The sequence below is a fragment of the Aegilops tauschii genome, chromosome 4, assembly GCF_002575655.3.
Source record: "Aegilops tauschii subsp. strangulata cultivar AL8/78 chromosome 4, Aet v6.0, whole genome shotgun sequence".
Classification (NCBI taxonomy): domain Eukaryota; kingdom Viridiplantae; phylum Streptophyta; class Magnoliopsida; order Poales; family Poaceae; genus Aegilops; species Aegilops tauschii.
The window spans coordinates 161,751,953-161,824,041 of NC_053038.3; positions in this window are offsets into that span (position 1 = coordinate 161,751,953).

Here is a 72,089-nt window from a genome sequence, read left to right on the forward strand (position 1 = left end):
TGTAAGGCAACTACCCGCATGTTCCAAAGTTGTGATGATCTCTGATGAGAGATGGCCTAATCATGTGGTGACATAAAGGGCAGCAAGGTGGTACTATTGTAGCATGCCAGCCTTGCGTCATCCGACAAGTTCCGACGTTAACGTGGACGGAGTCACGTTATCGTTCTTTCCCCTTCCGTGCTACCACATGTTTCATTTGCCAGGATGCGGTTTAGTAAGTTGGTAACCTCTTTCCGTGTACACACCAAACAGAGGGGCCGGGATGATGGTACCTTGGCCCAAGATTAAAGCCAGTCATCCGGTCAGGGGGCATGGGTGTTTCCGGTTGGGACCGAGAGGGGGGCACCCCCTTAGAGCGCGCGTATAGAAATTTGATCCCATGCTATGCGAGGTTGTAGCCTCCCCGTCTCAAGGTGTTTCCTGAACGTTGCCGAGGGTGATCCCTGGCTTCGGAATGTTGAATGGGTGTGTACTGGTTAGACGTGTTTCTTCCAAAACACCGTAAACAGAACTAGTCCCCGTGACTACTGAAATCCGTTGGCTGTGGTTAAGTACAAACTCTGCAGAGTCAAATTCTTCCAAATCATCGTATCCATGATCAAGTAGTGAAATCAGTATATCCATATCTATCCGCGTGGAAAACTTGTCCCCCGGTGAACAAGCTCAAGTGGTAAACCCAGTTTAAATTATTATTACTGTGGTTGGACTAATCTTATATTTGTCTCGTACTTGTAATAATTTATAATCTCGAGCTACTGAACGTTTGAGCTACAATATAAGCCCTTTATGCGACGTCGCGCAGACGTCCGACTGTGGCATGATTTTGTTTTCTTACTTTAAATATAAGCCCTTTATGTGATGTCGCTCAGACGTCCGACTGTGGCATGTTTTTGTTTCTTACTTTAAATATAAGCCCTTTATGTGATGTCGCTCAGACGTCTGACTGTGGCACGCATTGCCTTTATTTTCCGTTATAAGCCCTTTATGTGGTGTCGCCCCAACGCCCAACTGTGGCATTATCATTCTCGCAGTTTCCTCTCGAGGAGTCATTCAGACCCTCGTTTGGCACCAGCATTATTATTCTTGCAGTTTCCTCTCGAGGAGTCATTCAGACCCTCGTTTGGCACCAGTACTACTATTCTTGCAGTTTCCTCTCGAGGAGTCATTCAGACCCTCGCTTGGTACCCAGTATTTATTATCTCTATGTCTGAACGCACTGGTTAATTTGTTCATACGCTTCATGTTTACATTTGTTATATCTTATGTCCGAACTGTCTTGCGAGTACTTTCATAGTACTCACCTGGCTTGTTGATTTGGCCAGATGTGGACGAAGGCGATCTCTTGGATGAAGAGTTTGATAGCGCGTCCGACGCCTAGAGGAGTCCCAGTCAGTCCTGCGCGATCCCGGACTTTGGTCACTTGTATTGTATACGCTTCCGCCACCCGCAATAAGTCTCCTCGAGCCTCACTCCGACGCTCGAAGAGCTGTAGTCTTCAGGAATCACATCACTCGCTTCGCGGTAATATTTCCACCACCGTTATTATCGTGAGTTAGTAGTTATGCCACCCTATCCGCCGTCTTGTTTTATCGGCGTGCATGTAATAAATTGTTGGGAAGTTTCCGCTCAACTTTGTATTATATTCAGTACTCCTGGTATTTTTCTTCTGTGACCATGATATTGTCTACCAGTGAGAAGGAATTCTTCCTTACTGGTCCGTAAAGGGATTGGTCTCTCAATAATTATATTATTGAAAAACCGGTCGTGACAGGATGCGGCAAGGACCATGATGGCGGAGTTTAATTCTCCATACAACTTTTGTGCCGAAGCCATCAACACCGCGTGCCATGCATCAAATCGGCTCTATCTCCGCAAAGGCTTGAACAAGACTCCATATGAGATACTCACCGGTAACAAGCCCAACCTCAAGTACTTTCGGGTGTTCGGGTGTAAGTGTTTCATTCTCAAGAAAGGTGTTCGTTTGTCTAAATTTGAGGCTAGAGCTTATGAGGGCATATTTGTTGGTTATGCTACAAACTCTCATGCTTACCGTGTCCTCAATAAGTCCACGGGACTTATTGAGGAGACGTGTAACGTGGAGTTTGATGATAATAATGGCTCCCAAGTGGAGCAAAGTGGCACTTGTGATGTAGGTGATGAAATTCCTCCTCAAGCCATAAGAAGAATGGGAGTTGGTTTTATCCTACCCATTGAGGAACCCCTTGTGGCCGAAGGAGAAGGACAATGCTCCACTCAAGTGGAGCCATCACCAACCCAAGGCCCACACGCTTCCGAAGAACAAAGTGAAGGCGCTCAACCTCATGAAAAAAGACCAAGGGAGAGATCAATCTCAAGATGGTGTTGAAACACCAAGTGATGCCCCAGGTCAAGTTCTCTCCTCCGAGCAAGTTCAAGATCAAGAGCATCCTCGAGATCAAGAACAAGCTCAAGATGATCAAGTGACCGCTCCTCGACTCACCCCCGAGGAGGAATTGGAGCGTCCTACCACCAAGATTTCATCCAAGCTCTCCAGCAAGGGTCATCTCATGAAGAATGTGCTTGGAAGCATTCAAAAGGGGGTAAGCACTTGTATACAATTGGCAAACTATTGTGAACATCACACCTTTGTCTCTTGTGTTGAACCGCAAAAGGTATATGAGGCGCTCAAAGATCTGGATTGGCTCAATGCCATGCATGAAGAACTCAACAACTTCGAGTACAATAAGGTGAGGAGATTGGTGCCAAGGCCAACGGGGAACCACAATGTCATTGGAACCAAGTGGATATTCAAGAACAAGCAAGATGCTCATGGGACCATCGTTCGCAACAGGGCAAGATTGGTAGCACAAGGCTAGTCCGAAGTCGAGGGTATCGACTACGGTGAAACCTTTGCTCCCGTTGCTCGCCTTGAATCCATTTGTTTGTTGATTGCTTATGCTTCCCATCATAACTTTAAGTTGCAACAAATGGATGTGAAGAGTGCTTTTCTTAATGGTCCTATTAATGATTTGGTATATGTCAAGCAACCACCCGGGTTCGAGGATCCCTACTTGCCCGATCATGTGTATCAACTCGATAAGGCCTATGGCCTTAAACAAGCCCCACGTGTGTGGTATGACCACCTTACCGAGTTGTTGCAAGATCGTGGATTTGAAGTTGGGCAAATCGACCCCACTCTTTTTACTAAGAAGGTCAAAGGGGAGTTGTTTGTGTGCCAACTATATGTTGATGATATTATCTTTGGTTCCCCTAACAAAGCTTTCAATGAGGAATTTGCCGCTCTCATGACCTCAAAGTTCAAGATGTCTTCGATGGGACAGTTGAAGTTCTTTCTCGGGTTTGAAGTCAAGCAAAGAAGAGAAGGAACCTTCATCAACCAAGCCAAATATACTCAAGACATGCTCAAGAGATTCAAGCTAAGTGATGTCAAGCCGGCCTCCACTCCAATGCCCGTCAAATGCCAACTTGGCATAGATCCCAATGGTAAAGCGGTGGATCAAAAGGTATATCGCTCCATGATTGGCTCCTTGCTTTACCTTTGTGCATCTAGACCGGATATCATGTTGAGTGTGGGAATTTGTGCACGGTTTCATGCCGCACCTAAGGAAATCCACTTTGTGGCGGTCAAGCGAATCTTTAGATATTTGGCTCATACCCCAAACTTTGTCTTATGGTATCCAGGAGGTGTGAACTTCAAGTTTGCAGGATATTCGGATTCCGATTGGGCGGGAGACAAAGTGGATAGGAAGTCCACTTCCGGAGGGTGCCAATTTCTTGGTTGCTCTTTGGTAAGTTGGTCTTCTAAGAAGCAGAGTTGTGTGTCTCTCTCGTCCACCGAACCGGAGTATGTGGCTGCCGGTAGTTGTTGTGCGCAACTTCTTTGGATGAGGCAAAATTTAAAGGATTACGATGTCATTTGTGAGAAAGTGCCTCTTTGGTGTGATAATGAAAGTGCAATCAAGATTTCTCTCAACCTGGTGCAACACTTCAAGACGAAGCATATTGATATTCGGTATCATTTCATCTGGGATCACATTAGGCGAGGGGAGTTCGAGCTCAACTAGGTCAACACTCATGATAACCTTGCAGATATTTTCACGAAGCCCTTGGATGAAGCAAGATTTCGCGAGTTAAGGCATGAGCTAAATATCATTGATTCAAGCAATGTTGCTTGAACCCTTGCACACCCCACCATACTCAACTTGTTATCTTGTTTAGGTGTAGGCGTGGACATAGGGGGAGTGTTGTTCTCTCAATGAACTCTCCCTCCCCCCATTATGCATAAATTAATCAACTCTTTCACATTAGCCATTGTTGATGGTACTTGTGCTTCAAAGACGAGTTTTGGTCATGGGCCCAAGGATAATTCTTTGCGGTGCCATACCAATTGACTCAAACATAGGTGGCTCCGGCCACCGCCCTCTCTTTGGAGAGGTTGTGTTGAGTGTTTTAGTCCTTTTTGTCTCTTGTCTTCCCTTCGTCGCGTCGAGCTTGTGTGTGTTGTCTCGTGTGTCAGCGTTTTGGTGTGTCCGTTCGCTTGAAGGTTGCTCTGCAAAGGCTTTTTGTTTTCTTTGTTCTTGAAACATGCATCCTCTTGAGCACACGGTACTACCGTGGCTTGCCACGGTACTACCGCGGGAGCAGCTCACGGTAATTCCACACCCAGCGTGGCAGTAATTTTTTACTGCCGCCTGGGGGAGTGGTACTACCGCCCATGGTGCGGTACTTCCGCCCAGGTGGTACTACCGCGATGACATGCGGTACTACCATGCTGTCGAGGGCGCGTGGCGGTTAAGAGCGGGCAGGGGGAGTTCGAACTCCCCCATACCCATTCATCTGTTTCTCCCCACGCCGTCTCTCTCTCTTTCTCACTCAAGAACGGCGCCGGAGACCCTCGCCGGATCTCCGTCTCCGGCCAGTCCCCTCGGATTCCGTCTGGTGGGATCGTTTCCCACCACTCCCTCTTGCCATGGAACAAAGTTTCTCCCCAAATCCCTCTCTCTTTGGTTCGTTATTTTGTTTCTAGGTTTTTGGGGAGATGCATGTTGTTCTTGAGATTTTAGGCCAAATCTTTGCAAGAGTAGGATGTAGGAGAGTAGTAATGCATAGAGATTGTACTTGATATGTTGTCCCGTGGTAGATTTGATCAAACGTAGTACCGCCTCATTGTCATGGTTGTTCTGAGATCCAGTTGGGGATTCGGATCTGACGCCGTGCGGTACTACCGCATCTCAGGTGCGGTACTACCGCTCGTACGGTACTACCGCTCCTCAGGAGCGGTACTACCGTGCGAGACGCGGCGCTAAGATTCTACTGCCGCTCCGAGACCCGATACTACCGTGCCACCGCGCGGTACTACCATGACTAGGAGCGGCACTAAAATTTTAGTACCGCGCAGACAAGCAGTACTACCATTGTTGTCAAATCTCCCTCATGGCAATTACCAAGTGTGCGCTCTACTTGTTTCACCTATTTTGATGTGGTCTTTGCATTGATCCTTCTCGCTTCTCATGCTTGTTTTTGTGTTTTGTGTCTTAGGTGGTGGCTCCGGTGCACCTGCTCGCCGTTCCAATCCCAGCCATGACACGGGTTCCAAGCGACTTCACAACCAAGATGAAGCTCCAGAGGGCTCGAATGCCGCCCAACGCAGGACCAAGACCACCGCCACCAAGCACAAGGAGCCCTCCATGGGCATGGATGAGATTGCACTGACTGAGTTTATCTCTCGAAGGAGGATCATCCCTTATGTGAATCCTCGTGCCAACTTCAGAGGGAATGATCTGTTCTGGACCAAGCAGCAGAATCTCATTTACTTGGATGTGATCAAGGGCAAGCAGAACACATCTGTGGATGTGCACTGGATTGATATGAATCACATGAGGGAGGATAAGCACCGTGCCTACTTTGGTGAGGCCTTGGATCTCGTGGAGCAGTTTGCATTGATGATGTGATCTCTTTCCACCTGGACTTTGATCCCGAGCTTGTGGCCTCGTTCTTTGCTTCGGTTCACTTTCATACTGATGAGGATGGAGGATGACCTGGATGACCAATGGACGTCAGTTGACTGCTACATGGAAGGATTTCATGGAGTTGCTCCACGTACCTGATGAGGGGCTCAACATGCCCGTTGGTGTTCGCCCTCATGCCAACTCCGAGTCAGCTAACAAGAACAAGCTCCAGCAGTATTATGTTGAGAAGCTCCTTCCAAGTGGCAAGAAGGCGTGGGTTCTGAACCCCTTCCTTGACATTATGCACCGAATCTTCCACAACTCTCTCTTCCCACGCATTGGGGACAAGGACAAGGTGCATGCCTATCTTGTGGACATGATGCTCATCTGTGAGGAGGCACGTCTCACTCAGACTCAACCATTGGACGTCTCCCACATCATGTGGTGCGAGCTTCAGTTTGCGGTGTTCAACCGTAAGGTTCCCATCTATGGACCTTACCTGTTTCTCTTGATCTCAAAGACGTGGGAGAAGCTCTTCCCTCAGGATGAGTTTTTGGCCCCTGACTGGATCCGTCATGACCCCATCAGACTCCGCATCAAGCCCCTGTGGGCTAACACTACTACTCGTGTCGAGGCCGCGGCTGCTAGGATGGATGTTGATGAGGAGGAGATTGAGGAGGAGGACGCAGATGACGACAGCTCTGCTGGGTATGCCCCTCCCTTCATTGAGCCCTCATGGGCTAAGAAGCTGACGGCCAAGATGAAGGCCTTGTTCTGCATGCAAGCCCATGGGCAAAATAGGGCTCATGTTACTTCCAACGAGAGTCGCCGCCGCGACAAGAAGATCTTCAAGATATTGGGTGAGGAGGTATCCAGTGGGTCTGAGAAGCACATCACTCCAGAGGCCGAATGGATGGTGAAGCAAGGATATCAGTGGACTGAGTCTGAGGAGGAGCCCATCCCCGCCGCCGAGTCTGACGAGGAGCGTGTGAGTGATTACTCCGCTTGAGCCACCACTTATGTTGTAGGTGTCCTCTCTGCCTTTTTGGCGTCTCGATGCCAAAGGGGGAGAGAGTGTAGGATTTGCGAGTCGTTTTATCGTGTTTGTTTCGTTTGCTTTTGTTCCGTTGAACCTCGTTTGCTTTGGTTTAGTTTGTGCTTGTGAGACTTATCTATCATATGGTGTAAGACATATGCACTCTATCGTACCTTATTGAGCTTATGCTATCTTGTGCTATTTATATTATGCTCATATTTACTATCTTGCTTAGTGCTAGCCTTGTTGTTACAAGATATGCCTTGTCTATAAAATATAGGGGGAGTGTTGATCCTAGTATGTGTGCCGTGCAGTCCAAAGCACTTATCTAGATAGCACACATCTAGGGGGAGCCCGTCGATATTTTATAGATGTGGGGTTTACCCATGTTCATTTTATCTCCTTTTGTGCAAATCCCGTATTGTCATCAATCCACCAAAAAGGGGGAGACTGTAAGGGCATATTTATCCCTTAGTTGTTTTGGTGATTGATGACAATGCTTTTGCGGACTAATCGTGTGCGTTGAGTATTTGGTGCCCCGCGAAGACTATTGAAGACGGTGTTTCTTTTTGTTTCTTTTCGGTGGATTTGAGTCGTAGGAAATCCGTACTATTAAGAGGGAGGTCCTCTTTAAGACATCTCATCACCTCCTTTCCTTTGGAACTTTGGAGCATCCTCCGTCTTCTCGTGTCTATGCAAAATGTCGAGATTGCGGAACTGGGGCATGTGGTAGTACTGCTCCTAGGGGCGGTAGTACCGCAGGCCTTTGCGGTAGTACCGGCCTCTGGCGCGGTAGTACCGCAAGAGCTCATGGTAGTACCGCTCCTTGGGAGCGGTAGTACGGTCGCAGTAGTAGGGGGGATGTGATTTTTTACATCCGCACCCTACGCGGTAGTACCGCGCCAGGTGCGCGGTAGTACCGTGCGTTCTGGCCTGGCTCAGCAGCTTGCGCGGCAGTAGGAGCAGTTCTAATTTTTTACGTCCGCACCCCGCGCGGTAGTACCGCTCCTGGCTTGCAGTACTACCGTGTCGGATTTTTGCATAGACTCCAACTCAGCGGAAGTTGCCTCGGATGTATATTTATATGTCTGTGCCTTCCCAAAATCTGGAACATCCCTGCCTTGCGGTAGTACCGCAAGGGGGAGCGGTAGTACCGCAACAACGGTTCTACCAGCCTTTGCTTCAGTGCATTTGGGCTGTCCTGGTTTGTGCTGCTCGGGCGGTAGTACCGGGGGGCCCTGCGGTAGTATCGCGTGCCCGTGTGGTAGTACCGCATCCCCGGCGCGGTAGTACCTGATACGTCTCCAACGTATCTATAATTTTTGATTGCTCCATGCTATATTATCTACTATTTTGGACAATATTGGGCTTTACTATTCACTTTTATATTATTTTTGGGACTAACCTATTAACCGGAGGCCCAGCCCAGAATTGCTGTTTTTTCCCTATTTCAGAGTTTCGCAGAAAAGAATATCAAACGGAGTCCAAACGGAATGAAACCTTCGGGAACGTGATTTTTGGAACAAACAAGATCCAGGAGACTTGGAACCTACGTAAGAGAAGCTTCCAGGAGGCCACGAGGTAGGGGGGCGCTCCCACCCCCTAGGGCGCGCCCTCCACCCTTGTGGGCCCCACGATGCTCCACCGACGTACTTCTTCCTCCTATATATACCTACGTACCCCCAAAAGATCATATACGGAGCCCAAAACCTAATTCCACCGCCGCAACCTTCTGTACCCACGAGATCCCATCTTGGGGCCTGTTCCGGAGCTCCGCTAGAGGGGGCATCCATCACGGAGGGCTTCTACATCAACACCATAGCCTCTCCGATGAAGTGTGAGTAGTTTACCTCAGACCTTCGGGTCCATAGTTAGTAGCTAGATGGCTTCTTCTCTCTTTTTGGATCTCAACACAATGTTCTCCCCCTCTCTCGTGGAGATCTATTCGATGTAATCTTCTTTTTGCGGTGTGTTTGTTGAGAGCGATGAATTGTGGGTTTATGATCAAGATTATCTATGAACAATATTTGAATCTTCTCTGAATTCTTTTATGTATGATTGGTTATCTTTGCAAGTCTCTTCGAATTATCAGTTTGGTTTGGCCTACTAGATTGATCATTCTTGCAATGGGAGAAGTGCTTAGCTTTGGGTTCAATCTTGCGTTGTCCTTTCCCAGTGATATTAGGGGTAGCAAGGCACGTATTGTATTGTTGCCATCGAGGATAACAAGATGGGGTTTTTATCATATTGCATGAATTTATCCCTCTACATCATGTCATCTTGCTTAAGGCGTTACTCTGTTTTCATGAACTTAATACTCTAGATGCATGCTGGATAGCGGTCGATGAGTGGAGTAATAGTAGTAGATGCAGGCAGGAGTCGGTCTACTTGTCTCAGACGTGATGCCTATATACATGATCATACCTAGATATTCTCATAACTATGCTCAATTCTTTCAATTGCTCAACAGTAATTCGTTCACCCACCGTAAAATACTTATGCTCTTGAGAGAAGCCACTAGTGAAACCTATGGCCCCCGGGTCTATCTTCATCATATTAATCTTCCATAACTTAGTTATTTCCTTTGCTTTTTACTTTGATTTTATTTTACTTTGCATCTTTATCACAAAAATACCAAAAATATTATCCTATCATATCTATCAGATCTCACTCTCGTAAGTGACCGTGCAGGGATTGACAACCCCTTATCGCGTTGGTTGCGAGGAGTTATTTATTTTGTGCAAGTATGAGGGACTCGCGCGTAGCCTCCTACTGGATTGATACCTTGGTTCTCAAAAACTGAGGGAAAAACCAACGCAGTGCTCAAGAGGTAGCAAGAAGATTTCTGGCGCCGTTGCCGGGGAGTCTACGCAAAAGTCAACATACCAAGTACCTATCACAATCCCTTATCTCACGCATTACACTATTTGCCATTTGCCTCTCGTTTTCCTTTCCCCCACTTCACCCTCGCCGTTTTATTCGCCCTCTCTTTTTGGTTCGCCTCTTTTTTGCTTGCTTTTTGTTTGCTCGTGTGTTGGATTGCTTGTCACGATGGCTCAAGATAATACCAAATTATGTGACTTTACCAATACCAACAATAATGATTTCCTTAGCACTCCGATTGCTCCTCTTACCAATGCTGAATCTTGTGAAATCAATGCTGCTTTGTTGAATCTTGTCATGAAAGATCAATTCGCCGGCCTTCCTAGTGTAGATGCCGCTACTCATCTAAATAGCTTCGTTGATTTGTGTGATATGCAAAAGAAGAAAGATGTTGATAATGATATTGTTAAATTGAAGCTATTTCCTTTTTCCCTTAGAGATCATGCTAAAGCTTGGTTTTCGTCTTTGCCTAAAAATAGTATTGATTCTTGGAACAAGTGCAAAGATGCTTTTATCTCTAAGTATTTTCCTCCCGCTAAGATCATCTCTCTTAGAAACGATATTATGAATTTTAAGCAACTTGATCATGAACATGTTGCACAAGCTTGGGAGAGGATAAAATTAATGATACGTAATTGCCCTACTCATGGTTTGAATTTGTGGATGATTATATAACATTTTTATGCCGGATTGAATTTTGCTTCTAGAAATATTTTAGATTCGGTCGCGGGAGGCACTTTTATGGAAATCACTTTAGGATAAGCTACTAAACTCCTAGATAATTTAATTATTCTAAATGGCACACTGAAAGATCTACTAATAAAAAGTGCATGCGATAGAAGAAATTAATGTTTTGAGTGGAAAGATGGATGAACTTATGAAATTATTTGCTAGTAAGAGTGTTTCTTCTGATCCTAATGATATGCCTTTGTCCACTTTGATTGAGAATAATAATGAATCTATGGATGTGAATTTTGTTGGTAGGAATAATTTTGGTACAACGCGTATAGAGGAAACTTTAATCCTAGGCCTTATCCTAGTAATTCCTCTAATAATTATGGTAATTCCTACAACAATTCTTATGGAAATTTTAATAATATGCCCTCTGATTTTGAGACTAGTCTTAAAGAGTTTATGGATTCGCAAAAGAATTTCAATGCTTTGCTTGAAGAGAAATTGCTTAAAGTTGATGAATTGGCTAGGAACGTTGATAGAATTTCTCTTGATGTTGATTCTTTAAAGCTTAGATCTATTCATCCTAAGCATGATATCAATGAGTCTCTCAAAGCCATGAGAATTTCCATTGACGAGTGCGAAGAAAGAACCGCTAGGATGCGTGCTAAGAAAGATTGCTTTATGAAAGCGTGTTCTTCAAATTTCTATGAAAATAAATATGAAGATCCAAAAGTTATTGATGTGTCCCCTATTAAATCTTTGTTTTGCAATATGAATCTTGATAATGATGGGACTGAATATGATCCACCTTTACCTAGAAGGCGTTGAAAAAATTCAGAGTTTTTAGATCTTGATGCTAAAATTTATAAGAGTGGGATTGAAGAAACTAAAACCCTAGATGCTAATAAACCCACTATTTTGGATTTCAAGGAATTTAATTATGAAAATTGCTCCTTGATTGATTGTATTTCCTTGTTGCAATCCGTGCTAAATTCTCCTCGTGCTTATAGTCAAAATAAAGCGTTTACTAAACATATCGTTGATGCCTTGATGCAATCTTATGAAGAAAAGCTTGAGTTGGAAGTTTCTATCCCTAGAAAACTTTATGATGAGTGGGAACCAACTACTAAAATTAAGATGAAGGATCATGAGTTCTATGCTTTATGTGATTTGGGTGCTAGTGTTTCCACTATTCCCAAAACTTTGTGTGATTTGCTAGATTTCCGTGATTTTGATGATTGTTCTCTAAACTTGCACCTTGCGGATTACACTATTAGAAACCTATGGGAAGAATTAATGATGTTCTTATTGTTGCAAATAGGAATTATGTGCCCGTAGATTTTATCGTTCTTGATATAGATTGCAATCCTTCATGTCCTATTATTCTTGGTAGACCTTTCCTTAGAACGATTGGTGCAATTATTGATATGAAGGAAGGGAATATTAGATTCCAATTTCCATTAAAGAAAGGCATGGAACACTTCCCTAGGAAGAAAATAAAATTTCCATATGAATCTATCATGAGAGCCACTTATGGATTGCCTACCAAAGATGGCAATACCTAGATCTATCCTTGCTTTTATGCCTAGCTAGGGGCGTTAAACGATAGCGCTTGTTGGGAGGCAACCCAATTTTATTTTTAGTTTTTTGCTTTTTTCTTCTGTTTAGGAATAAATATTTGATCTAGCCTCTGGTTATATGTGTTTTTATGTTTTAATTAGTGTTTGTGCCGAGTTAAACCTATAGGATCTTCTTGGATGATAGTTATTTGATCTTGCAGAAATTTCTAGAAACTTTCTGTTCACAAAAATAATTGTTAAAGATCACCAGAACGTGATAAAATAGTGATTCCAATGGCTGCTGATCAATAAACAAATTGCCTAGGTCGTCCTATTTTGGCTGATTTTTTTGGTGTTCCAGAAGTTTGCGTTAGTTACAAATTAGTACAGACTGTTCTGTTTTTGACAGATTCTGTTTTTCGTGTGTTGTTTGCTTATTTTGATGAATCTACGGCTAGTAAAATAGTTTATTAACCATAGAGAAGTTGGAATACAGTAGGTCTGACACCAATATAAATAAAGAATGAGTTCATTACAGTAACTTGAAGTGGTTTTTTGTTTTCTTTCGCTAACGGAGCTCACGAGATTTTCTGTTCAGTTTTGTGTTGTGAAGTTTTCAAGTTTTGGGTGAAAGATTTTGATGGATTATGGAACAAGGAGTGGCAAGAGCCTAAGCTTGGGTATGCCCATGGCACCCACAAGATAATCTAAGGACACCAAAAAGCCAAAGCTTGGGGATGCCCCGGAAGGCATCCCCTCTTTCGTCTACTTCCATCGGTAACTTTACTTGGAGCTATATTTTTATTCACCACATGATATGTGTTTTGCTTGGAGCGTCTTGTATGATTTGAGTCTTTGATTTTTAGTTCACCACAATCATCATTGCTGTACACACCTTTTGAGCGAGCCATACATGATTTGGAATTTGTTAGAATACTCTATGTGCTTCACTTATATCTTTTGAGTTATATAGTTTTTCTCTAGTACTTCACTTATATCTTTTAGAGCACGGTGGTGGATTTGTTTTATAGAAACTATTGATCTCTCATGCCTCACTTAGATTATTTTGAGAGTCTTAAATAGCATGGTAATTTGCTTAAATAATCCTAATATGTTAGGTATTCAAAATTAGTAAAAACTTTCTTCTGAGTGTGTTGAATACTAAGAGAAGTTTGATGCTTGATGATTGTTTTGAGATATGGAGGTAATAATATCAAAGTCGTGCTAGTTGAGTAGTTGTGAATTTGAGAAATGCTTGTGTTGAAGTTTGCAAGTCCCGTAGCATGCACGTATGGTAAACGTTATGTAACAAATTTGAAACATGAGGTGTTCTTTGATTGTCCTCCTTATGTGTGGCGGTCGGGGACGAGAGATGGTCTTTTCCTAGCAATCTATCCCCCTAGGAGCATGCGCGTAATGCTTGGTTTTTGATGACTTGTAGATTTCTGCAATAAGTATGTGAGATCTTTATGACTAATGTTGAGTCCATGGATTATACGCACTCTCACCCTTCCATCATTGCTAGCCTCTGCGGTACCGTGCATTGCCCTTTCTCACATTGAGAGTTGGTGCAAACTTCGCCGGTGCATCCAAACCCTGTGATATGATACGCTCTTTCACACATAAACCTCCTTATATCTTCCTCAAAACAGCCACCATACCTACCTATTATGGCATTTCCATAGCCATTCCGAGATATATTGCCATGCAACTTTCCACCATTCCGTTTACCATGACACATTCATCATTGTCATATTGCTTAGCATGATCATGTAGTTGACATAGTATTTGTGGCAAAGCCACCGTTCATAATTCTTTCATACATGTCACTCTTGGTTCATTGCATATCCCGGTACACCGTCGGAGGCATTCATATAGAGTCATACTTTGTTCTAGTATCGAGTTGTAATCATTGAGTTGTAAATAAATAGAAGTGTGATGATCATCATTTTCTAGAGCATTGTCCCAAGTGAGGAATAAAAAGAAAGAGAGAAAGTCCATAAAAAAGGCCCAAAAAAAAGGGAGAAAAAAAGAGAGAAAAAGAGAGAAGGGACAATGCTACTATCCTTTGCCACACTTGTGGTTCAAAATAGCACCATAATCTTCATGATAGAGAGTCTCTTGTTTTCTCACTTTCATATAGTAGTGGGAATTTTTCATTATAGAACTTGGCTTGTATATTCCTACAATGGGCCTCCTCAAGTGCCCTAGGTCTTCGTGAGCAAGCAAGTTGGATGCACACCCACTTAGTTTCTTTTGTTGAGCTTTCATACATTTATAGCTCTAGTGCATCCGTTGCATGGCAATCCCTACTCCTTGCATTAACATCAATCGATGGGCATCTCCATAGCTCATTGATTAGCCTCATTGATGTGAGACTTTCTCCTTTTTTGTCTTCTCCACATAACCCCCATCATCATATTCTATTCCACCCATAGTGCTATGTCCATGGCTCGCGCTCATATATTGCGTGAAAGTTTATAGGTTTGAGATTACTAAAGTATGAAACAATAGCTTGGCTTGTCATCGGGGTTGTGCATGATGAGGGCATTCTTGTGTGACGAAAATGGAGCGTGACTAAACTATATGATTTTGTAGGGATGAACTTTCTTTGGCCATGTTATTTTGAGAGGACATAATTGCTTAGTTAGTATGCTTGAAGTATTATTGTTTTTATGTCAATATAAACTTTTATCTTGAATCTTTCGGATCTGAATATTCATACCACAATTAAGAAGAATTACATTGAAATTATGCCTAGTAGCACTCCGCATCAAAAATTATCTTTTTATCATTTACCTACTCGAGGACGAGCAGGAATTAAGCTTGGGGATGCTGGATACGTCTCCAACGTATCTATAATTTTTTATTGCTCCATGCTATATTATCTACTGTTTTGGACAATATTGGGCTTTATTATTCACTTTTATATTATTTTTGGGACTAACCTATTAACCGGAGGCCCAACCCAGAATTGTTGTTTTTTGCCTATTTCAGTGTTTCGCAGAAAAAGAATATCAAACGGAGTCCAAACGGAATGAAACCTTCGGGAACGTGATTTTTGGAACAAACAAGATCCAGGAGACTTGGACCATACGTAAGAGAAGCTTCCAGGAGGCCACGAGGTAGGGGGGCGCGCCCACCCCCAGGGGGCGCCCTGCACCCTCGTGGGCCCCACGATGCTCCACCGACGTACTTCTTCCTCCTATATATACCTACGTACCCCCAAACGATCAGATACGGAGCCAAAAACCTAATTCCACCACCGCACCCTTCTGTACCCACGAGATCCCATCTTGGGGCCTGTTCCGGAGCTCCGCCGGAGGGGGCATCCATCACGGAGGGCTTCTACATCAACACCATAGCCTCTCCGATGAAGTGTGAGTAGTTTACCTCAGACCTACGGGTCCATAGTTAGTAGCTAGATGGCTTCTTCTCTCTTTTTGGATCTCAATACAATGTTCTCCCCCTGTCTCGTGGAGATCTATTCGATGTAATCTTCTTTTTGCGGTGTGTTTGTTGAGACCGATGAATTGTGGGTTTATGATCAAGATTATCTATGAACAATATTTGAATCTTCTCTGAATTCTTTTATGTATGATTGGTTACCAAGGGCATCAATAGTGGAATCACGACATCTCGCATTGTGTGAGGGAGTGTGGACCTAGTGGCTTCTTGGGGAGCATTGTGCCTCCACACCGCTCCAACGGAGACGTACTTCCCCTCAAAAGGAAGGAACTTCGGTAACACATCCTCGTCTTCACCGGCTCCACTCTTGGTTATCTCGTGCCTTTACTTGTGCAAGCTTATTTGTGTTATATCCCTTGCTTGCTTGTGTGCTTGTTGTTGTTGCATCATATAAGTTGCCCACCTAGTTGCATGTCTAGACAACCTACTTTGATGCAAAGTTTAAATTGGTAAAGAATAGCTAAAATTTGTTAGTTGCCTAAACCCTAAACCCTCTAGTCAACTATATCGATCCTTTCAGAAGATATATAAAAACACATAGAATGATTTATAAAGATTCATATAAGAATACAAAATGGATTCGAATTTAGTTGCCAGGGTAAAAGTGGATGCTTATTGTCCAAAAATTCGAAAGAAGTGGCAAAATATGCACTCCCACGTTGGTTGCCAGAAACCAGTGTTTTTGAGAAGGAAATTAGTGTCTACCTCTTACACGGACAATCCTTCGGCCTGATTTCCACTGGTCTCAATAGGGGTAGGTTTGTAACTCCAATTAGACATGACACGACCGCCTCTGAGCCCATTCAGACACGGTGGGCACCAAACATGGGCGGCATTTGATTCAAGCTCGTCCGAAAGACCTCTATCTCTCCCTCCATTTCGCCATTCATAGACGGTGGGCGTCAAAACAAACTCGACTCAGACGAAATTGATGTAGGAAAATATTTTCACACACAACCGCCCTACTTGTCAGCCCCGTTCATACACCGTAGGAGCAAAACATGGGCGCCAAAACACCCTCTCCTCACCTGAAATCGCTCTGGGTAAATATTGGGGACATGCGAGATTATGACCCTATCCCAATCGACGAGATGTCCAAATTTTAAACAGGGGCTAAGTTTGTAATTTTCCCATATTTGAGACAGGCACATCCCAAAAACATGGTTCCCCGTAGCCTCTCCCTCCATTTTCCCATTCATACACCGTCCGCGCTAGAACACCATCCCCACACCAGCCTCCTCCGTCCGCCACCCCATCCATCGCCGCCATCCTCTACCCCATCCATCGCTGCTGTCCTCCACCATGCCGGAGTGCCAACTAAGACCGCGTCGTCCACTGCTACAGATGGACGTTTCTCATCCACGATGATGGACCAGGAGCCTTGCATCTCGTCCTCTCGCTTCATCGGCACCATCGTCCTCCTTGCCGGGGCTGCTCCCACGACCTTCTCATCCACCACAACGGGACTTATCCCCCGATGCACCCATCTACCTTCGCAGATCTGCTTCAACACCACCGATAGACATCGCACCCCCGATGCCTACATGGCGCCGCAAGAGAGGTGGTACTTCATACCTGCTCAACTTTTTTATCTCATCGAGAAAATAGATCGTAACTTGGTTACTGTACTTTCTTTTTAGCTGTTAGAATTTAGTTCTTAGTTCGAAGCAAACAATTGTTGCTAAATAGCATTTCTCCGGTTTGCAGCTTCAAATCTGCCATGGCACAGTCATACACTACAAAAAAATACACTTCCGTGATGATACGTGTTTGTCATAGTAGGTCACGTTTTCTGTCATGCATGTACATCCATGACAAATTTATGACAGAATCAAGATAGTCATACCTGTGCTGTCGTAGAAGTGTTCCATGACATTACCAAAATTATCATCACAGAAGTGTCCACTTCCATGACGATAAATCGCGCATCACAGAAGTGCTTTCGTCAAGGGTAACCGACACGTGGCATCCACCGTAACGAAACGCCGTTAAGCTATCGGTTCTGGTTTTGGACCCGATAACCCATTAACAGACCTGACCAATGGGGATTTTCCACGTGTAAAATCATCATTGGCTTGAGGGAACACGTGTCGGCTCGCCGTTGGGACAGATGCCATCCACCCATTGGACCGAAAGCGCATATGATACGTCAACATGTGGCACGGCCCAACAGAGGCCCATTCCTGTGAAAAGGCCGGCCCGTTTGACTTGGTCAAAACGTGGCGGGCCAGCCCACGGCAAGCCTGTTAACGGCATGTTCGCATATAGCCCATTTACAGCCCGCTAACCCAGGGCCCGTTTACGACCTATCCGAATTAGGCCTAGTAGCGTCATCTGGGCTGTCCAATATAATTCCAGCCCGTTTTAACTTCTGGCCCATGTATGGCCCATGACGTCTTTCGGCCCATATGAGGCCCTTAGTAACCCTCTGCCCATTAAAGGCCATGGTAAAACTGGCCCATAATGAACAACGTATCACTTTATACCCATTAACGGCCCATTATACCATTGGGCCGTTTCCAGCCCATGTTATCTTTCGGCCTTCTCAGGGCCCATTTATTCTTGGGCTCATTTCCAGCATTCGTTTACTTTCGGCCCGTTACTGTCATTTTCTTCTTGTGGGCCAAATTCAGCCCGTGGTTACAGTCGGCCCGTTTGTGGCCCGTTAATACGTTGGGCCGTTCTCATAGCGTCATCAAATACGGCCGATTAATGACGGCCCGTTATGGTCGGCCCATGAACGGACGATTTCAACTCTAGCCCATTTACGGCCATAATGTGGTATATTATTGGCCCATGTTTGGCCACCCGATCACACGGCCCGTAGAAGGCCCATTGATGATACGGCCCGTAGAAGGCCCATTGTGTCTACGGCCCGTATAAGGCCCATTGTTTCTACACCCCGTAGAAGGCCCATTGTTTCTACGGCTCTTAGAAGGCCCATTGTTTCTACGGCCCATAGGAGGCCCATGTTAACTACAGTAAATATGTAGCCCATGCTTAATGTGGCCTAGTTTTAAAAAATAGGCTATTGCGGCCACTAGCAAACCGCGGAAAAAAGAACTACACTGAGTACAAGAAAACAAATAAACAAGAAAATAAGGAAATAAATATGTAAGCAACTTACGCTAGGCTATCACGGCTATTACACATATTACATCCACTGGGCATCAAAGTTCACCACCAGTGCAAATATAGGGAACAAAGCAGCATATAAACGACGCAGCAAAACAAGTCCAGAACTGAAACCACTTCAGAAGAGCTCAAGAAACAATATCCTGGGTACCCTTTATGCTGGCAAGATGCTTAGAAAGCTTATTAACTTTCTCTTGTTTGGCGCTTAAATCCTCCCGCACTTGCTGTTGCACCAGAAAGTATGCATCTGAATTCTGTAGGGACTTCCTCAGTCCTTCGGCTTCTTGTCGCATAACATCTGATCGATGTCTTTCAACTTGAAGTTGAGACTCAAGAAGCCGAACTGATTCAGGCAACGAGTTCGAAGAGCTGGTGCCAGCAGTAGTAGACAGTAACTCGAACACTACATCAAGACAGGACTTTGGGGTTGTCTCAGTGTCTTCAATATAGTTTTTATCAGCTTTCTTGGAGACCAATAGGGATGTCTCACTATCTTGAACCTTATCTGCATTACTTCCTATACTATTGCATAATTGTCGGATGTGGGGTTCCGGCAAACCCTTAAGGTTCGAACACTGGGGTGCGCGCGAAGTCTCTCCCTCCTACCGATCTACGCTCTAGCTCGCTAAGATCTCGCGGATGAACTCGACGAACTTGCAACACAGAAAGACACGGGGTTTATACTGGTTCGGGCCACCGTTGTGGTGTAATACCCTACTCCAGTGTGGTGGTGGTGGATTGCCTCTTGGGCTGATGATGAATAGTACAAGGGAAGAACAGCCTCCTGAGGTTGAGGTGTTCTTGTGCTTGTGTAGTTGAGGATGATCTGAACTAGTTCGGGATCAGTTGCCTCCTACTGTGGTGGCTAGTCCTATTTATAGAGGCCCTGGTCCTCTTCCCAAATATCGAGCGGGAAGGGAGCCAACAACGGCGGGCAAATTTGAAGGGGGACAACTAGTACGAGTTATCCTAACAAAAGCGGTCTTCGCCTGCGAAAAGCCCTGGGGTGACGCCGTCTTGGGCTCCACGATGACCTCCGCCTTGCCGTCCTCCTGGTCTTGGTCTTGTTGCACCAATATGGCAACCTTTGCCTGATGCCTCGGTACTCTTCGCCTGCGCTGGCCTCCTTAGCACCAAAGAGGAAATAAGGACGCTGCGCGCACAGGCGCCCGCCTGGCACAGTTCGTCATGGCTCACGTCACGAGGCCCTCATGACGTTTGCCTTGCCTTGATATCTCCGCTCCTCGTGAGCCTGCCGGGCTAGGCCACTCCAGAGGAGGTCTTGCGTCATCCGCCTCGCGAGGCTTGGACCCTCGCGAGGGTCTTGGGTGCCTTGTTGACGAAGATGGGCCATACGGCCTGCTGCTTGGCCACGCTGTGGGCCGCAGGCAGCCAAGTCTGGGGACCCCCCGTTCCCAGAACGCCGACAGTAGCCCCCGGGCCAAAGGTGCGCTCAGGCTTGGCTTCGCGGCGAAGCCAAGGGTCAAGTTCGGAGAACCGCGGGCCCCAAAAGCTTGCGGCCTCAGTCGACGTGGGCCTCTCCGCTTCCCCACGCTGCCTTTGAATCTGCCTGGCTATGCGGCCCCTGCGGCCTACATAGTTATTCCTCCTCCTCCTGTGCCTCGCTTCCCCAATTCCCCTGCTTCCTTGTGGCTCTGCTTCTCTTCTCCAATCTGACTTGCGCTCCGCCTGATCCCGAAACAAGCTGAGAAGGGGAAGAGTCCTCTATCTCTTCCAGCTGCGCCTCCCTCCTTTGCGCCGGCGCTCGGCCGGTCTCGGGTGCTCGACGACGAGGCCATGGACAAGGTGCGCCCGATGCTTGCTTCCAGCTTCAATGAGTGGGGGGAGACGGTGGCTTGGCCCGCGTCTCGCACTCGCATGGCTCAGACGGCCACCGAGGTCCCAATCTTCATAGATGCCCTCTGGGCTGGCCTGATTCCTCCCTTCTCCACCTTCTTCAATGCTGTGCTTGAGCATTATCAGATCCACATGCTGCATCTCAACCCTAAGTCTGTGACTCTTCTTGCTGTCTTCGCCTTCGTGTGGGAAGCCATGGTGGGCATCGCTCCTTCGGTGGCTCTCCTCCATGACTTCTTCTCATTGCATCTGGCTGACCCTCAGCAATGCTCGGGGTGCGTGAGCTTCAGCCCGTGGCTGCGATGGCGAACGAGGGGGTCGATTTCGAGCTTCCTCCATCCACGAGCGAATTCCGGATTCGATGGGTGTTCGTTGATGCCGGTGTGCTCAGTCCTCTGCTTCAGGCTCCGTCGGGGCCCGCTGTTCCTAACTCCGGCTGGAGCCATCAGCGGCTCGCGAGCCCCGGCCTTGCCCACGTCTGGCTCAGGTTGAGGTTGCTGAAGGATCGCGGCGTAACTACACCGATGGTGGTGAAGGAATTCGTCAAACGTCGGGTCGCTCCGCTTCAGCGCCATTCTCACCCAATGTGGACCTTGCTCAGCAGCCAGGACCACATGAGGTTTCAGGAGTCCAGGCTCCTCTTCGGGACACGGCGAACAGTGCTCAAGGTCGTGACGGCTGTCTTTCTACCGGCCGAACTGCCCGGGAAGAACTGCCTGCTGTACCGTTGCAAGAATAAGGATGAATTTGTAAAGGACATGCCTCTCTTCGATGAATGGGGGCCATGGCCGATCGGCCTGGACGGGCCTCGTGAGAACCCCGTCGTCGTGGTTCCCTTCCTTGCCCCTGATGCTGAGCTCGCCCCAAGTGATGATGCATGTGGGCGAGCTCAGGCGGAGGCCGGCGGCTCGAGTGCTGAGGAGCACGTGCCGAGTGGTGATCCTGGGGCATCGTCCTCAGGAGCCTGCCACTCCCCTCCTGAGGCGTCGATTGCTGAGGAGACGCTGCATGCGACTTCCGAGGCCACGGCTCTAGGAGCCTTGGGAGGTCGTGGTGAAACGGTGCCCGGCTGTTCGCCGCAACCGGGCGCCCCTGAAGATATTCTTCCAAGCTCTTCTTCGGCCCCGCTGCGCACCGGCCGTCACGTCCAGTGTTTCGGTCGTCTTTGTGTGGACTTCGAGGAGCTCCGCAAGAGGAAAGGATCTCCTAGAGGCAGCAACATCTTTGGACCGCTGAAGCGGAGGAAGTACATCGCCGTTGACGTGTAAGTATCGTACCGCTGTGGCTCTCTGTGTGCTGCTTTCTTCTTCTGACGCCAGTCTTTCAGGGCTCCTTCCACTGAGGCTGCTGAGTTTCCTGAGAAACGGCCTCCTTCTTCCTTAACTCTTCCGCCGGCCTCGAGCGCTCCGAGTCCGCTGGTTGCCCCTAGAGCAGGGTTGGTTGAAGGGGCACTCCTGCCTTCTTGGCGCGCTGAACCTGCGGCCTTGTCGCTCCTCCCCCTTGGTCTGGCGTGGAGCTTGGCAGGCGTGCCCAAGACTCCTCCGCTGGTCTTCGACGGCAACTTGTTGGCTTTGATCTTGGCACCTCTTCGAGCAGCGAGCCCCAGCCGGCTTGGGCTTCTCGCGACGACGGGCTGGTGTCGGGTGTAGCGCCAGCCCCCAGCCCCCTGCCGAGGGGTGGCGCACCGCTTGGCGCCCCGCCTGCAGCCCCCGAGGTGGAGGACGAAGAAGGCCGAGCGTTCGAGCTTGAGCGCGGGCGGAGCATGGTTTGCCATGAGCTCTTCCAGGAGGCGATGAATGCGATGAGCCGACTTGGTGAAGAGCTCGCGAGTGTCGATTCGCGTCATGAGGCTGAAGGTCTCTGGCTGGAAGAGGAGCGGCACAAGCTGAAGGTGGCCATCAACCTCGGTCGCTATCAGCGTGACCTTGAGAACGCGAAGGCTGAGGCCTCTCTCAAGGTTTCCCACGAAGCCCGCTCACGAGCCTTGGAAGAGGCTCGCGAGGCTGGTCACCACCGCGAGGCTGCGGAGAAGCGCGCGTGGGAGCTCCAGGCCTAGAGCGCGTCTCTTGAGCAGCAAGTGGAGGCGCGCAGGGCCGCTCTTGCGTAGCTGAGGGGGACACCCGCAGCGGAAGAGGAGGTCCGGAAGCGTGAGGAGGCGGGGGCCCTTGAGGCCAGGGAGCGTAGCCGCGAGCTCGAGCAACTAGAGACGAGGGAGCGTCAAGTTGCCCAAGCAGAAGATGCCATCGGGGCTCGCGAGGCTGGAGTTGAGGAGGAGGTGAACCGCCAGGTGGCCGAGGTTCGCGCGGACCTGGAGGGCAGGTACGACCTGAAGCTGAAGCTCGCGGGCGTGGAGGATGAGGGCAGGGCCGCTGCCCTCAGGCCCAGGTTGGACGAGGCTGAGAGGCGCGCGGAAGCCACGGCCGCCGCCCTGGTCACAGCGCAGTCGGACTTGGCCTCCGCCCGCGCCGAGCTGCGTTCCCGCCGGAGGCGGGTTGATGACGCAGAAGCCGTCGCGAGGCAGAACATGGAGGAGGTGCTCCAACGTCGAACGCTGGAGCGCGAGCATGCCCCTATGCTTCAGGATCTCCGGAACAGGGCCAATATCGCACTGGGCCACATCTGCGACGTGGAGGCGCCGACCCCTCACTCAAATGACTACGCCAGCCACCTCACCTTCTTCACCGAGGTGGTGACGCGCCTGGAGGCTCGATCTGCCAGAGCTCGCCAGCTTGTGGAGGAAAGGGGCGTGGCTTGCTTGAGCGCGCTTTCTCGCGTGTCTTTAGCCACCTCCTGAATGCCGACCCCAACTTTGACTTTGACACCGCCATTGCCCCCGTACCCACGGCTATCCGGGGTGACCTAGAGCGCTGGCTTGAGGACAATGTGGACGCATTGGTCAGGGCCTTCGCCTCGGAGGATGATGCGGTGGTGGTCGTCGCGGACGAAGGCGACGTGGTCGACGATGGCGACGGGGGCGTCGTCGATGGCGGCTATGATGCCGATGAAGACGACGTCGATGCGAGTGACGCGTCCGCAAGCGATGCAGCGAGCGACATTTCTGGCTAATCCCTTGTTCTCCTGTCATTTCTTCCTGCGCAAAAACTCGGGCGTGGCCCTTGGAAACTTGTAAGAGCGTTTTGAGAGGGGAGCCCCTCATGTAAGCAAATTGCGGCTTTTACTTCCCATGCGATATGAGCTTGTGTCCTTGTGAACTTGTGAATCCTGATGCGAGTTTTCTGCCTTGGTTTACCTTAGTCAGCGCCAGCTTTGGGCTGGGCTCTGATGTGTCGAGTTCTTGAGAACCTTGCGAAGCTCGTCGCCCCGTCGGATAGGGCCCCACGAGAGGTGAGCACCAGTTGTAGTGTTAGCGCATGCTTGGCGTGCGCCTGCTTCGCGCAGTCCCGCTCGCGAGGAGCTCGTGAGGGAAAGGCAACGGACATGAGTCCCAGACAAAACGAGATCCAGAAGGCAAGGAATTGCTCAAACGAGAAAAGGCTCCCCCCGTGCGCATCAATAAAACTCAGCTTCAACTCAAAATCCAAATCCAGAAGGCAAAGCTATAGAAAGAGAGGGATCCAAAGCAAAAGGCCGCTTCCGGCACCTAGTCTAGTCTTCTGGTCTTCAAGTCTTCTCACCAGCGCGGAGCTAAGTGCTGCCACTAGGCGTGGGAGGGAGCCCCAGGGCCTGAGGCCGGCACCCCTGAGACTCCGGGGCGTGTACGACCCCAACTCATTATTACGTGAGAGTGTCACAGGCGGCGAGCTTCACAGGCACTGGGCCTTCTTCACAGGTACCGGCCTTGCTTCATATCGCCAGACGAGGGCCCTGCCTTGCGCCACCCTCGACCTCCTCTGAGCGGACCGGTCACCAGACGACATAGAGGTGGGAAAGAGGACGCCAGCGGTTCCCTCCGCGACCACAGGTCCTCTGCCGGGGGATGGGTTGTCGAGGCCTCCCCGGCGGAGGGCCTACCTCCAGGTGTCGTCAGGCATCACGCGCCGCGGGGAGGGGCCTTGCTCCTGGCTCCCTCTCGGTGGCCCCAGCGTGTCTCCCTTGTTGGAACGGGTGCCACCGTGCCTGGGTCGTCGATCGATGCTGCAACCTGGTTCATCTATAGTCCATGGTTAGCATAAGTCTGTTCCTGAGAGACCAGCGGTACCCTGTAATTGCCGCTGCTGGCGCGATCATTGTGGTTCTCCGTTGGTTCTTGGAAGGCTTCGGCTCCTAGCGCCCCCTCTCCCCAATCTTCTCCAATGAATGAGCCGATCTCGTCCTCTGGTGCGTACCCTTGGTCCATCATGCAGCGCACGTATGCTTCCGGGGCCGTCACCCCGAACACCTCGCCGTGGTGCCCCACGCTCCATGTTGCTCCGCCCATGATGGCGTCATGGGGATGACAATACGGCATCCGGCCGGGACCATGGGGGGTGACGCTTGCGCTCGTGCTTGTCGAGGGCGGCATGGGGGAGTTGGAGCCCCCTACGCCGCCGGCCATGCTGATGTTGATGAAGCCCCCGGGCGTAGTTGATGGCGCGCGGATGTGGTGAGGTTCGCCGCGCGGCCCTGCAGTGGCCTGGGGGGGAGTCGATAGCAGAAGGGTGGTGCTCCTGACGCCGCTGCGTCCAGCAGCTCAGCAACACGCTCAAGCAGCGAGTCCCGGCCGCTCTCCATTAGCATGCATCGCAGTAGCTCCCTTGCCACCGTGAGTGCCGCCCGCATGTTTGCTTGCTCCCGCCGTGAGTGCGGCGCTGTTGCTGCGGCGTGACTCGCCGCTCTTCCCGTAGCTCGTACTTGCCGCGGGGTGAGTGTGGATGACGCCTGGCCGCGCTGTCCGCGCCCGGCGGAGCTTGGTGGCGCCCGTGCCGCTTGGAGTGCGGGGTCGAGACCTTCATGGGCAGGCGGCGCTATCCGGGACGGCCAGGCTGCCTAGCGGTCGGAGCCGACCCTTGGGTTGCCAGACATCGTAGCTGGTGAGCGTCGGAGAGCTGACTGGCGGAGAAGAAGCTCCGGCGCACCCCTACCTGGCGCGCCAAATGTCGGATGTGGGGTTCTGGCAAACCCTTAAGGTTCGAACAATGGGGTGCGCGCGAAGTCTCTCCCTCCTACCGATCTACGCTCTAGCTCGCTAAGATCTCGCGGATGAACTCGACGAACTTGCAACACAGAAAGACACGGGGTTTATACTGGTTCGGGCCACCATTGTGGTGTAATACCCTACTCTAGTGTGGTGGTGGTGGATTGCCTCTTGGGCTGATGATGAACAGTACCAGGGAAGAACAGCCTCCTGAGGTTGAGGTGTTCTTGTGCTTGTGTAGTTGAGGATGATCTGAACTAGTTCGGGATCAGTTGCCTCCTACTGTGGTGGCTAGTCCTATTTATAGAGGCCCTCGTCCTCTTCCCAAATATCAAGCGGGAAGGGAGCCAACAACGGCGGGCAAATTTGAAGGGGGACAGCTAGTACGAGCTATCCTGACAAAAGCAGTCTTCGCCTACGAAAATCCCTGGGATGACATCGTCTTGGGCTCCACGATGACCTCCGCCTTGCCGTCCTCCAGGTCTTGCTCTCGTTGCACCATTATGGCAACCTTTGCCTGATGCCTCGGTACTCTTCGCCTGCGCTAGCCTCCTTAGCACCAAAGAGGAAATAAGGATGCTGCGAGCACTGGCGCCCGCCTGGCACCCGCTCCTCGTGAGATTTGCCTTGCCTTGATATCTCCGCTCCTTCGTCATGGTTCATGTCACGGGAGCCTCGTGAGATTTGCCTTGCCTTGATATCTCCGCTCCTCGTGAGCCTGCCTGGCTAGGCCACTCTAGAGGAGGTCTTGCATCGTCCACCTCGCGAGGCTTGGACTCTCGCGAGGGTCTTGGGTGCCTTGTTGACGAAGATGGGCCGTACAGCCTGCTGCTTGGCCACGCTGTGGGCCGCAGGCAGGCAAGTCTGGGGACCCCCGTTCCCAGAACGCCGACAATAATGGGGTACTCTTCTCCAATATTTTATCCGCATTCTAAAAGAGAAACAAACAAACACATCACAGGTTTACAATGTAGTATATGAAACTCATTTTGGTAAACCAGTTCAGTAGTAAGGTGGATAGGATAACATCATGAAACAAACATATATCTATGTAGTATGGTCACCGTATGGTCTATATCATTCTAGTTTATGTTGCCAAATCAAGATAGATACAGTTCGAATCATATCTATTTAAGGCAAAGCAGCTTAGACGGAATATAAGTGTGGGAAACTACACAGCAATAACAACACTTGTAAGGTGCATGGCATGAGAATATAATTGTTTATTCAATTGAAACTGAAATCAACATAGAGCAATTTACAACAGCAAACACGTTAAAGAAACGGGTTTAAAAGATACCTGTTGCGCCATTGGAGTTTCAATTGCATCCTTCAAATTTGAAATTAGTTGGTATGAGTAAATACAGTGATGCAAGAGTAAACTAGTATGAACCATAGCTACGGAACCTGACCTGAGAACAATTCTCCTTCTGCTTTAAGCGTTGACTTGGGGTTCGGAGTGGTGGTCCTCGTGCTTTGGGCACTGCAGTTGCCTTACTAACTGCTTGTGTTTGGGTGCTCTGTGGTGGAGACGGTACTGTGTCAACGGGAACTGGGTTACTATCTGCTAGGGTTCGGGTTAGAAAGGGTGTATCTGGTTCTCTGTCCAACAGGGTAGGGGTACAATCTGCGTGAGTCTGGGTTATGTGTGGTGGGGCTGGTTCTTGTGCAAGTACAACCGTGGTTCTGTCACGACCGGTTTTCCAATAAAAATGTTTATTGAGAAACCGATCCCTTTTACGGACCAGTAGAGAAGAATCCTTCTCACTGGTAGACAATTTCTTGATCACAGAAGAAAAACCAGGAGTACTAAATATAATACAAGGTTGAGCGGAGACTACTCAACAATTTATTACAAGCACGCCGATATTACACATAAAGGCGGATATGGTGGCATAACTACTGACTCACAAATAAAACCGGTGGTGGATATGTCACAGTGAAGTGGGTGACATGACTCCTGAATCTAACAGCTCATCGAGCGTTGGAGTGAGGCTCGAAGATTCTTATTGTGGGTGGCGGAAGCATATATAACACAAGTGACCAAAATCCAGGATCGCACGGGACTGACTGGGACTCCTCTAGGCGTCGGACTCACTATCAAACTCTTCATCCATGAGATCGCCTTCGTCCACATCTGGCCAAATCAACAAGCCAGGTGAGTACTATGAAAGTACTCGCAAGACAGTTTGGACATAAGATATAACAAATGCAAACATGATGCATATGAACAGATTAATAATGCGCACTCAGGTAATAAAATAGCTATGCATGGGAAATAAAAAGGAAGTCGGGCGGTAGTCCTCCCGAAATCCCAATGCAATACTGAAGGCCAATCGAGTGTCTGAATGACTCCTTGAAAGGATACAAATAAATAACGATGCCGCAGTCGGGCGTCAAGGCGACACCACATAAAGAGCTTATAATGGAATATAAATGACAGTGCGTGCCACAGTCGGACGTCTGAGCGACATCACGTAAAGGGGTTATATCAAAAGTAAATAACGAGTGTGCCACAGTCGGACGTCTGAGCGACATCACATAAAGGACTTATATCAAAAGTAAATAACGGGCATGCCACAGTCGGACGTCTGAGCGACATCACATAAAGGGCTTATATCAAAAGTAAATAACGAGAGTGCCACAGTTGGACGTCTGAGCGACATCACATAAAGGGCTTATATTTCATGACTTGATATTTCAGTAGCTCATGAATTTAAATCATTTCAAGGAAATACTCAGGTATGAAATGATAAAAAGGTTAGTCCATCCACAGGAATAACGTTCAACCGGGTTTACCACTCAAGCTTGCTCACCGAGATTTCCACGGAGACTGACACAGGGACTGACATGGATATAGATATGCTGGCCACGGTCTTTGACCATGGACACGTTGACTTGGACGGATTTGACTCTGCAGAGCTTGTACTATTTAACCACAGCCAACGGATTTCAGTAGTCACAAGGGCCTAGTTCCGTTTATGGTGTTTTAGGAGAAACACGTCTAACCAGTACACACCCATTCAACATTCCGATGCCAGGAATCACCCTAGGCAGCATTCAAGAAAAACTTTGAGACGGGGAGGCTACAACCTCGCGTAGCATGGGATCAAATTTATACCGCGCGCTCTAAGGGGTGCCCCCCTCTAGGTCCCAACCGGAAACACCCATGCCCCCTGACCGGATGACTGGCTTTAATCCAGGGCCAGGGAACCCTCATCCCGGCCCCTCTATTTGGTGTGTACAAGGAAAGAGGTTAGCAACTTACTAAACCGTATTCTTTGCAGAAAACATGTGGCAGCATGAAAGGGGAAGAACGGTAACGTGGCTCAGTTCACGTTAACGTCGGAGTTTATCAGATGACGTAAGACTGGCATGCTACAACAATACCATCTTACTACCTTTCATGTCACCACATGATCAGGTCATCTCTCATCAAAGATCACAGTAACTTCGAAGCACACTGCTAGTTGCCTTGCATGCAACGTAATACTCACCGATGCTCATATGCTATGCACAAACCATTCAAGCAAACATGCAAAACACTCATCATATCAAAGGTTCAAACATGCTTGCCTGGTTCGGAGAAGTCGGAGTCTAGCTCGGCGAAGTTCGCGGCTCCATCACCTCCTCCGGAACCTACGGTATAACGAAACCGTATACTAACGTGAAAACCGTTGCGTGTATGAAAGTTGTTCCAAAAATTTTCCAAATAAATAATATAAAAAACTAGACAAAAATATAAGACTGACAGAAAAAGAATCAATCAAAAAGCATCTTCTGTTAAAAAGATATAAGGGTTTTAGTCCAAGGACTGATCTATGATGAAACAGAAGAGATCCAGGGGCTTGTTTGAGAAAACAGAAAACGGTTCGGTATGAAATACGCCAGCCCAGAGAGGAAACACGTTTTGCCCGAAGGCGCTTTCAAAAAACGGTTCGAAGGGGAAAAGAAGAGAGGCTGACGGGGGGTCCCACCCGTCAGGTTCAAATCTCAACAGAGCTCGCCGGCGCCCGAAGGCTGCGGTGGTCGCCGTCGTTGAACCATGGCGAGGCAGAGTGATCGGAGGGTACCTACGGGTTCAGGGTGTTCTTCCACGTCGGTGGGTGGTGGATTTGACCGTCGGAGAGCACCACGTCAACGGCGACACTATCTCCGGCGGACGGTGGTTCGGGCGAGGGTGGAGCTCTCCGGTGGGTGCTGCAAACTCCAAATTAACGCGCGGGTCAGAGATGTGGATGCCCTAGGAGGCTACTGACAAGAGTTGAGGGGTAGGGGTGCACGCACGAGAGTGAATCGCGCTAGATCCCGAAGCGGGTCGAGGCGGCCGGAGTTGGGGAAGAAGACTCCCTCGGGGGCTGCCCAGTGGCTTGGCGTGGTACTAGTGGTGTGTAGAGGTGGTGCGGGTTCGAGTTCGAGCTCGGGACCTCCTTTTATAGGCGATCCGAGGGGGTGGCCGTGAACGGGATAACGCCGGCGAGAAATTACGGCGAGGCAGAGGTTGGGCAGGGGGTTTAGGTGGCTAGGCATCATCGTGGTGGATCACTGGCACCGTTCCTCCGCAAAACCTCGGTCGGGCTTGGTGTAATACGCCGGTCCTCGACGGAACGGCCGTACGGGCACGGCGGCGGCAGGGAGCGCGCTCCGCACCTACGAGTTTACGACGACGGTCCTGCAGTGTGCACGGGTGAGTGGATGGCCACGCGGTGGCCTCTGGTGGCTTGGGCGGCGCTGGACGGCGCCGTCCAACACTGCGCCTCTCTGGCAGCCGCAAAGGGAGCTGCTGCCGTTGCTCATGGGGCGGCGCACCTCCACCAGCTCGTCACCGACACCCGCAAGCTTCCAGGCGATCGTGCGGCGCAGGGAGAAGAAGGAGGCACAGGGTGCAAGGAGACACTGCAGCTACTGGCGAGATCGAGGAGATGTTCTGAAGAAAACGACAGCGGCCTCTGAAACTATTTACTGAACTTTCTGAACTTGACAGTAACAGTGCCCTTCAGGTGTTCGATGAAATGATTTGGCATGAGGAAAAAAAATTTTGGAGCTGGGACTTGGTGAGGTGACCTCTCGATGCATCCAGAGGCTGCCTGAATTTTCTCAGATTTTTAGGAGGAGAAAACAAATGAATTTCATCAAATTTGACAAATATGGTCCAAACTTGCAGCAAGCACAATTTGAAATATTTGAACTGGAGACCAGTGGATCTTCATGGATCTTGGTTGAGGGCTCTAAGGACTAGCCAGGGAAAATGGTTTGGAGGCAAAACTCAAAGGAGAAATGGTAGTTCCTTTGTAAATCTCCAAGAGCCAAAGTAGAAGGCAGAAAATATTTTTGATAAGAAATAAATGGTAGAAAAATCATGGGGAAGTTCAACTTGCTGGATTTGAAGTATATCTTGACACAAAGATGGGGAATGGCTTTTCGGAGGGGATTTCCACTTAGGTCATGGCAAGAGGAGATTTTGAAAGGGGAAAAGATCACTCCAAATGCCATAGGGCTATTTAAAAAGATTTTCAAAAATTTTCCCAAATGAAAAACATTTGTGATGAGTCAACATAAGATGGAAAAACCTCCAAGGCCAAAGATCAAGTCTTGGGTGAATCCAAACAAAATACTTGTCATAAAAGAAATTTTTTGAGAGGGAGAGTTCTTTAGAAGAAAATTTTAAATAACCTCCCTCAAATCAAAATAAAAGTTTGAAAAAAACCAAATAATTTTTTTGGGTGTCACAACACCTACCCCCTTAGGAAAAATCTCGTCCCCGAGATTTCAGCTGATCCTTAAATAGATGTGGGTACTCCGCCTGAAGAAAATCCTCTCTTTCCCATGTTGCTTCATCCTCGGTGTGATTGCTCCACTGAACCTTGAAAAATTTAGTCGTTTTCTGGCGGGTTCTCCTTTCAGACTCTTCCAATATTTTTACTGGTCGCTCTCTATAGGTGAGGTCTGGTTGCACATCAATGCTCTCATGAGATACATGCTTTTCCGGGTTGCTCACACATTTCCTCAACTGTGAGACGTGGAACACGTCGTGGACGTCTGACAGCTCTTTGGGTAGGTCCAGCTGGTAGGCTACTGTGCCTCTTCGTGCAATTACACAGAAGGGTCCAATAAATCATGGGGCTAGCTTCCCCTTAATTTTGAACCGTTGCAGGCCCCTCATAGGAGACACTCGTAGGTATACGTAATCATCGGGTTCAAAGCTGACCTCACGATGTTTTCGATCGTAATAGCTCTTTTGTCGGCTTTGAGCTGTCTTGATTCTGTCCATGATCTGTTTAACTTTCTCCTCGGCTTCCTTGAGCATGTCTGGGCCGAAGATACGACTGTCACCCGTTTCTGACTAGTTTAATGGGGTACGACATCTCCGTCCGTACAATGCTTCAAAAGGTGCCATTTGTAAGCTTGCTTGGTAACTATTGTTGTATGCGAACTCGGCATACGGCAAACTTTCTTCCCAACTGGATCCATAGGTGAGCACACAGGCTCTCAGCATGTCCTCTAGGATTTGGTTCACGCGTTCAGTTTGTCCATCAGTCTGGGGGTGGTACGCTGTACTGAATGCTAGTTGACTGCCCAAAGCTTGTTGTAAGTGATCCCAAAATTTTGAGACAAATTGAGTGCCTCCGTCGGATATTATAGTCTTTGGGACTCCATGCAAACAAACTATACGGGAGAGATAAAGCTTAGCAAGCCTTTGAGTCGAGTAGGTCGTCTTCACGGGAATGAAATGTGCCACCTTGGTTAGCCTATCTGTGATAACCCATATGGCATCATTCCCGCGTTGTGATCAAGGTAGTCCGACGATAAAATCCATTCCAATTTCATCCCATTTCCACTCAGGTATCCTGTTTGGCTGTAGCAGTCCTGCTGGTTTTTGGTGCTCAGCTTTAATGCGCTGACACGAATCACAACAAGCAATGAATGTGGCTATATCCCTTTTCATACCATGCCACCAAAATCTTTCCTGAATGTCTTTGTACATTTTGGTTCCTCCAGGGTCTTTGGGACTCCATGCAAACAAACTATACGGGAGAGATAAAGCTTAGCAAGCCTTTGAGTGGAGTAGGTCGTCTTCACGGGATTGAATATGGAGCGGTGTGGCTTTCGGTTAGGATTCGCTGTTTGAGGTCCTCAACGTTTGGTACGCAAAGTCTGTCCCCGTACCATAATATTCCCTCATTGTCTGTGACGAACTCTGAAGCCTTGCCAAGGCTCATTTTTCTCTTTATACCTTCGATGCTGGGATGTCCATGCTGAGCCTTCTTAATTTGTTCCATTAGGGTGGGCTGTATCTCCAGGTGTGATACGTTGCCCTCAGAGACTATCACCATGTTGAGTTTAGCAAACTCCTGCTGAAACTCAGGCCTCAAGTTCGGTGGACTGTCGTTGCCCGAGCTGGGGTTCCGACTAAGAGCAGCTGCCACTACATTTGCTTTCCCTAGATGGTAGTGAATGCCGACATCATAGTCCTTGACCAATTCCAACCAACGTCGTAGTCGCAAATTTAGCTCTGGTTGTGTGAAAATATATTTAAGGCTCTTATGGTCCGTATATATTTCACAGCAATTTCCCAACAGAAAGTGCCTCCACTCTTTGAGTGCATGGATGACTGCTGCTAGCTCCAAGTCATGAGTAGGATAATTTTCCTCATGCTTCCGTAGTTGCCTGGAAGCATACGCGACAACTTTGCCGTCCTGCATCAATACGCACCCGAGGCCCTTCCGGGATGCGTCACAATACACTTCAAAACTCTTGTGTATGTTTGGCACAACCAAAACCGGTGCTGTTGTTAGTTTCTTCTTGAGCTCTTGGAAGCTTTTCTCGCACGCTTCAGTCCATACAAATTTCTTGTCTTTCTTGAGCAACTGTGTCATTGGTTTTGCCACAGTGGAGAATCCTTCAATAAACCTTCGGTAATATCCAGCCATTCCTAGAAAACTCCGTACATCTGTTACGCTGGCTGGTGGTTTCCAGTCAAGTATGGCTTTGACTTTTTCTGGGTCTACGGCCACGCCTTCTTGGGTCAATATTTGGCCTAGAAAATTTTGAGATGTCTCCTTAATTCTCCCAATACAATTGGTGTCTCCTTAATTCTCCCAATACAATTTTGAGATGTTCAACATGTTCTTCTGGTGTCCTTGAGTATACCAGAATATCATCAATGAACACCACGACAAATTTGTCCATAAATTTCATAAACACTTTGTTCATGAGGTGGACGAAATATGCGGGGGCGTTCGTCAGTCCAAATGGCATTACTGTGAACACATATAATCCGTATCTGGAGGTGAATGTTGTCTTAGGGATATCTTCTGTCCGTACTTTTAATTGATGATATCCCGATCTTAAATCAATTTTTGAGAACGCCTTGGCTTGTGCGAGCTGGTCAAACAAATCATTTATCCGTGGCATCGGATATTGGTTTTTGATGGTGACTATATTGAGAGCTCGATAGTCTATACACAATCTCAGTGTCCCATCCTTTTTCTTGGTGAATAATACTGGCGAACCCTAAGGTGAGGAGCTGGCTCAAATAAATCCTTTGTCCAGTAATTCCTTTATTTGCTTCTTCAATTCTACCAACTCTGAGGGTGCCATTCTATAAGGTTTCTTATAGATGGGGGGTGGTGCCAGGTGCTAGTTCAATGCTGAACTCTATCTCTCGGTCTAGTGGCATGCTTGGTAGTTCTTCAGGAAATACGTCGGGAAACTCGCACACCACTGGAACTTTTCTCAGTTCTGAAATGTCCACTTTGTTCAACTTTGGTTGCCGTGACCGTGGTCTCTCTTGAGCTGTAACTTTTATTGTCTTGCCGTGATGATGAGTGAGAATCACAGTCCGATTGAAACAGTCAATAAATCCCTCGTTGGTGGTTAACCAGTCCATTCCTAGGATAACATCCTGTCCTTTATTTTCCAACACGACGAGATTTGCCTGAAACTTTAGTCCTTCGAACACAATAATCACTCCTTGGCAGTAACTCTGAGTGATCTGCTTATTCCCGAGGGACTTGATGATCATAGATTTTTCCAAAGGAAGTATCGGAAAACCATGTTGTAAAACAAAACTCTTCGAAATGAACGAGTGAGAAGCTCCAGAATCAAACAAAACCGTGGCAGGTATTGTGTTGACAGGGAACGTACCGAGTACGATGTCTGGGGCATTTTGTGCTTCTTCCTTAGTCACATGGTTCAGGTGACCCTTCCTGTGATTGTTGTTGGGATTGAAATTGTTACGCTTGGGGGCTGGATTATTCCCACCATTGTTCGGCTTGGGGGCCGAGTTCCTTGGTTTTGGGCACTGTTTGGCATAGTGCCCTTCCTCTCCACAAGCATAGCAAGTGACCCCTGGGCGGTACGTGAAGTCCTTGTCCCTTGAATGAAACTGTCTGGTTGGCCTTAGAGCAGTAGTTGTGGATTTTCTTGCTTCATTCCTCTGAATATAAGTCTTGCTCCGGTTGTTGCAAGCAAGAGTCGTCTTGTCCCTTTTTCGCTTACGAATATCCTCCAGACTGCGGCGCTCATTCTCCAACGTAATGGCCTTGTCAACCAGAGTTTTGAAATCTGGGAAAGTGTGTACGACCAGTTGGCATTTTAGTGCTGGCGCCAGGCCGTCCAAATTTTTTTCCATCCTTTTGTTCTCAGTCATATGCTCATCGTAGGCATAACGAGATCACTGGGTAAACTGACTGTTGTATTCCGTCACTGTCATGCCTCTCTGCTTGAGGTCATTAAACTCCCTCTTCTTGATTTTTATAATGCTCCTGGGGATGTGCGCCCCACGAAAACCTTCCTTAAACTCTTCCCAGGTGATGTTATGTTCACTGGGATGCATGTGTAGGAAGTTTTCCCACCATGCTGCAGCTGCTCCAGTGAGGTAGTGAGGTGCATAAAGCACCTTCTCATGATCAGAACATTGCGCAATAATCAGCTTTCTTTCGATGTCTCGAAGCCAATCATCGGCTTCAAGCGGCCTATCAGTGTGAGCAAACGTTGGAGGGCGTGTCTTCTGTAGTTCAGACAACTTGGAGTGCGGTTGGTATGGCTCACGGTGATTTCCCATATTGATGACATGATTCATCATTTCTTGGTGTTGCTGTTGGCTTTGTTCGAAAAGGCGGCATACTTGAGATAAGGCGGCCTCGCTGTCCTGTTGACTAGACTGCCCCTGTGTGAAGTTGTTGCTTGTCTGTGTTCCATAAACTTCTTCTGGTGGATTTGGCATGGAACGAGTCCACGGACGAGACATTTTCCACTCTGGGGTATTATTTTGCAAAACTCATGAGAAGAACTGTGTGGCACAAGGAAAAGTTTGCAAAGGCAAAAATTTAAAAGACCTCAAGATTTTCCAAGAAAAATATTTGATTGCGCACGGAGAAGGACTGCTCAGTACAAATCTTACACGCGATACACAAACATACGATACATCACTCAGGATGTGCGTACACACTCCTGACATGTTATTTAGGCTAGCACACTCCTCCGGGATCCTACATGATGCGCACACAACTACTACAAACTTATGTACATATAAAACACATCATACATGCAGACACATCGCGCGGCTACTAGGCGCACTCAGTCGGAGATGGTGAAGATGTCCTTCCCCTGCCGAGGGTAAGACCCAGCGGTGCAGGAGACTCAACCTCCACCTCCTCCCTAATAGGCTCTAGGCGCGTAGCACTGCGCTGAGGAGATGGCGCGGGTGCGACAGGCGGTGGTGTGGGTGCGGCAGGCGGTGCAGCTCTGACTGGAGTAGGAGCAATGACCTGGTCGAACTCCTCAGTGGTAGGCAGACGGCGAGCGGTGGCCAAAATGGCAGGTGAATAGGATGCTGAGGACGAGACGAAAGTCAGTGGCGGTGCCATGTGGAGAAGCTCCCTCCTGTTGGCAGAACAGCCCCAAACTGAGTCCATGCGGGCAGCCACAAGATCGTCCACGAGGTTGTCGAAAGCTGCCTCCAGAGCTTTGAGATACTCAACAATCATGTCGATAGCTTCATCTCGCTCTCCCCTATGGCAGGCGAATGCATAGTGACAAGTATATGGCACATGGCATGGGAGGTAGCGGTAGCGACGAGTCTTCATCGAAGGAAGAATATCCCGAAGGCGAGCTATCGCCTCACGGGCGGCCATCTGCATGGCATGCCTCTACGTAGGCATGGCCCTTCCCACAAAACGGAAGTGGCGAGATGCAGAACGTCCTCCCTTGAATTGCACCACGGCCTGGTGCATAGACACGTCGTCGCTGAGCTTGTGCTGGTAAAGCATGAACTCCAGACGAGTCGCTGGCCCGATCGTGAGCTTGGTGATGGAGACGAGGAGTTTGACAAACCCCTCGGGCACATTAGTGAACACCCGAGTCTCGCAGTCGCTGCCAGCCATCTACAAAAGTAGGCAAAAATTCTGAGTAGTCAAATCATAAATTTATGATGACCAACAGAAAATAGCTACATTTGCAAAATGCTGAAAAAGCACTACAAACGCTAATAACCGATTAGCGATCGCACCTAGTGGCTTCCTATAGTCAGCCTGGCTCTGATACCAAGCTTGTCATGACCGGTTTTCCAATAAAAATGTTTATTGAGAAACCGATCCCTTTTACGGACCAGTAGAGAAGAATCCTTCTCACTGGTAGACAATTTCTTGATCACAGAAGAAAAACCAGGAGTACTAAATATAATACAAGGTTGAGCGGAGACTCCTCAACAATTTATTACAAGCACGCCGATATTACACATAAAGGCGGATATGGTGGCATAACTACTGACTCACAAATAAAAGCGGTGGTGGATATGTCACAGTGAAGTGGGTGACATGACTCCTGAATCTAACAGCTCATCGAGCGTCGGAGTGAGGCTCGAAGATTCTTATTGTGGGTGGCGGAAGCGTATATAACACAAGTGACCAAAATCCAGGATCGCACGGGACTGACTGGGACTCCTCTAGGCGTTGGACTCACTATCAAACTCTTCATCCATGAGATCGCCTTCGTCCACATCTGGCCAAATCAACAAGCCAGGTGAGTACTATGAAAGTACTCGCAAGACAGTTTGGACATAAGATATAACAAATGCAAACATGATGCATATGAACAGATTAATAATGCGCACTCAGATAATAAAATAGCTATGCATGGGAAATAAAAAGGAAGTCGGGCGGTAGTCCTCCCGAAATCCCAATGCAATACTGAAGGCCAATCGAGTGTCTGAATGACTCCTTGAAAGGATACAAATAAGTAATGATGCCGCAGTCGGGCGTCAACGCGACACCACATAAAGGGCTTATAATGGAATATAAATGACAGTGCGTGCCACAGTCGGACGTCTGAGCGACATCACGTAAAGGGCTTATATCAAAAGTAAATAACGAGCGTGCCACAGTCGGACGTCTGAGCGACATCACATGAAGGGCTTATATCAAAAGTAAATAACGGGCGTGCCACAGTCGGACGTCTGAGCGACATCACATAAAGGGCTTATATCAAAAGTAAATAACGAGAGTGCCACAGTCGGACGTCTAAGCGACATCACATAAAGGGCTTATATTTCATGACTTGATATTTCAGTAGCTCATGAATTTAAATCATTTCAAGGAAATACTCAGGTACGAAATGATAAAAAGGTTAGTCCATCCACAGGAATAACGTTCAACCGGGTTTACCACTCAAGCTTGCTCACCGAGATTTCCACGGAGACTGACACAGGGACTGACATGGATATAGATATGCTGGCCACGGTCTTTGACCATGGACACGTTGACTTGGAAGGATTTGACTCTGCAGAGCTTGTACTATTTAACCACAGCCAACGGATTTCAGTAGTCAGAAGGGACTAGTTCCGTTTACGGTGTTTTAGGAGAAACACGTCTAACCAGTACACACACATTCAACATTCCGATGCCAGGAATCACCCTAGGCAGCGTTCAAGAAAAACTTTGAGACGGGGAAGCTACAACCTCGCGTAGCATGGGATCAAATTTATACCGCGCGCTCTAAGGGGTGCCCCCCTCTCGGTCCCAACCGGAAACACCCATGCCCCTTGACCGGATGACTGGCTTTAATCCAGGGCCATGGAACCCTCATCCCGGCCCCTCTATTTGGTGTGTACAAGGAAAGAGGTTAGCAACTTACTAAACCGTATTCTTTGCAGAAAACATGTGGCAGCACGAAAGGGGAAGAACGGTAACGTGGCTCAGTCCACGTTAACGTCGGAGTTTATCGGATGACGTAAGACTGGCATGCTACAACAATACCATCTTACTACCTTCATGTCACCACATGATCAGGTCATCTCTCATCAAAGATCACAGTAACTTCGAAGCACACTGCTAGTTGCCTTGCATGCAACGTAATACTCACCGATGCTCATATGCTATGCACAAACCATTCAAGCAAACATGCAAAACACTCATCATATCAAAGGTTCAAACATGCTTGCCTGGTTCGGAGAAGTCGGAGTCTAGCTTGGCGAAGTTCGCGGCTCCGTCACCTCTTCCGGAACCTACGGTATAACGAAACCGTATACTAACGCGAAATCCGTTGCGTGTATGAAAGTTGTTCCAAATTTTTTCCAAATAAATACTATAAAAAACTAGACAAAAATATAAGACTGACAGAAAAAGAATCAATCAAAAAGCATCTTCTGTTAAAAAGATATAAGGGTTTTAGTCCAAGGACTGATCTGTGATGAAACATTATAGATCCAGGGGCTTGTTTGAGAAAACAGAAAACGGTTCGGTATGAAATACGCCAGCCCAGAGAGAAAACACGTTTTGCCCGAAGGCGCTTTCAGAAAACGGTTCGAAGGGGAAAAGAAGAGAGGCTGACGGGGGGTCCCACCCGTCAGGTTCAAATCTCAACAGAGCTTGCCGGTGCCCGAAGGCTGCGGTGGTCGCCGGCGTTGAACCACGGCGAGGCAGAGTGATCGGAGGGTACCTACGGGTTCAGGGTGTTCTTCCGCGTCGGTGGGTGGTGGACTTGACCGTCGGAGAGCACCACGTCGACGGCGACACTATATCCGGCGAACGGTGGTTCGGGCGAGGGTGGAGCTCTCCGGTGGGTGCTGCAAACTCCAAATTGACACGCGGGTCAGAGATGTGGATGCCCTAGGAGGCTACTGACAAGAGTTGAGGGGTAGGGGTGCACGCACGGGAGTGAATCACGCTGGATCCCGAAGCGGGTCGACGCGGCCGGAGTTGGGGAAGAAGACTCCCTCGGGGGCTGCCCAGTGGCTTGGCGTGGTACTAGTGGTGTGTAGAGGTGGTGCGGGTTCGAGTTCGAGCTCGAGACCTCCTTTTATAGGCGATCCGAGGGGGTGGCCGTGAACGGGATAACGCCGGCGAGAAATTACGGCGAGGTAGAGGTTGGGCAGGGGGTTTAGGTGGCTAGGCATCATCGTGGTGGATCACTGGCACCGTTCCTCCGCTAAACCTCGGTCGGGCTTGGTGTAATACGCCGGTCCTCGATGGAACGGCCGTACGGGCACGGCGGCGGCAGGGAGCGTGCTCCGCGCCTACGAGTTCACGACGACGGTCCTGCAGCGTGAGTGGATGGCCACACGGTGGCCTCTGGTGGCTTGGGCGGCGCTGGACGGCGCCGTCCAACGCTGCGCCTCTCTGGCAGCCGCAAGGGGCGCTGCTGCCGTCGCTCACAGGGTGGCGCACCTCCACCAGCTCGTCGCCGACGCCCACAAGCTTCTAGGCGATCGTGCGGCGCAGGGATAAAAAGGAGGCACAGGGCGCAAGGAGCCACTGCAGCTACTGGCGAGATCGAGGAGATGTTCTGAAGAAAACGACAGTAGCCTCTGAAACTGTTTACTGAACTTGATAGTAACAGTGCCCTTCAGGTGTTCGACGAAATGATTTGGCATGAGGAAAAAATTTTCTGGAGCTGGGACTTGGTGAGGTGACCTCTCGATGCATCCAGAGGCTGCCTGAATTTTCTCAGATTTTTAGGAGGAGAAAACAAATGAATTTCATCAAATTTGACAAATATGGTCCAAACTTGCAGCTAGCACAATTTGAAATATTTGAACTGGAGACCAGTGGATCTTCATGGATCTTGGTTGAGGGCTCTAAGGACTAGCCAGGGAAAATGGTTTGGAGGCAAAACTCAAAGGAGAAATGGTAGTTCCTTTGTAAATCTCCAAGAGCCAAAGTAGAAGGCAGAAAATATTTTTGATAAGAAATAAATGGAAGAAAAATCATGGGGAAGTTCAACTTGCTGGATTTGAAGTATATCTTGACACAAAGATGGGGAATGGCTTTTGGGAGGGGATTTCCAGTTAGGTCATGGCAAGAGGAGATTTTGAAAGGGGAAAAGATCACTCCAAATAGGGCTATTTAAAAAGATTTTCAAAAAATTTCCCAAATGAAAAACATTTGTGATGAGTCAACATAAGATGGAAAAACCTCCAAGGCCAAAGATCAAGTCTTGGGTGAATCCAAACAAAATACTTGTCATAAAAGAAATTTTTTGAGAGGGAGAGTTCTTTAGAAGAAAATTTTAAATAACCTCCCTCAAATCAAAATAAAAGTTTGAAAAAAACCAAATAATTTTTTTGGGTGTCACAGGTTCTATCTCCATCGAAAGGTAGCACGATCTTTTCTAAAGAACATGTTTTTACTCCCACAGATACTACCATCACCCCCTCCAATTGAAATGGCTCATAAACAAGAAAAGTAATTGAATGTACAGACATTGTAAGATAGACAGGTGCAATGGATAGTAGGGAAGAAAACAGGGCATGAAATAATTCACATTTATGTTGTCTAACCAAACAGAATATCAGGACATAATTTCACATATATGATGGCTAATGAAACAGGATAGCATGACACAATTTCACATGTATGATGGCTAACTAAACAGGATAGAATGAAATACTTCAAAATATGATGACTATGTAAACAAGATGACATGATATAACTATACGATGTGTCTATTAAAGTGGTTGGCATGCCATAGATCACAAACATGCCGTCGATGGAAACATGATGGCATGATATAATTCACGGATAGAATGACATAATTCAAAATATGATGACTATGTGAACAAGATGAGATGATATAACTATATTATGTCTTCAGAAAATGGGTTGGCATGCCATAATTCAGATACATGCTGTCTATGTAAACATCATGGCATGATATAATTCAAATATATGATTTATATACTAAGGAAGTGAGCAGAGGGCAATAGCAAATATGATGTGTCAACTAAGGAGATGGCATTCAATATCGTGTATATGATGTAAAAGTAAGCATTGCAATACAACATATGCATGATATGCGTAATATAACCCTGCCAAGTTTGAGCATACACCTCAGGGGGATAATAGGACTGGTCATCTGCCTCTGAATCCTCCTGTGAAGAGCTATCTGTAACCAGCAAGATATCTGCTTCACCACGTAGCATTGTCTGCTCTAAAGACCTTGTTTTCACTCCAGATTTCTCCATCACCAATTCAAATGGCTGATGCACGGGAAGAGCAGTTGAATATACAAACATTGTCGACAAAAGCAATGAGAAATACAAAAAAAGGACGGCATGATATAATTCACATATATGACGCTTGGCTAAACAGCATGGCATTGCATAATTCACATATATAATGCCTTGCAACAAGATAGCATTGCATAATTCACATATATAATGTCTTGCAACAAGATGGCATTGCATAATTCACATATATGGTAAATATACAGTAAACAGGTGGCATTCACACAAAGCATGTCTAAACTAAGCAAATGACATAGCAATGCAGGATACCATACTCACGATATGAGCATATTAACCCTGCCAAGTTAGAGCATGCACCTCGGGGGGAAATAGGACTGGTCATCTGTCTCTGAATCCTCCTGTGAGGAGCTATCTGTAACCACCAAGACATGCGCTTCGTCAGATAGCATTGTCTGCTCTGAAGACCTTGTTTCCACTCCAGATTTTTCCATGACCGTGCCGAATGGCTGATGCATAGGAAGAGTAATTGAATGTACTAAAATTGTTGACAACTTTAACACGTAATAAAAAAATGATGTCATGATATAATTCACATATAAGATGACTGGCTAACCAGGGTGGCATTGCAAAATTCACATATATGATGCCTGGCTAAACAAGATGGCATTGCATGATTCACATATACGATAAAGAAACTAAACAAATGGCATTGACACAAAGCATGTCTAAACTGAGCAGATGACATCTTTAATGTATACAGTAAGCAATGCAAGGCACCATATGCATGACATTACCAACATCAGCATGCCAAGTTATAGCGAAGACCTCATGGGGTAAATAGGAGTGGTCTTCTGCTTTTGAATCCCACTCAGAACAGTTATCTTCCTCTTGATTATGATCCGAAATGGGTGGAGGGGGGGCTGCCTTTGCGCCCACCATGGAGCGACGTCTGCATGAAATTTTATTGCCACGCAAGGCTCGTCTCTTTTGCTCTACATGTTCAGTTCCATTGTGTACAATAACTGACATGCATAGGAATAAAACATAGTGAGATTATGTAAGGAGTGCATGCACAAATCCAGAGTGATGCTAGCAAACTGTGGATAGACCCAAAACAAATGATAGCAGGTAGCTTTAGTTAAAAAATAAAGATAATGGCTCCTTTAATGTTTGTTTGCACCCAAGACGAAACTCATGCTAGACACCCGAGATTAACCAGATAGTAGACAAATAGTACTGATTGCTACCCCAATATGTACCCCACAACCATTTTAAAACTCATGTTTCAACATAAGTTTGGACCTGAGTCAGAGTCTAATAGGTGAATACGACGATAAAGTAGCATGTCATCATATTAAGCGATGCATAACATAAGCAGACACAGAAGAGTGCGACCTCTCTTGCGGACCCGTGTAGTCCTCAAGGTCATCTGCTCAGTTGATGATGGTAATGCAGTTGTTGTGGCTGCCGGCGGCGGGGAAGAAGATCTGAGGTGGTGAAAGACAGTCTGGAAAGTGGAACCCTTGTGTGGTGAACCCTTCCATCGTTGGAGTAGCTGAGCTGGGGTGGAACACAGCACCGCAAGAGCAGGACAGACCACACAAGGTTTTCTTTGACACATATCTGTAATAGAAGTAATTGTGTAAGGGCTTGTTTGAATTTGAGGATTCTAACAATGCAGGGATAGGAAATAGACAGGAATATGATAGGAATGCACGTGCAAAATAGAGAATTTAAAAACACAGGATTTCTGTCAATCTGGGTGTTTGGTTCACAAGAATTGGAAGATCACAGGATGCAAAGAAGCATGATGAGATTAAGTCAAACCACAAGAAGTGTACAACCTCTTTGGTGAAGCCATGTCGATCTCAGCATGATTGGGTTGGCCGGTGAGGATGCCCCAGCTGACTTGGCTATCGGAGGAGGGGAAGAAGATCTTAGGCGTCTGGAGATGGAGCCCGAGGTACTGCTCTGCTGTGACGGAGGGTTTCGTCATTGGAGCAGCTCCGATGAGTTGTACGACGCCGAGGCTAAAGTAGGACAAGAGAGACAACGTTAACCTGAGTGGAATTCTAATAGCATCTCCAATAGATGACGTAAAATACATAACCACAAAGTGCTAGATGTATACATGATCCGCTCATCTCTGAACTTAACAGCCAAAACTGAATTTAACTATTGAAACTGAACTTAACTGTCGAAACTGAATTTTGCTATCGAAACTGAATTTTACTGTCGAAACTGAACGCACTAGAGGTGAGGCTACAAGTCAGTTGATTGACTTTTTCATCTCTGGCCAGTCGATTTTGCAGCTGTTGAATACGAAATCAAGGGCCTGCAGTTCATCTTCAACCTCCACCCCCCTGAGCCGCCAGCCACCACCGGCCAAACAGCCGCCCCCCGCCGCCCGCGGCCGGTGGTGCGCCGCCCCGCCTGGCCCGAAAACACTCCCCACCGCCAGTCCGCCTCCGCCCCGGCCATCCCTGTAGCCCCCACCCCGTGCCGAGCTTTTTCTCCGGCGATCCCCACGCCACCGCCCGGCCACCACCGCCCCCACCCTGAACCCTAAGATAGCTAGTGGGGTACCTCTCTGGCGAGCCCCCTCCCCGCTGCGGTTGGTTCTTTCTTAACTCCGGCGAGCCTCCCCACCCCCTGAAAATCGACTGACCCAAAAGTCGATTCAGTCGACTGAAGTGTAGCTAAATCAGAGCAGCATCGCAAGCAAGAGCAAGAACGAGAGCAGTAGCGCGAGCAAGAGCAAGAGCGAGAGCAGCAGCGCGAGCAGGAGCAAGAGCAAGAGCAGACCAGGTAGGGGACCGAGAGCCAGAGCACAGCAGCAGTGCGAGCGAGAGCTAAAGAAGCGGCAGCTCCTACTGATGTGGACGTCGCCGCCGAGGGAGCGACGCCATGAAGGAAGTGGCCGGCGACGCCGCCTTGGATGGAGGCGCGCCGTGTCTGCTCGATACGGAGCGCTGGCAGCACCGTGAGATCGAATTAAGAAGAAAATGCGGCGATTAGTGTACAACCTCTTTGGTGGCGCCGATTAGGCCGCAGCTTCATCCAAGGAAACGGTGATGATGATGCTCTTCTGGTGGTGCAGGTGAAGACGGCGGTGTGGGAATGGAGGTGGCGCGATAGACGAGGGGAACGTCGGGGCAGCTCCTTGGAGGTGGAGGACGGGGTGGCTGATCCGGCCGGACGACCAGATCGACGACGGATCCTCATCTGGTATGGTGGATGAGGGACGTTGAGGTGTTGTTGTGGACGATGTCGTCGGGGAAGAGGCTCCGGCGGTGTGGCGGACGGACGAGGGTGTGGGGCTTCACGGGTTTTGCCGGCCTCGTTGTACGAATGGGTGGGCGGATGGGATAGGAGTGGGGAACCATGGCTTAGGGACGCGCTTGTCCGAAATGTGGGGTAAGTTATGAAAGTACCCCCACCGATTTGAGGCGGTTCTTTCGGTTCAGGGGTATCACGGGCATTTCGCGTGTCGGGATTTCACAGGAGGTGGGATTTTTCGCGCGCGTTGTAATTTTGGAATAGCAAGGCGCGGGTTGAGATGGAGGGAGTTATCGGAGCACAACGAGACAAAGATATATCTTAAATATTTCGGGCTAACAAGGCGCGGGTTGAAGAGGCGGGAGTTTCGCAGCATGATAGACAGAGATGCTAGCTTGAAATTTCGGCATAACAAGGCGTGGCTTGAAATTTTGGGAGAACAAGCTTAACTTGTACCAAAAAAAGACAATTTAGACTAGTATCATATACTACGTACAATGTGTTTAACACGCACAACACACACATAGACACAATTTAGACTAGTAAGGTACACGTGCATTGCACGCATGAGATGTGGCAACCAAATTATGAATAAATGCATGTAAGCTTTGAGTCAAATAGGCATGATGTAGATGTTCATTTAATTCTTATAGTTCATTTCATTCAAAATCATCTAGTTTTTATAAGAAAGCTAATCTATTTTAAGATTCATGGAATTGTGCGTTGTAAGCATAAAGTAAAAACAAATCATGTAGAAAAACATTTGGGCAATTCTGATACGGAAAATTCTAGAACAAAGAAGAAGTTCTTGTGTTTTGAGGTTTGTGCATTATTCTTAAGTTCAACCATAGAGTCTTCTAGATTGTACATGTGACAAGATCTGGTGGAATCTAGATGATATCCAACGGCCAGTAGTGCTCAAATTTTCCAGCTCCGCACCATCGGATTGGCCTCATCCAATGACCATCTTTCAAAGTTAAAGTTATCTGCACACTATATAAAAATATAAAATATAATATATATAGGGGCATAGATATAGATATGTGATGTGAAAGCTACCCATCATATCCAATTAGAATAGTGTGTCCATGCACGGATGCAATGTGGCCAAACGATGTTCGCCATCGGTATCTCAAATTCAAACCAATCTGACCTTGTTCAATGTGTATACATTGCAACATGCTCGTTTCCAAACCACATCGCGCAGATCTCCGTTATATTCATGCATGCATGGGTTTCAAACATCATGATCTCTTATTCAAATTATTGAATTCAACTTTACATTGATTATGACCTCACCTAGTCTTTTACATCCACACATTGGTCTTCTCTTTATAATTGTACCACTAACTTTCTCTCGTGCATGAATGCACACACACTACCAGTCGGCATTATCCATCGCACACATGCAATCTTTTTCTTCAGGTCGGTCTCCCATGAAGGCACACACACACGCCCACACATCCCCCTCTCCATCATATCGGGCATTCTTTATCTCTCACGTGCATGCACAACGATCGATGTTCCTCTATGTGTGTGTATATAGCTAGGTCTTTCATAGTTTTCCACATAAACCGATCAATCTATGTATCTAGTGAGGTCTCACCCTCTTTTCCACGTCCACATCGATCAATCTATACCTCTCTATATAGGATAACATATATAGCTAATACACCCACATTAATTATATATCCAACGCCCCCCTCTCATCATCCATGCCTTCCGCTTCATCTCTCAGACGCGCGCACAATGACGAAGATAGGGGCAGCAAGGGCCCTGCCCCCTAACATCACTATATATCGAGGCTAATATGAATGTGATCATTAGACAATTGCTGGTAAAAATGGTTTAAGTTGATGAATTGGCCCTCCTCGTAAAGGATTAGCAATGCTTGGCCCCCTAGCTCATGGGACATTTTTCATCGCTCCGCCACTGCGCAACAGCATACGTTCTCGCCCCCTCTCTCTAAATATCGATCTCGAAGTTGTGCACTCCTTCATAGTCTCCCTCCACTCGGCCCCTCGCACCATCTTCTAGCCCCCCACCGAATTTTGCCACATGTACAATCTAGCAGACTCCATGGTTGAACTTAAGCATAATGCACAAATCTCAAAACAACAGTGGTTCTCCTTTGTTCTAGAATCTTCCATATCATAACTACCCAAACTTTTTTTCTAGTTGAATTGCCATTATTTGTTTTTACTTTATGCTTTACAACGCACAATTCCATGAGTCATAAAAGAAGATTAAGGGCTTCTTTGATTCAAAGGATCCTCGAAGGAAATTTGCAGGATTCTAATCCTTAGAAATTTTTCCTATCTTGGTTGTTTGATTCGTAGGATTGTAAACCATAGGAATTTTTCCATATGATTCATTTGCACTAGATTTCATAGGAAACATCCCATCCACTCAAACCTCTTTGAAAGAATTCTGCGTTTTTTCTATGTACAATCAAACACTCATACCATCCTATAGGATTCAAGACGACATTCCACTCTAATCCCATGTTCTTCCTATTCCCGCGTTTTGGAAATCCTACGAATCAAAGAGGTCCTAGGTTTTTTATAAAAACTAATTGATTTTGAATGAGATGAACTATAAGAATTAAACGAAGGTCTACATCAGGCATATATGACTCAGAGCTTACATGCTACAGTGTGTTATTTATTCGTAATTTGGTTGCAAAATCTGACGCGTGCAATGCATGTGTACCTTACTAGTACTTCGAGTATGTGCAAAACACAATGCCACGCTACACAGTGTCTCTCTTACAGTTCATGAAGCCACGTGGCACATGTGGAGGCGTTGTCCCGACATCCTTGTGTGGATTGATCACAGTGACGTGCTGCTGGTTCCAGAAGAATGTACTCGTCCTCCCTGAGCCGCACTGTCGGTACCTGCACGAAGCGAAGATGTGCACGCACGCCACGCACGCAGTCATTCCCTCGCACGTGCACGCGGGTACACGGGCGGACGCAATTTTGTACCAAGATCCACCCCATGTGATAATTTCACTACTAGAAAAACGGCTGTAGCTAATATGGACATTAATGGCGCACCATGTATGTGGTGCGCCACTGCTATATAGCAGTGGCGCACCAGATACATGTACGCCATTATTGACATATGACTAATGGCGCACCTGGTGTGTGGTGTGCCATTACTAGTTTTGAAAAAAAATTGTTAGCAGTGGCGCACCAGGGTATAGTGCGCCATTACTAGTTGACATAGTAATGGTGCACCTGTACAAAGTGCGCCATTACTATGTGTATGACTGGGTCAAACCTTGGTCAAACTTAGTAATGGCGCACTTTGCATAGGTGCGCCATTACTATGTCAAACTTAGTAATGGCGCACCTACACAAAGTGCGCCATTACTAACATTGACCAAGGTTTGACCAAGTAATACACATAGTAATGGCGCACTTTGTGAAGGTGCGCCATTACTATGTCAACTAGTAATGGCGCACTATCCCCTGGTGCGCCACTGCTAACCAAATGCACCCCCCCCCCCCCCCCCCCCGTGGACCGCCTTTTCAGTTTTAAAAAAATAAAAGAAAATTATGGAAATGTCAAAAAAATAAAAGAAAATAAGTTTCCCACGTGATATGTGGTCTAGTTGTTGGAAAAATTTACAAATATGAATTTCGACTTTATTTGCAAAATCTCTCTGGAATTTAGTAAAATGGGCATAACTTTTCAATACGAACTCGGATTTAAAAGTTTTTTATATGAAAAATCATCTACTCGAAAAGTTACATCCGAATTCAAATGGGGGAACCCCGTTGAAGATATTTAGAATCCCCAAAAACTAACAGAATAAAAGATATGGGGCTTTTAAGATCTAGAGGGGGCAAAATGGAAAAAATTCAAACTTAGTAATGGCGCACCATTTGCTAGGTGCGCCACTAGTAACAGAAAAAAATTGGTTTTGATTTTTTTGTGGAAAAAATGTTCAAAATATGATACGTAATATGACCGAGAAGTTTGAAATATTTTTTCAAAATTTCATCACACTCATGAACATGAACAAAGTCATAGACATCAACAAGGTTTAATAGGATTGATATGATAGATATGTCAACAAGTGCCTGTTAAGTGAGCTGGTGCTGGGGTTGGATAGAACTGAGAAGTTAAGCGTGCTCGGGCTGGAGTAGTGTGAGGATCGGTGACCTTCTGGGAAGTTTGACCATGGAGTGCGATTTGACTTGAGATTCAGCATATTGACCCGAGATTAAGCCATAGTGACCCGAGATTAAGAAAAAAAACGAAAAAAAATTGAAACAAAATTTTTGAAAAAAAATTGAACAAAAATTGTTAGTAATGGCGCACTTCTATGTGGTGCGCCATTACTAAGTCAGATAGTAATGGCGCACTTCTAGGCATAGTAATGGCGCACTATAGGTGCACCATTACTATCTGTGATAGTAATGGCGCACATTTGGTGTGCCATTACTATTTGTTACTAGTGGCGTGGTAATAGTGGCGCACCTATAGTGCGCCATTAATGGCAAAAATAGGTGCGCCACTAATAGGCCTTTTTCTAGTAGTGTTTGACGCGTGTAAAGTCCTCCACTTCATTGATGGTCAATTAATACAGCGCATGCAAATTGAGTGGACGTGAGGGCGGAAGAAAGACATTACTACTCCACTGCGCGCATGCGAGTAGTTAAATCATGGGTTGCTAGTAGTACTTCCATTGGTCTCCTTCGTATTTTGTGCCGATTTTTGACCCTAACATAATATTTACGTATCTGAGCAATGTAGTCTACCTGAAATTTATGTTCCACTAAACTCATCGGGAGCCGTTTCGGAAATCGAAACCAAAAAACATCAATTAATATTTATCTTGTTCCCATCACATTCGAAAGTACTAGTGCTACAATTAAGTGCAAGCCTGCTCACACCTACCAGTACATACCAAACCTGAACGTGTTCCGACTATGCAGGTTTTAGTACTAGTGCTAGTACTTAGGTTATAAAAAGGGGAACTACCTAACCGAAAATTACTCTACCTTCCTCCTCATAAGTCCTCCTTCTTCGTCCGTCCTTGCCATGGCCGGTGTGCAGAGCTCTAGGTCGAGAACTACTCGTAACAAGGGAGCGGCAACCAAGGCTGTGGAAAAAAAGAGAGGGCTCGCCGCCATGCAGAGACCTCGAAAGATCTCTCACGGGCTGGCGATGGCTCCCAGGGGCGCCCTAGACGCGGAGGCGAACATGCCGAGCTAGCGGCGCTGGAGTCGTTATCCCTCGACAGAATGCCCGATCAGCTCAATAATCACCTCAATAAGCAGAAGGAGTTCATCCACAGCTTGGTGGAGCTGCTGAAGGAGAGCCTCGATGACATGCCCACTGAGCTCAGTGAGCAGGGGGAGTTGACCATCGGCTTGGCGATGCTGCTGAAGAAGAGCATTGCCTCGGAGAAGAAGGCGACCGGCAAAATCCTGCAACTTCAGGAGGACAAGGCGAAGCTCTGCCATGAGCTTGACCTGCTGAAGGAGGAGAACGCCGGCTGGAAGAAGCTGCATGAGAATAGTAGTTCCTTGATGAAGATATTGCAGGACCTTGTCATGGAACAGAAGGAGGAGTTGGCGAAGCTCCGCATCGAGCACCCGGCTGCTGGCAAGGTACGTAATGCGGCCGTGGAACATATGATGAAGGCTCGCGTCGAGAAATCCCGCGTCATGGACACAATGATGAAGATGGCGGAGGAGACGCGCAAGGAGATGGAGGTCGTGGAGGCGATGAAGAAGCAGTTACGACTCCGCGGCCAGCAACCCTTCATGTAGTGAGAGCAGCGCCCCAGACTTGTGTGTGCGTCTTCCTTCTTTTTTTGGGGTGATAATCCTCCTTCTTCTTTTACTCCTGTGTTTCTTATTTTGCTTCGGGTGTTTCGCCGCACGTGTCATCTTCTCTGCGAGGCATGAATAGAACAATGCTAAAAATGAGATGACTAGCAAATTAGATCATTCTTTATCGCCAATAGAACAATGCCACTTCCTAGTAATATATAATAAGAGTAGAGAGTAGAGGATATGGCACTGGGCTGCCGTGTTTCGTGCTCCTCCGTCGTACTCCAGTGGAAAACTTGAGTATACCGCACGGTTCTTTGCTCCATCTCAGGTCGTCGGCACATTTATACGAGCAGTCAAATCACAAGGCCCCGCCTTCAAGCAGAATGAGCCGTCAAATCACAAAGGCCCTCACCTCTCATGAAAAGGAGCAAGCTAGACTGCCCTGCCCTCTAGCCTTTTAAAAAATGTATACATTTGTACAGTAGTAGTATTGATGGATTGCCCCATGGAGCAAAACTATGCATATACTATATGACACTACCCACTATCAAGGTACTAGTAACATAGACTAGTAACTGGTCTATGTTACTCTCCACTATGACTAGCCAAAGTCGAGGCGCGGATACCAACGAGGGTCTGGTTGTGTCTTTACTTGGATAACTCACCCGACTGCATGCGCACCAGGCAGACGAAGCTCGTGTTGTGTTGGTTCCGTGTGCGGCCCGCACATTAACCAAAACCTCGTGCCTCCATCTTAGCCTCCGCGTTTAAAACATCTCAATCTCAAGGCCAAGGAGCAACGTGAAACCTATAATAGAGCCAATCGGATGGTTGAGAACACTGCAATTCGTAGCTACAAATGCGTGTGTAAAAGAGGACGAGTGCGTGCATGCACCTCTTCTTAGAGTACAACTGTATGTGGGTGGCATCAACCTAGGGAGCAGTGATGGTGCATGCGAGAAGTCCCGAGAGATAGGTGTAATGCGCCTGAAAAATAGAGTAGTCTATAGCTTGCCACGAGGCTATTCCTATCGAACGCCAAGCGTAAGATATGTATCCGACGGTGCCAGATTTTGCATGTACACAGCGGTAGAAAAAGAACTAGTACCATGGCATATGCTACACCATGGCCGAGAAAATTTGCCGACGTTACGCCATCCGGGAATAGTGCCGCACTTCAAAACTAGAACCGTCAATAAATTTTGAGCGCGTCTCGTCACATTCCAAATCACTACTACTACCACACTATATTTAATTGCAAACGTGTTCACACCAATCACAAACTAAACGGTTTCCCACTTAGGAGCATATTAGTAGTACTCGGTTATAAATACTACTATGCTAAGATGACTGCACATTCCTCCTCAACTCCTCATCCACAAAAAACAATCAAGCCATAGCCTGCGTGAGTTCTGGGTCGAGAGATTCCCACCAGGGAGAGGTGAGCATGGAAGAGGAAGCACGAGAGATGTCCCGCCTCGCCGCGAAAGCAGCCGACATGCCCAGCCGTGCAGCAGTAGCAGCACAGAGGTCCCGCCGCGCCGCCGAAGCAGCACGGAGGTCCCGCCGCACTGTCGATGTAGCAGACTGGTCCGGCCACGCCGCAGAAGCAGCAGAGATGTCCCGCCGTGCCGCCGAAGCAGCAGGGAGGTCCCGCCGCGCCGCGGCGGCCTAGGAAAATTTCTCGCGGGCAGGCGAGGACTCTTACATGCACATGCATACGATAGTCCATAGCCAGATGGATCAGATCTCCGACTGGGCGAGGATGCAGGACGAGGCTACCGGCGTCATCCGACAACTGGGGGAGGGCAATGCAAACCTCCGGGGCGAGCGCGACCTGCTGAGGGCGAAGATCGCCGGAAGGGCGAAGCAGGAGGAGGAGACCGCTCCCGTGTTGCAGAGGACGGGCGTCATCATCAACAAACTTATGGACGAGAATGCCATGCTCCGCATCGAGCGCAACAGGCTGGTGGAGGAATCCATGGATGCTGCCAAGCAGCGTATTAGGGACATGAAACTAATGAAAGAGATCATCACCCGCCGCGAGAACTAGTCTCCATGACCTGTAGCGCATAAAGAAAGTAGAGATCAGCGAGCCAGATCGTTGTATGCGTCTTCCTTCTTCTTTTGCCCTTTTGTATTTCGGGCGTAGCCGCATGTGGCTTTTTTAATTATCTTGCTAATTATGTAAGACAATTATTATCCACTCTCGCCGTCCTTATATATATTCATCAGTCTTGCTATAAGTCATAGTAGATGCTATATAGGTCCGTCGGATCTTACATCAAGATCTGTGCAAAATTTTCTTTTCAGAGTTTCTTTTTTTCTCTCTTAAATCTCAGTCAAGTGAGACATTGCCACGCCATTAAACAGAGGCTCGGGCGCCATTAATGGAGACCTTGGGAGAGAGGTGGACGGCAGATGGAGGTCAAAGGGCTCTCCTCCCGATAAGCACGCGCAGGGGTCTGATCGCACGCCTCCCGTACTCAAATAGCTACCCTGCACGGCGCCTCCTAGCTAATAAAAAAAGGGAACGCGTGGCGGCACGTAAATGGTAAATAGAAAGCCCACAGTTTCAATAATACTTGTGTTTCCGATTGTAACGTGACATCACTTGTTCCAAAATGACTTTGTTGATTGTTAATGTGTGCGCCTTCGCAAATCGGACAACAAAATTACCACAGCATGTTGGAGCCATGTCATGGCACCAAGCCAAGTTTCATGATTTTCATGCGTGTTTCGGATTTACAGGAATTAAAAAACCAAGTTTCTCAATGTTTCCAGCCGAGCCATGACGCCCAGATATTTGAATTTCATTCCCATTTCTGGCATGGGACCTAGAAATTTACCCGAGGACACACATGTGATTTTTCAACCAGCTTTGGTGCACTGGAGCATGTGCTTGTATTTAAAATTTGAATTATGCACACAAAGGTGACACGTTCCCTCTCAGAAGCACGAGCCTTCTTGAGAGAAGCTCCGGTTTGCACGAAACTTATACCAAAACTTGTTCCTATTCTGCAATTTTTTACCAGGGCATGGTAGTACCATGACATGACACCATGCCAAGTTTCATGATTTTCAGGCGTGTTTTGGATTTACAAGAATTTTAAAACCAAGCTTCTCAATGTTCTCGGCCGAACCATGATGCCCAGATGTTTGAATTTCATTCCCATTTCTTGCATGGGACCTAGAAATTCACCAGAGGACACACATGTGATTTTTCAGTCAACTTTGGTGCACGGGAGCATGTGCTTGTAGTTCAAATTTGAATTATGCACATTAACTGACGAGAAACTCAATTAATGTATAAAAAGGCCAAACGAACCCGGAATAATTCCAAAATTTAACAGGGCACTCATATAGTTCTATGTTGCCTCTGTAAAGAAAATCTGACGGGAGGCAGCGTATATTGTTTCGCACAAAAAGGTATAAAGAAATAAAGAAATTATCCCTATTTAATTCTTGGGTTCTTATTATTTATGCCACTAGTTGTGTATCACTACTCAGTTTTGCCATTAGAAGTTACAACTACTCAAAAAATGCCATCGATCCGTGAGATGCCTGCTCAATGCAATTAGATATCTAAAAAATGTCATCGTTAAGTTAGATGTTTGCTCAGAAATGCCATTAGACATTGTTATTTTCACGTCAAACCCTGTTGACCATATTACATGACAAAAATAAGCCGATTCTCACAATGATAAGTTAATGGTGTCCAGCACAACGCACCCCTCAAATAAAAGTAAGCACCCTCAACTTCGTTGACAAAACTAAGCACCCTGAAATTATTTGACAACTAAACTGCTGGCTATATGATGTTGGCGATATATATTGTACGTATATAATGCCAAGAAACGAGTGTTAGTACTATACCAACTAAAAGATGAAATGTATGAAATATAACGAGAAGAAACATAATATAGTTCTGCTGGGGGCTCAGCACAACACACCCCTCAAATAAAACTAAGCACACCAGAAATTAAACTAAGCAACTAATCCGGTAGACACTGCATTAGAACCACCATGAGCAATGACATTGCCACCTTACTCGGAGTCCTCGTCCACGTCCTCGACTTCTTCCTTGTCCCTCTTCCTCTTGGGTGATACTGCTTTGCTTGAACCACACACTTGCCTCTTGCTCTTCATCCAACCCTTGTAGATATTGAAACAAAGGTAGCCATCCATTGCAGTGTAGTGGATATGATCTATATCTAGTACATTCCACTGCCATGCATGATGATGAAACGTGTATGGAGGTTTCTCTAGTTTACCGTACGAAGGATGAACCATGGCTCCTGCCAGGGTTAGCATTGAAGGCTGATCAAGGGAGAGCACCAGCCCTTCCTCCTGGAGGTCGAAGGGGTCGCCTATAACGAGGCCTACCCGAACCAGGATTTCCTTGTCGTTCCTAAAGTCTACAGTAATGAATTTGACTCGGCCGCCCTCGAGGAAGTTCTTAAATTCCTCGCACTCAACGTCGACATGGCATATGTGGTAGACCAAGCATAAGTCATGCACGCAAACCTGGATCACGGCGGGCTTCTTCTTCTCTGCCTCTTTTAGTTTCTTCTCGCTTCCCAGGATTGTGGTGTACTCAACATCTAGCCCAGCGACCCACTCATCATTTGAGTTTTCGAACATGCGTTTGAAGCGAGCAAGGCATTCTTTCACCGTTGCGGAAGAACGGGTGTAGATGACATCGAACTCATCGCCGGTGATGGTTCTAACCTTGTACTCAATGCCGATCATGGAGATTTGGGACGCCATGGATTTGGGAGGAGGGTTAGGATTAGTGGAACTACCGTAATGTGAAAGGACGGGACGACTAGCAGCGGTTTATCGATTGTAAAAATGTCGAGTGGGGGGGGGGCGTGCGAATGGCAGGGTACTAGCTTGCCTGGTGGATAAATGGATTCATGCACAGTACTATGGGGGCCCAATTAGATATCATGTCTACTCGACGCCCAATTAAATGGCTTTCGATGTCATGTCAAGCATCGGGAAAATTACAGGTGATACGAAGCTTTCCATTCTCCCATGATACGGGCTTCTGAGAGCCCTTGGATCTGAGATCGAACGGTTGCATGGCATGATCCTAGACCTATGGGTGAATATCCTATCCTGGAGGGTTATTCTGCAAATTTTCAGCAACTTAGCATGCGACCGTTTGATCTCAGATCCAAGGGCTGCCAGCAGCCCGTATCATGGTCGCGCCTACCACGACCGTCGCCTCGCTCGCGCGGTCGCGCCCTTGGAGATTTAACACGGTGCGTTAGGCTATCTGATGTTGGCATGTAATACATAGTCATCACTTAGTCACTCATACAACAAGGTTAGCTATAAGGTTGGCTATAAGAGTATTTTTGTTTACTTCTCTCTATCTCTTTCTTTGTAGTATTTATTGCATTTGCCAAGGAGTGACCTCTTCCAATGAAATGGTGCTTAGATGAGGTTCTATGGGCATTAAATGGCTTAGCAACTCAAGTCCCCAATGCATGGGTGCTTAGTTTTTTGTTGCTAAGTTTGCTTCATCTAGGTACACGTGCTTAGCACCGTTTCTTCCTGGGGTCACCAAACTAGTCTCTCTCTTCTTAATTCACTTGCCACATCAGACTTTATGCCTATGTGGCAGGCTTAGCACCTGTAGGATCAAGTACAATAGTGGGCTATAAGCCCGCATTACATGGCATTTTTTGCATATGCGGGGGAAAGAGGGAAGGAAAAAGTGGAGGAGTGGGCTCTCGAGCAAGAGCCAGCCTCTACATGGCGGAGCATCGGGAGAGGCACCTGCATGGAGGTGGTCAGGAATCGGGAGACTCAAGCCGGTCGTAGCGCCGCAGTTAAAATGATAATGGAAAGTCAAATCACTGGGCCCCACCTGTCCAGCAGTAACTCACTGTCAAATCACACAGCCCTACGTTTGCAGCAACCTACTCCCTCATTTTCTCGCGTCTCTGTCGAACCGACTAGGCGGAATTGCCCCGCCTACCGCGTGGGAAAAGCCCCGCCCTCGACTTTTAAATAGTACAGTATTCTAATTTTGTATCCCTGGATTGCGCCATGGAGCAAAGCCTCAAGAAAACGGCGGTACACATGTACGGAGTATACAACACGCTCGTCGCGTTCGCGTCGCACCCCAGACGGTCGGTCGGTCTGGCACGCAGCTCTCCGAATGGAACGCAAGTCATATTGCGTTTGCACACACATGTGGGACCACAATTGAGAACCGACCATAGGCACACTCCCCGGCCCCGCAAGTCGGGTGAGTTAATAGAAGTACATACTCCACCTTGGTACCTGGACGATCCCTGCAAGACACGAAAGATCAGTTCGTGCATGCATGTGACCAGACTCTAGCAAACACGCCTGGATTGGCTATCGTCTACATATCGTGCAGGCTGTGTTGTACAGGGCTGTAGTTCTGGCGAAAAATCTAAAAAAAGGTTTCTTGTCATCTCGCAAAATTAGGTGTCATGTGCTTCGGATCACTGCGAGGGTTAAACAACGACAACTGAGTTGAGCTAGTCATTGGGACACATGCACGAAGACTACTCGGCTGCCATCTAGGTCAAGCCGGCTATGTTAATTAGGACATCTATCGACGGACCCCTTTTCTACAAGTTTATCTTTAATTTGAGCTTTGATACTCGTCTAGTTTGTCCTTCGGGATCCATTTTGTCTCCTTTGGGCAGTGAGGTTATGATTTCTTGTCATGTGGCATTTTTTGTGTTATATGTGATAATCCGGTGCTTCAGATCAAAAAATGACGACAACTGCGCCTCCGGGGCACGTGCATGAAGACTTCTCGACAGTCATTGCCGAGGTCAAGCCGGCTCCGGCCGGTAGACAAAAGATAACTAGTACACCACTATATAGGCAGGAGCCTCCGCGCTTGCTTGCTAGTGTTGCTCTCTTCACACTGTCTCATCCTCTCCAGATCTAAACACGACAGCGGTGGCCACCCTCTCTCTCTCTCTACTCACCGCTGGTCACAGATCCAGCCGGATCCTCTCCGCCGGGGAAGGTGAGAAGGTGCAATGTTCACGCGATTGTCCTCGGCGACGGCTCTTACCCACTGCCGGCGCGTCCCGATCAGCGTGCCTTGTTGTTCTCTCCCAAGCATCGTTATCGAGGGAGGGCCTCCCACCCCTTCTTCGTTGCTGTCGTAGTGTGGGCAGATCCGGCCTCCCGCCGCCCATCTAGCGACATCCCAGCGACCCTCAGGTATAACTTCCTTTAAAACCGGCCTTTCTCTACTTCCCGAGCTCCTGACGTCGCTGCATTTGTATCTTTTACTATTTCTCAGGCCCCCTCGTGTAGATAGGATCGATCGGCTGTTCGAAAACCACCTAATTTTTTACTGTTAAGAGGTAAAACTAGTTCATACACTCGAATCTAGTAGTACTTGGCTCAAACAAGGGAGAAAGGGGGTGGGGTGGGGGAAGATTTGTTACCTGAATCTAGGACTTGGTCAAAAGAGGAACTAATGGGGGCGAAAAGTAGCAGAGACTGGCTATCCAACTGGTCTCTAGGTGTAATAGGGAAACAAAGGGAACGCAGTACAAACTCAATATAAACCCGATCTATTGGTTGAAAAAGGAAAGAAAGTGGGGACTGGGTGACAAGTCAATAGAGTAAGTCCAGCACTAGATTTGCTAGCCTCACACAGTATAAGGTGGCTATATACCGAACAAAAATGGGACCAACCCAGATATCCTCTTCTGATGTTTGTTGCCCCGAGTCGCTCTTATGTAATGCCACTGGTAAAATGTAGCAGTCGCACTGTTAAAAGTAAGGACACGTTAAACCAATGTTGTTTTCAATGTAATGCCTCCAGTAGTATGAATCAATGGCACTTTTTTTCATGTCCTGCTAAATTTCCCATTAAGATAAGTTGCTTCTTTTCGTTAGAGATGCAACTGTCCTGGTCCGCCTACTCTCCAGGAGCTTCACGATCAACCTTGATGTTGCTCAATTTTATTGGAACTAATGAAGAAGCTCTGTGGGTTTCGTTTTCTAATGGAAATGGAACCGGGGCTGGAGCCCTTTTCTTAAAAAAAGAAGAAGAAGAAGCTGCTAGCTCATGGGACATTGCTTCATTTTAGGTGAACTGCACCAAAAGGTCCCATGAATTGAATCATCCATGTTGGTGACTGGTGTCATCCCTTCTACGATGGCATTGACTGCAGATATGGTTCCCATCATGAGGTATGTTCCTTTTTGGTCTGACCATTTGCCAAAGATCCTGCATGTTGATCCTGCTCTTGTGCTACTATTTTGGCACTGCCATGATAAAGCGGTAATGTTATTATTTTGCACCTTAATCAAGTGGCACTATTAATTTGAGGCAATGTTTTGGCACCGCTAGTGCCACTGTTTTTTTATATATCGAAAGAGGGGGTTCCCTCCGATTTCATTAAAGAAACCCAACCATAGAGAACCATTATCCGACAACATCTGAGTGTAAACGGGCAGTTATGCAACTACTACTAGAACGGACTGAGTACTAGTAGGAGACAAGTTCGCCACATAAGCTAGGCAGGTAGGGGGACACAGCACCAGCTCAACCAAGTTTGAATTACAACCCAAATGCTACCACAGAAACATCAGGGGGAAGATAGGGACTGAAAGAGCCAGCTTCAGCATCCCAGTCTAAGCACCCCCGGCCTTCATCCTTACGACGCATGGTACACCTCGTTTGCCACCTGCTCGACCCTAGTGTCACTGATAAAATGAAGTAATAATGCAGTTAAAATAGAGCGAGTGTCCTCTCTATCATTTCATTTCCAATGTAGATAAAGAAAGTGCTTCTCTTTGTTAATATATGTTTCATCAACAAGTCCCATTGTTAATGTTTAAGCGTTTTTGCAAACTGGGGTGCTTAATTTTAGTTGATCTGCACAAAAATAGAGATTTGAATGTCTCAAGGCCCCTCCTTGTACTACCGCTGTACACTGATGTTCATCACTGGCAGAAGGTGTATCGGGGAGACTTGGGTCGATTTCCAGTATGATGTAATATTTTCTTCTATTTATTAGTGTATGTTTCATCAACTAGTGCCACTATAATCTAATCACGCCTTTTCATTATCTGTGCAAATAGGGTTATTCAGCTGCATTTTGGTGGAACTGCACAAATGTACGGATGGAACCGGCATATATGCAGAGTGCGAGGTGCCAAGTAAAAATTACCGACACCAACCCTGCTCCAACTAAGCATTGGCATCCACCACCATTAGTGGGATGTGTGGCGCTCACTGTGGATGGATCTTTCTTGGCAGCAAATTCTCTAACCAAATACTAGTAGCTTAGACTTAAAAAATACTAGTAGCTTATATTGGCAGTTTTCTAGGGGTGTACTCTTTTCTGAAAGAAGCACCAATCTATTTTTCTTTATTTGTACACAGTGTCACAACTTTGACCCAAAGGTCTAGAGATATTATAGGGTGATTGGCGTAGTACTTGGAGACTGATTGTAAGCATGATTTTTATTAGTTGTCACACTGATTGTAAGCATGAGCAGATGGAAGATTAGGTTAGTGTGAAGCTTACCTTAAACCCTACCGACGCCGTTGAAACGAGGCGAGCGTCGAGGGAACCGTGGAGAACGGCGGGGAAGCAACGTCGTGCCATCTGGCCTCCTCTTGCGGTGGGAGAACGAATACTCCTGTGGCTCCAGCTGGCTCTGCACCCTCATGAACGGCACACCGTACTCGATCGATTCGTTATCCTCTGGGTGCTCGACCTTCGACTTGTACGCCCACCACCTCCGCCTGACTTTCGCCTCGGGCGAATCTGTCTGCTCCATCGCCCAGAGGAGATACTAGATGAACTCGAAGGACTGCGGCATGACTACCGCCGAGGAGTACATCGCCGCCCTCATCGCCGTCGTCTTGCTCTTTCGCATACATTGCCACATGGCCCTCACGGTCCACGAAATCTCCCACTCATTGTCAAACCAAGTAAGGATCTCCTTCAACCTGGCTAACTTTGCCTGGTCGCCGCTCGCGATCTGCCAGATTCGCTGCTGCATCCCCTCCATAGATGTCCTTCTGAGTGGTCCGGTGCTAGCTTTGGAAGATGGGAGGAGAGATGGTGGTCTTTGCAATAGAGAACAGGCGAGACTATGGTTTTGGAATGGAGATGATGGAGAGGAGAGGTTCCCCTGCGTTTCGGTCGCTGACAGGTTGGACCCACACTTGGTGGGACCCATGTGTCAGTGTCTCAATGGCAGGATGGGCTACGTCAGGGGATCCTCGTCCGAGGAGAGAGGAGGTGGTTTTGCAATGGAGAAGAGGGAGAGGCAAGACGGTGGTTCTGGAATGGAGATGATGGAGAGGAGAGGAGGTGGTTTTGCAATGGAGAAGAGGGAGAGGAGCGTGCGGCAGCGATTTAGGATTGGACGAGAGGGCCAGCGCGCTGTGACTAGATCAAAATCAAAATCAATTTACCCTTCAATTAAGAAAGCGACCCCACATTAACTAGTCTCCCTTTTATTCTAGGTCATAATTGACCATGATTTTTGCAAATAAAATATATGTTATACGTTGCAAAAATAATATAATTTAAAGTACATTTAGATACGAACCAAACGATACAATTTTTGGTGACATGCATTCACATTTTGCTTGTCAAATATAGTACATGGTCAAACTTTGACCCAAAATATGCAAAACAAAAAAATACTTCCAAGACCAATGCCGCTCTTCTGCTCTTCTCCTCTTAAACCACCGCTGCTCCTCTCCTGTTCCAATCTAAATCCAGCGCCGCTCCTCTCCTCTTCCATTTCAAAACCACCGCCCCTCCTCTCCTGTTCCAATCCAAAACCAGCGTCGCTCCTCTCCCGCTCTAATCCAAAACCAGCGCTGCTCCTCTCCTCTTCCATTCAAAAACCACCGGCAGTGAGTGAAGGTGCTGTTGAGACGTACATCGATGGAGGAGTACAACCGATACGTGAGGATCGCAGGTGGCGACCCTGTGAAGCTAGCTAGGATGTTGGAGATACAGTCTTGGTTTGACAACAAGGACCAATAGCGGCGACGGCGACATCCATGGCCAAATATCTGCAACAGAGCGAAAAGGCAGCGATACTCCCGGAGGGAGTCACGCGGGAGTACATAGAGCCGCTCCTCTGGGCCATGGAGCAAAAAGATTCACCAAACCCGATCGTGAGGGAGCGGTGGTGAGAGTATCGATCCGAGATGGAGCATCCACCAGAGATTGAAGGACCGAGCATCTACAGGGTGCCGTTTGTGAGGGTGTCGTGCCAAAGCGAGCTGGTGGAGTCTTCGTCGACCGAACCCAACTGCAAGAGGAGAAAATAGTTGGCCCGACGACGCTTCCCCGCCGTCCTCTCCCTCGCCGTTCACATCGTCTCACGGGGCGGCTGTCTGCCGCCGAGGAATAGGAGGGATTTGCCCCCCCGACCAATAGTCGGGCAGGTTGTGAATTGTCAACAGGAGCTTAGGGTTGTTAGTATTTGCAGGTTGTGAATTGTGTTTTGTGTTGTGTATTTTGAGAGTACTTTCAGATATCAATGTCTTTTGAATTTCAGATTTGCAGTATTGAGCATATGAAGTATTTTATGTATTCTAGAGATTTATTTTTAGCACTTAAAAAAATGTAGTTTCATAGGAGTATAAAAGTGCAGACAATGTGATTCTCAGGGAGGAAACTGCAAGTTTCAGTTTCAGATAAGAAACTCCAAGTTCAGTTTCAGATAAGAAACTGTAACTTTCAGAGGCAGAGCATTTATATTAACATGGCCTTTTCAAATAGTGTTAACATAATGCTGGAAGTTTTAGTCATGGTCGAAACTGGAACTACCAGCCAGTTAACATCATGCTGATCAACATTCATGCATAGCACATCTTCATATGATGCACAGTCAAAAAGATATGCTATTTTCAAAATGCCCACACAATGTCGAGTGTGCAAAAAACAGAGAAAACGAGGGACGATGTTTTGGCAAGTGTAGGACGTGCTGTGCGTAGATGACAATTGGGACCCACATGTCAATAAAGGCAGAGGCAAAAATTTTGGAGATATTTTCTTTGCACAGGTGGACTCATCGGTTAGTGTCACTAGGCCACTGGGCTAGTTCAATTGTTTCGTTAATAATAAGGCACTTCCTCAGGTGGTCGGATATCCTCCTGCGCCTTTTTGCGCTCGCCGCGAAGCTACTGTCTGCCGTTGTGAACATGCAGAACAAACAAGAGGAATCTGGAGAGGACTGTACGTGGAGAGGCGGACGGTTGGGACCCACCAGGTCTATGGCCGTACGCAAGCAAGTGCCTCATCGAAAAAATACTTCCTCCTAAAACTATACTGACATTGGGGCCCACGGGTTTGTCAACATAGTTATATTTTTTAGGTGCTTCAACGTAGTTACTATAGGAGATAAATACACAACGAAGCCGGGGAGCTGGCAGGTATCATTTATTATCACTAGGGCAGCAAGTATCAGCTGGGTTTTGGGCTGCCCCGTCTAGGCTTTCTTTTTTAACATGCGCAGCCCACGACCTCGGATGGGAGGTCCATAAGGCTGTTTGTATTTTCTTGAGGGCCGTCATGTATCGACTGGCCTATGGACCTCCCATCCGAGGTTTTTTTCCTGAAACATCGGCAGCCCAATTTATCTTGTTTTTTTTGAAGAAAACGCAGAGGTCTGTTCTATTTTTCTATATAAGAATAGGAATGCCCGGTCCAACTTATGTTTCCCTTCTAACTATATTATATATATTTAAATTATTTTATATGTTATTATATATTATTGTTATTGTCATCATATATTTAACAGATACTTACATATGTAAGAAAACAATATCCCACATCTTGTTAACTTACAAAAATAATTTCTTAACAATAAAATCCTGGATTCTCTTAGCAACGAAAATCCTGGTGATTGTGTACAAAAGCTTGGTAAGATTTAAGGACCAATGTAATAATAAATCATTTATTATTTAAATATATATATATATATATATATATATATATATATATATATATAAATGCTCAGCCCCTGTTTATTTTTTGATAACATTGCTGCGCCCACCCCAACATTATAATTACAATCAGCCCAGCAAAATCGTGTATTTCGAGAAAGTGCAAATGGCCTGTAATTTATTAGGAAAAACATGAATGGGCCGCATGGAAGCTACATTATTTGTTCACCCAGCCCAGCTAATGGACTGTAATTCAAAAAAGATCAAATGGACGGTAAATTCTACCCCGCAAAAAAAAGACTGTAAATTCTGAAAAAATGGGTTGAATACGTGCCACATTTTTGGAGCCTAAAATCTGGGCCAATAGGCCGAAGCCAATGCAAGTCGTTGTCAACTTAGTCAACAAATGATTCTGACATCGTTAGCCGTTGGATTTACATCCAACGACTGGCATCCATCTTCAATCTCTCGTCTTCTTCCTCTAGCGCCGCTAGGACCACCTGCTCCCGCCTCCTGCTGCTAGCAGCTCTGCTTAGCACGCTTCGCTGTGAAGCGCTACTCCACCGTTGGCCAGGCCATCCCTCCACCCCTCCACACCTCCTGTTCTTCTCCACCAAGTGCCGAACCACACCGCACCAGAACCAGTTAACCCTCGTACACCTCTCCGTCTGTGACTCTACTCCCGCGTCTTCCCATCTCCGGCTCGTTGCTGTCCGGGGCCTCGCCGTCGTCCACCACCTTGGATGCGCTCAGCGCGGAGTGGTCAACGAACGACACCATCGGACGTAGACTATGCGTGGAGAGGCTGACAGCTGGGTCCACGGCCACACGCAAGGAAATGCCTCCTTATTACGTTCAAAATAATGATTCCTCCACCTGACAGCTGGGACCCACCGGAAGGGCCTCTGTATTTCGTGAAAAAATGTTCCCACCGCTGACATGTCGGACCCACCAGCTATATCTTCGCACGCAAGGAAGTGACTCCTTATTACGCACATAAAAATGAATACTCCCCCTGCTAGTTGGGACCCACCTTGGTGGGAGGCTGACTTGTGGGCCTACTAAGTTGCCGGGACAGAGTGCTTTGTCAACTTAGTCAATATGAACGATTATAGCTCCAGTGACCGTACGATGTCCATCCAACAGCCGTAGTGCTTCTTCAACCTCTGGTCTTGTTGCTCCAGCCGCCCAAAGCAGCGTCGGTCGTGCCGCATGCTCCTGCCTCCCGTGGCCGGCTGTGCTGCCGCGGAGGCCTCACCGCCCCCTACTATTCCCACCGTTGGCCAGGCCATCCCTCTACTTTACCCACACCCCCTGTTATTATGCGGCGACGGCAGCCTCACACTGCCGCGAACCAGTGAACCCTCATACTCCTCTACGCGTGGGCATCCACTGCCGCGTCGTCCCCTTCCTAGGCCTCGCTGTCGTCCACCGCCATGGTGCTCTCGGCGCGGCGTGGTCAATGTGGTCAAGGAACGGCTTCCATCGGACGTGGACTGTATTGGAGAGGCTGATAGCTGGGTCCACGGTCGCAGCAAGGAAGTGCCTCCTTATTACGTGCAAAATAATTATTCCTCCACCTGAGAGCGGGGACCCAACGGACGGGACACCATATTTCGCGAAAAAAACGTTTTCCCCTAACTGCTGGGACCCACCAGCTACATCTTCGCACGCAAGGAAGTGCGTCTGGGCAAAAAACAAAATGATTCGCCGCCCTGGCTGTTGGGACCCACCAGCTACATCTTCACACACAAGGAAGTGCCTAACAGTCGGGACCCACCTGGTCGAAGCGTACGTAGCGTTGTCATTCTGGTCGCGAATGTGTATGTACATACTGGTCGATGTAGAGGTGCGCACGTGTCGTAGTAGAGGCGCGTACGTAGCATGTACATGTACGTACAGCGGCCAGGGTGCAAGAAAGTAAATCCGGCCACGTACATACATACAGGCGGGGTCTCGAACGCCTACTCATGCATACGTACGGCCAGGGCTCGTGTACATGACTGGGTTGGAATGGAGAAACAGCGTCGTCGTCGTGTTCATGGGGAGCCAACCGGCTGGGTCGGAACGGAATGCGTCGTCGTGTTCATCGGGAGGGCTTGGACGGAACAGCCAATGGAAACGAGGCCTGGCGTACCGCAGAACGGAGGAAACGACCTTGTGTTTGACCGGCCACGTTCGAAACGGGATCCTGTTCATCGGGAGGGGTCTGGCGTACCGCAAAACGGAGGAAACGGACCTCCTACGGTCGAAACAGGGAGTGACCCCACCACTATTGGCTTTACGCGACGCGCGGAGAAACCGGAAACTGGCCAGGAATAGAGACTAATGAAGAAGCAAAGAAGACCTCGAGACACCAGCCTCTTCAGCAACCCCACCTGTGCAGTTATTAGGCCCTACCCCGATGACGCTCGACAGCGCGATCGGGGCAGGACCGGGGGGCTTCTGTTGGTGCAACAAACCCTGGGTTTGTTGCCCTAACTGTGCACATGCACGGGATCAAGATTGAAGCACCAGCCTGAGTCGGAGTACAAGGGATCAAGAGATTCGATGGACCAACAAGCAGATCAGAGGGACCAAGACCAAGCCAGAGAAGCAAGATATCGCCAAGAGAAAGGCCTCCTTTGCCGCGCAGGCGAGCCCGACAAGGGACAAGGCCATCCCTAGAAAAAGACAGCAAAGGCTTCCCGGCACGGCCTGCCGGGACTCACGGAGGCAGAACCACCTCACCAACGACTCTGCCACGACCCACGTCGTCAATCAGTGCGGTGTCAAGCCGCATATTAACTAAGTGGTAGCTATTCGCGACATGGCAGCCTCCCCCTATAGGAAAAACACACAGGTGACACCCGTCCTGCGACGTGTCAAGCGAACAGGCGTGGAGCTGGCAAGATAGCCCGGCAAGCCTTGTCCAACCAGTTATGTGACATTGAGCGGTGTATTTAATCCGCCCCTGTCAGCTCGCAGAGTTAGGTATGATAGCACTGTTGCTATCATATCAGTGCATAATGACTACTTTTCCATTGTGGTGACCCCTTGATCTATAAAAGGAGGCCCGTGGCAACCGTAGAAAGGGTTAGAAGGCTCGATAACTCACACCCCCGTACCCGCGTAGTCGCTGCCGCCCTGAGGCAACCCCTGCTGGGCATGTGTACTACGCACCACCACCACCTTTCGACCATCAATCCACCAAAGCAGGAGTAGGGTTTTACGCCTCGTGGTGGCCCGAACCTGGGTAAAACTGCCCGAATGATCTCTGTTGTGCTGCCCCACGCTCGTCTGTTCTTTGTGCAACGCGACATCCCCCTGCCGAACCAGCAAGGGGCCTCCTGGTCCCATAAGCAGCCGTGGTTTCCCGCGACAGATCTTCTATTAGGAGTATGTTATATTGTGCAATGTGGTGCTCAGTTAATGTTTGGTTCATTTGTTGTGGTGTTTAGTGAACTGCTTGGTTCAATTCTGCAATGCGATGTCCAATTGTCGTGGGTAGAATTTTGTATTGTTGTGCATGTGAGGAATAAATCGAATTTGGCTGCACTTAATACATGAGAAACATATGCAAGTGCTATATTTCCTAGTTCTTAATCATGCTTGGTTTGGATAAATGGGTTTTCCATGTGGCTTGAATTAATCTGATGAATCTGCAATGTGCTTATTTTTCATCAATATATTTTACTAATAGCATGCGAACCCTTACTTAACCTGATGACTAACTACCTTATATGTGTTGCAGGGAAACAATGGGAACCACTGAGATTTACAATCGAGGTTAGCACGTGCATGATCCGTTCTCCAATAGCACATTATTGTCCAATTGTAGGAACCATTCTAATATTTAGGTTTTTAACAATTTGGTCTTGCACATGTAGGTCCTGCTGTCAGAGCTTTTGACCCACTGTTGGACCCTTTTTGCTTATGGGGTAATGAGTTGTCCATGAATATAAATCAAGCCAAGAAACTCAGAAAGATTGTTAGCATAAAGAAATTAGCGACAAAAAACAACAAGATCTTTGACAACACAATGAAGAATACATTAGTTCACTACAAGATGGTACTAACTATTATACCTTTCCTTTTTTTATTCCTTTGCCCCATTTCCAATATAGAGAAGATATTTATGCACATCCTTGTTTTCAGGCCTTTCCAAAGAAGTTCACTGATGATTACCTCTCAAACCACCTCTATGGCCAGGAGGCGAGGAAGGTTTTCATACAACACCCACGGTTCAATACTGAAGTGTTCCTGAAGAGTACGAAGGATGGAAGGCCAATCATCCACAGGCACTGGCCTAAAGTTGCAAAGACCTTCAACATGAATGAAGGCTCAATATTTGCCTTCCGCTTCAGCAGTTTTCCAGATGAGATGCATCTGTCTATGAACCGTCTATGATGCTAATTTCGAAAGGTTCAAGATGTTGCATGTGAAACTTGGTGCTTGTGCAGTTATGCAATGGGGTAGCTGAGTGCTGAATCTATATCATGTTGTACTCTCATATATTTCAATTATGAAATCCTGCTTCCTTGATATGGAAATGAAATATATTATGTGCTTAATATGAATGTCAATTAGATTAATAAATGGATTATTAATAATAGGGCAATTAGCCTTCTAATGGCCAATTAGCCTGGTAATTGGGTTTTTTCTATTGCAAACGGTTATTGACAAAAAACCGTGGGTGATGACCTCAGGCAACGCACACAGTTTCTAGGAATAAACCGCGTTGGATAAATGAACAATCACAGACGACATTCTCTTGAAAACTGTTTGCGTTAGGCCACCTTGCGCAAACGTTTACCACGTAAAAATGGTGTGTGATGGACCGCCTTTGCCACAAAGTTTCTTCTACGCACCGTGGTTGATGCATTCAATAACACAAATGATAAAATTGTTAATATCGTGTGCAATGGCAACGCTATCACAAATGATTTAATAGAGAAAATTGTGTGTGATGTACCTACGAACGGAAACATTTTCCTTGGAGCAACTGTGTGGGATGTAAATACGAACGAAAACGTTTAGTGGGGACTGACTATGTGGGATGTACTTACAACCAGAAAAGATTTCGCCTTTATAATTGTATTTTTTAGCACTACTGTACGTATAACCATATTTGATCGCTCTCCGGTCGCACACGACCTCATTTTGCCAAGCGTTTGTGCCAGGACGGCATATCCCCGATAGTTTCTGGGTCATGTGGGAAGGACCCCCCATCGCAGTCACTCACTAGGTGACGTTTTAGAATGTCGTCGCGGAAAGGGGTTAAAAGCCGTTTGTATAGCACCTCGCTATACCAGTGATGTTGCTATGTAGCCTCAGATATATTACATATTTCCCTAGTTAACCTAACGATAAATTGGTTACAGATATATTCAGTTAAAAGTCCAATTCACCGATTAGTCCCTTATTAGCTCCCGCCTATATGGTACCAGCTACCGATATCCTGAACAATGAGTATATATAAGCCATGGGATGAAACTAACCTCGATGGAAAACAGCAGTCATTCCCAAAATTGTCATGTGTAGGTACATCGAGAGGCATGTTAAGCACAATAGGCTAAACATCAACCAAATATATCCATGGTAGAAAAAATACTCTCCAAAAGATAGCTCCAGTGTGCAGGTTTAAGCACGATAGTAAAGCAAAACAAGTGGAAAGGTGTGTTAACTACAACAGGCCTAACATTTAACAACAAGCAAACATAGGCATTCAAACTGGAATTGTGCCGCTCTAAGTACACTGGTTATTGTTAAATAAAAATGGAAAGGCGCGTTAACTACAAGATGTCGCAACCAAATATAGTCATTCATAGTGGTACTGTTGAAACTGGTATTGATGAACTTGAACTGCACACTTCGTACTTGCACATATAGAACATCACGTTGTGAATAACTGGAATAAACAAGGCATACTACGAACAACCAAAGGTAGCATTTGAAACTGGACATATGCTAACTACAAACAACCGAACAATCATAAAACTTTCAAAGAGGCATATGCTAGCTATAATAGGCTTAACAGCAAGCAAATATATGCATTCCTATCAGTGCGTTTAAAACTGGATTGATGAAATGTACTGCGCAATAGATAATTGCACATATAGAGCATCACATTGTGAACAACTGAAATAAACAAGGCATACTGCAAATAACCAAATATAGCAATTAAAACTTGACATATTCTCACTACACTACAAAAGGGACTCGAGAAAACCAAATCATGGGTTCCCCCTGTGAAGAGGCACGGCAAAATAAATCATGGGTTTCCTCACTTGTCACAAATGGGCTCGTTCCTGTGGGAAGAGCACGGACCCTGGATGCGCTCCATATTGTCGTAGATGGGATCCTTCCCATTGGAAGAGCAGGGCTGTAGGGTGCCCTCCCTGATGTCGCAGATGGGCTCTTTCCCCTTGGAAGAGCAGATGGGCTAATTCCCCTTGGAAGAGCCGGAGAGGGTGCCGTCCTCGTGGTCGCCGTCAATGAGGTCTGACTTGGCAGTTGGGATCCCAAGCCAGTGTCGCAGAACGTGTCCTTCAGAAATGACAAAAGGGGCTCTATGGCGAAGTAGGAAGGCAAATTCTTGACAGTGAGCCAGAGGAGATTGGCGGCGGGGCCATGGATGAGATCGATGGCTGTTGAACCTAAGGGGTTCGCGGTGGGCTAATTACCCTGTGACATAGCCCGCCTCAGGCCATCGCTGTCAACAACCTCGATGTCATAGCTGGCGTCCGCAACATACCCGCATACTCTAACCTGAGTGCTTGCGGCCAGTAATGGTCATCAGATTCCTCGGCAACGTCAGGTGAAGAGACCGCGATACACCACTTTTGGGACAGTCGCTCCTCGAGCTGCACGGGAAGCGTAGTCATGCTTAGACTGCGATGCTCTATAGTGGGAGATGGGGATGGGATGGGGATCTGTGGGAAAGGGGGCGTTTGGCAGGCGTCATCTAAGAAACTCTGGGCGGCCTGGGTATGGAAATTGGTGAGTAAGCTACATGGGCAAACCGGTAGATGTTTTTTTTCGAGTGTACGCCAGTACCGTACCTTAATTTTATAGAAGAGAAGTCCATAAGTCAATGTACAAGAAGTCTAAGGATGGAAGCGAACTTCCATCGAAGCCGCACACCCTAAAACACCCTACAAACTAGCCTATGCCTACACTCTCACAAAATGTAGTAAAACCACCTCCACACAAGCTCGCCAACCTCCACTCTTTAAGCTCAGCTATGATGGCAAGGGCCAGATCTGATGCAATCTTCTTCTGGTTGGTCCGGTGGAACACTCTGGCATTGTGTTGCTTCCATAAAGCCCAAGAGACCACAATGACCATCGTATCGAAGCCTCGATTGAAACCCCTCCTGAAGTGTGCCCTCCATTTCAACAACCAATCCAGCAGACTCAATGTTTCCCTGCAATGTTTCCCTGTGGCTCCGGAATGTTTCCCTGCAAGCTCAATGCATCAAAGATGTAATGCCACACTTCCCTAGCATAAACACATTGCACCACAATGTGTTCCGCGTTGTCCTCATCTTGGAGACACATGTAGCAAGTAGAAGGAGCATCCTGAAGGCGATGCTTTGCTCTTCTATCAGAGTTCCAGATCCAGTGTTGCACCGCCAACCACACGAAGATTTTGCACTTCAGAAGAGCCCAACTTTTCCATATGCAAGTGTCGTAAGGTACCCTCTCAGCACCTAGGCAAAGCCTATAGTAGGTGGATTTAGCAGTGTATGTGCCCGATGGATCCGGCGGCCATGAAAAAGAATATTCTCTGGAAGGTTCTGGGATGACCGTGCTAATCACTAAGTTAAGATGCAACAGCTGGATGTGCCCTCCGAAGTTTATTTCGTCGGTAAGATGAAGCAGTCACCTCCCGTTATCTATTCCTTCCTCAACCATGCGCCGGTTGACCGTTCGTGTGTCCACCAAATCATGAATGTAAGGCGGAATGTCCTTGACTGCGAAGCCAT